Genomic DNA, 72089 nt, shown 5'->3' with positions numbered 1-72089 from the left:
TTCCTTCAGTTGTCTTGAGGCATAGGCAACCACTTTACCTTTCTGGATTAAGATGTCACCCAATCCTGTTCTGGATGTGTCGGTGTATACCATCATTCCTCTGGTGCCATCTGGTACAGTTAAAACTAGTGTCGTCACCAATCGGTTTCTCAATTCTTGGAAGCTTTTCTCGCAAGCATCATTCCATTCAAACTTCACGCCCTTCTTTGTTAGCTTCGTCATGGGTGCCAAGATGCACGAGAAATTCTTGATAAATTGATAGTAATATCCAGCCAAACCTAAGAAATTTTGGATCTCATTGCCATTCTTCGGAGTCTCCCACTCGAGAACCGCTTTCACTTTATCTGGGTCTACCTTGATGCCGTCCTTGGTGACGATGTGCCCCAAGAATCCAATTTGGTGAAGCCAAAATTCACACTTGCTGAACTTGGCATATAGCTGATGTTCCCTTAACTGCTGCAACACAAAGGTAAGGTGTCGAGCATGTTCCTCTTCACTCTTGGAGTACACCAAAATGTCATCAATAAATACGATGAAAAACTTGTCCAACACGTCATGGAACACTCTATTCATCATATCCATGAATGCTGCCGGGGCGTTGGTTAACCCGAACGATAATATTAGAAATTCATAATGTTCGTATCGAGTTCTAAATGTCGTTTTATGAATATCACCACTCTTGATCTTCAACTGGTGGTATCCAGACCTAAGATCGATTTTGGAGAAAACTCTTGCTCCCTGTAATTGATCAAATAGGTCATCAATGCGTGGTAATGGGCGATTCTTGATTGTCAACTTATTTAGTTCACGGTAGTCAATACACAACTGTATACTACCATCCTTCTTCTTCACGAATAGCATGGGTGCTCCCCAGGGAGACACACTAGGTCGTATAAAACCCATCTTCAGCAAGTCTTGTAGTTGGACTTGCAATTCTTTCAGCTCAATAGGTGCCATTCGATATGGTACCTTGGATACCGGTGCTGTCACACCCCAAACCACCCCCTGGGAGGATTAGGTAGGTGACCCGAATTACGTAACGACAATCAGCCAAATCCCACGGATCGAGATGCAATTATTACATTGACGGTTCCACATTCATCACATTACTATAGGTAAGATCAGAGTGCTGCAGAATAAACTACAATTATAATAAAAGAGAAAGTGTAGCAATATAGGAATGATAGTGATATATACATAGATATAGTGTTCTGAAACATTCCCACCCAGATACAACCCACAACGAGAAACTAAGCTGACAAAAGCTAAAAGAAAGAAAGATATACATACATATATATACAGGGTGAGATAACTCAACCCCAAAAAGAAAGTAAGAAGACTACAACAGAACCACAAATAGAACGGGGTTAAACTCCTAACAAAAGCAAAAAGGAGTCCCCAAGATAAAAAGCATTAAGTGCACTCTTCAACAGTCTTCATCAATGACCACTGAGAATCCACGCATCATCGGCACGACCTCCATCGGGGTCCACACCAATATCATCATAACAACTAGGGCTCTCCTCCTCGTAATGAGCCTCCATGCCACAGCGGCATCGATCTGTAAAATCATCTAAAGAAAAATATATACAATAGAGTGTGAGCCCCACCGAGCTCATGAGCAAAACATATCATCATGCATGCACATGCAACCACAATCCACATGATCCTATATGATATGCAAGTCCAGATTATTTATTACCACCTAGCTATACAACTAAGTCAGGTCAGTGCTACTACAATCCCCAATACATGTATCCTTGGTGCGGGCTTGGTTACCCCTTCCCGCGATACACCCATTGAGTTGTCGAAGAGGACCAGTCAGCTCCCACATTCGTTCACCAAGGTCAGCCCCACCAGCCCTCTATGATTAACCTGTAGGGCAATCCATCACATTTCTCTTTTCCTTTCATTTCTGGCTTATAGCCCATAATCACCATTCCGGTGCAAACGCATTTCTTTTCATTTCATTTTTTTTCTTTTCTCATATATACATATGGTCACCCTCACAGGCATCCAACACCTTAACCCCTGTTGGCAAGGGTGCGTAGCATGGGTGATGAAACTCTAACCCCATGTCTATATGGCATCGTATGAGTCGGGTGGTGTCAACCGCATCCCATTCTACGGGCTACCACAGGCCTCATTTCCAAGCCGACTACAGCATCTAGTCTAACATTTACAAGCATTAGATATTCATAGTGTTGATCAACAAACATTTATTGTGTAGTAATTTGAGTAATTGAGTAGAATTAAATAACACAGCATTTAAGATTTTACAATTATTTGCCGGCATACAGTTACACATGCATATATGATAATACTTCACTCACCTGGGTCTGGTTCTAGGAACTCAGTTGCAATTTTAGTTCCAACAGCAGTTTAGTTGTAGACCCGAGCGCGGGATCAAATCCTAGATGTAAATAAAAAATTGTCTTATTAAGTTTCCAATCTGTCTCTGGTAGTCCTAGGGTTAACCTAAGCTCATTGGGTTGACCCGGTGTTCAGTTGGTTCTCACTTGGAACTCTGTGGGCCTTGCACTGGACCTTAGGCCTATGTCCCGGTGCATCATCCAGAGATGGTGGTCTAGGGGTAAAATGGTTATTCTTAGTAATTGTACCAGACCCTAGGATATAATAGGTTTACTGTGCTACACTCAGCCTAACATGGCTGCAGGACCAAGCACAGGCAGGGTTTCCATCACCTGCGGGGCCCATTTGGGTTCCCAAGCTATACCTTCATAAGGACAGATGTGGGGAGGGGCATTTAGGTCATTTTCCACCTTCCCACACAATACCATGGCCAATGGATGAGGTTCCCTAACCCAGATCAACAATTTTGCAAACTTCCATTCACTGGGCGATGTCTCTGGGCATTGGGTGCATCGCCTAGAGTCTTCAAATCGACAATGGGCTGAGATCCCAAGGTTGCAGCTCATGGGCAGTGATCAAATCATCACCCCAAGCATGTTAGGGCATAAGGTGACCCCTGGGGTGATCTTCATCATGGTCCATGTGGATTTTCCACTGGGCCCACCACTTGACTGCCAGAGGCTGCCCAGACAGCCCAGTAAATAGTATCACAGGGTTTTCTCCAGTTGCAGATCTAGATTTTGGTCACATGCAAGGCTGTAAACAGATGCAACATGGTGATTCAAGGCTGCTTCCACCTAGGGCTTGGTCCCATGCAGCCAGGGCTTGCATCCAGGGTTCCAATCAGCCAGGCAACTGAGCTTCTGGCAGTGCAGCTGTGTACAGCCAGATTTTGGCTTCAAGAACAGCATATCAGACTTATGAAATTAACTAAAAATCTCAGATCTCCCATGCTCTATTCTTGTATGGCAGATCTGGAGCCATCCATAGCATTTCCCAGCTATTATGGGCTACCAAAGAGCAAGAATCCATACAAAATACAGGAATAAAGGGAGGCAACAGGTATAGGCATGGAGATGTATACCTGAGCAGAGCTTAGGTGCCACGAAAATCAGGTCCCAGGTGTGAGAGCAGCTCCCCCCCTTCCTTCCTTCCTTCCTTCCTTCCTTTCTTCCTTCTTCTTCCTCTCTTCTTTCTCTCTTCTTTCTCTTCTTTTCTCTCCCATGAAATGAGCAGTGCCTAAAGCTCACAATGAGCCTAAGGCTCACCTATTTATAGGCCCAACCCCCATTAGGGTCTGTTTGGCTGTTAAGGCCCTTTTTCAAAATGTGTTTTTGGACTATTTCTCAGTGATTTTGGGCACACTGGTGGGGTCCACAGTGAACCAAAGGTATGAGGTGGTCCCTCAGACTCCCCTCTATCTATGGAGGGTGCCCATGTCCATTATGGGTGGTTCCCATAATTTAAAATTAATTTATTCAGCTATTTTGCACACTGGCGATGTCTCTGGGCCTTGTCTGCATCACCCAGTGCCATCGCCCAGAGATTCCAGCAAGGCTGAATCTCAATGGGGCTTGCACAGGGGTTTGACCCTTGGTCAAGGTATTGTCCCCACATGCCATTTAGAGGTTTATACACACTTTCCAGAGGTGGATCCCACAGTTATGGAGAGGAGAGAGATTACCTGGGGTCTAGGCCATAAATAATGTTGTGAGCTGTATAGCCGCAGGGATCAGCTATCCATCTACTGACAGGCATGTAGGATGACCCACACAGGGTTTCTTCATTAATCCAAATCACTAGAGTGATACTCCACAGTGTTCTTGGTTGCCTGATCAGGGGTTCTTGTCCTTCAATCAAAATTCCAGCCAGTCAGGAGCAGGGTTTGACAGGTGCTGCATCATGAGTCAAATCGATTACGAACTCTGTCTCATGATCCGGCGGCAGCTGGGTCAGATCTTCTGAAAATACATTAGGAAAGTCTCTGACGATGTCAAGTTCCTCCAAAGGCTTTATCTTTGCCTCGGTGTCCATCGTAGTGGCCAGAAAGCCTTGACATCCTGCATGCAGCAACTTCTGCGCCTAGAGGGTGGATAAGGTTATTCTTCTGGGCTTCCGCATCGGTTCACTTTGGTAGGTGAAAACCGACCCATCATCTATCTTGAATATTATCTTCTTCTCCGCACACATGACGTTTCCTCCATAGGCGGATAGCCAATCCATGCCTTGTATTACGTCAAAGTCCTTCATATCGAACTATATCAGACGTGCGGTTAGGTTCTTCCCACCAATTTCTACCTGACAGGGGTCGTAGACTTCCTTCAGGCTCACAACACTACCCATCGGCGCATTGACTACTAAATCATGGTCGATGTCCCTCGATTGATTAATCATCCTACTCGCAAAGGTAGTAGAAACGAAGAGTGGGATGCCCCTGAGTCGAATAGTACTCGCGTAGGAATGGTTGAGACATTCAGGGTACTTAGGGTTTTTATAAAATTTAGGTTTCACATTCTATAGGCTATTCCCTACAATTTAGTAGTATTCAGTAGACTTACCTGCCATTACATCGGGGTTCGCCTCCGCTTCTTCATTAGTTAGTGTGAATACCTTTCCTCGCGTTCAATTGTCTCATGGCTGAAAAGGTCTAGCATAGGACTGGTTTGGCGAGTAAGTGTTGTATCTGCGGTGCATGCATCCTCTGGCCATGTGTCCTACTTTTTTGCACACGTAGCACTTGTTGGGCGGAACAACCGGTATTGAGGCTTGGCTTACTTGACTCATTACGGGTTGGGCTGGCGAAGCTGCCATTGTCACTTGACTCGCTATTGGTTGGGTAGGTCGATTATAAGTGGAGCGGAAAGGGTTCTGACCCACATCTGGCCTATGATACAGAGTCGGATTGGGGCTCGACCTAGCTCCTCAAAAAACCTTGTTCAACCAGCCGAAGTTTTGGTAGTTATTCAGCCTCTTCCCAATCCGGGCGACGTTGTAGCTTTTTCTTTTTCTTTCTCCTTCAATCTATCTTCCATAGTCTTCGCCTTGTCAATCATCTGAGCATAATCCTGAATGTCCATAATTGACAGAACATACCCGATCTCAGGTTTAGGTCCCTTCTCAAATTTCTTCGTCTGTCTTACTTCCCCCTTCAAGTGTTCCGAAGCGAAATGGAACAGATCTTCGAACCGTTGCTGATAGTCTAGCACAAACTTGGTTCCTTGCACAAGTGCAGAGAACTCAGCTTCCTTTCTGTCCCTAAAGCTCTCTGGGAAGTAGTTCTTAAAGAAAACCTCTTTGAATTGCTCCCAAGTAGGTTTTGGATGAGCGGCTTCAAGATTTGGCTTGGTAGCTTTCCACCTGGCTTCAGCCTCATTCTGCAGCTGATAACCCGCACATATCAGCTTTTGCACATCCATACATTCGAGCACATCAAATGCCTTCTCTAAGGTGCTAATCCACCGTTCTGGCTACATTGCCTCCGAATTCAACCTGGAAAGCATAGGTGGTTGGAGTTTCTTGAACCTCTCCATCACCTTGGCTGTAGAGTTTTCCACTAAGTGTTGAGGCATAGGTGATGGGAAAAGTATGAGCCGGTTAGGTGGTGGAGGTGGCACTGCACGCTCTTGCATCATGGCCACAAATTGTGTAGACATCTGGCCCAATAGCTCCTGTTGTTTCTGCATGGTCTGCATCATAGTGGTCATGAAGGCATTCACCTCACCAGCTGCTATACCTGGCTGAGGTCCTGCAGTAGTGGTTTGAGCAGCCATTGGTGCCTTTGGCGAAGTGGCCAACACTACAAACTTTTGAGCTTCGGTTCCATTCGGCAGCTCAACTTTCGGGACAGTTCGAGGGCGTCTTCTTCGATGACCACCTCGGTTGGTTCTAGTGTTGACCATCTCTACTTTTCTAAAAGAAGCTACTTGTTTAATAATCCCATACTTCTTACCACGGTCAACAAGCAGTTCCTATTTAACACATGTACATTACCTATTCCACAGTTTCAGTGAAAATTATGTTGTCATCCCAGTAAGGTGTAATAATTGTTTATTGGTTTTGTTCCAGTTATTTGTTTTATGATCGAGGAGTGTTTTATGCTATAACATGTTATGCATGTTACTATCTTGAAATTTAATTTAAACAACAATTTCCTAATTATATACCTGTGTCTAGCAGGTAAGTCTCTACAACTTCCAACTGGTGATAATAGTCTGCACGTAAAGGTATGCTATGTCACTCCTAACTCCGTCAGCTAGGGTCAAGTAAATGGCTTGACCCATGGGTCCACTAATGTCTGCAAGTGCTAAGAAAACAACCAATTGGTTCTCAGTACGGGTCTGTATCTCTCGTATCCGAATCAGTCTCCTCCTCAGTTGCCTAATATATCACATGTTGCTGGGGTCTCTAAGCCCGAACAACGGAATAAGGTCCTGCCATAAAGAAGTATTAAGTATCAAGCCACTATGGTCACTTAATCACAAGAATTAAGTACAGTACTATAGGTAAATTAAGTAGTATGAGCAGGAAGTAAATAGGTCAGCTCGAGGTTGCACAAGGTGTCTCGGTACCTACGGGGTTTAAATTCCAGTTGGCAGCCTATTAGATCCTATTCTTAGTTGAAGTAGGTTATGGGTATGGTAGGGTCTATGCTCCCTAAGACTACTCGAAACAACATACCTATATATCTATGTTCAAATTTGCACAACATCACTCAACCATGGTTCGTACATACATGAAAATAGGCACATAATATTTAATAATAAAAGTACACACTACTTATATATATATATTTATTATCAACCATTTAAATAGAATAAAAAAAATTAAAATCCCCATGCAAGTTACTCTCACTTTGACACTCTACTTGTATTGTCCTGTTTAGCCAATAATGTATATTATTAATTAATTATTTATACTTTTTTATTTTTATTATTTTTTTTATCAAATAATTATTTAATTAATGTTTTTAGGCCAATTATGCTGTTTTTGGGTGAAAACATCATGTCCATAAGCATTTATGTAAAAACAGCAGAAAAATCATTCTCTGGGCAATATCTCTGGGCGTTAGACACATCGCCTAGTGCATGACCCAGAGAATCGGGGTCCAGCCTATTTCAGTCTGAGATAGGTCATTTTCACCTCATTTGTTCTCTACAGTCTTCCAAACACCCAAGGCAGAGCTCCAAGGGCTATTTCAACATCTCCCTTGCTAAAACCACGTGTTTGCACGAGTCTCCCGCGCACCCACGCCATCCTAGGGTAAGTTTCTTGCGATTTTCTTTCATTTTTGGACTACTATCCATGAATTTTACCTCTTTTTGCGTGGATTTCCAGATTTCCTATCCCCTAATCCTATTTTTTTTATCTTACCTTCTTGCAGCACCATGTCTACAAGACATAGTACGGCAAGGAAATCGGTGGCACGCAAGAGGCTACGGTCAGATCCTGAGCCTTCCTCGTCCTCTATAGTTCCACCAGCCTCATCGAGAGAGGATTCTTCCTCAAAGGAGCCAGACTTCGACCGGTTCTGGTTTTCTAGGTTTGAGCACTCCAGAGACTGGACCAAATTCAAGTCCAAGAGCATAGTCAACGGGAGAATGGTACAGGTGGATGACTTCCACCAGTATGGGTTGTATTCTAGGTTTAATATCCTAGGCTGGGCATCCATGTTGTCGCCCACTGAGCCATATTACCCGAGCCTGGTTCGGTATTTCTACTGCAACCTTGTGTCATCTGGGGCACGAGAATTCAATTTGGAGAGGAGGGTGAAGGGGGTGGATATCAGGCTTACCACTACCATCCTGGCAGAGATCCTAGGGCTGCCTGACACAGGCGAGAGAAGTTACTACAAGCCCAGGATAGACATTTTAGATATGTTTTCCTTGGAGACCAGGAAGAGGGTCTTCAAGGCATTGACTGGTTCAAAGGGGGTCCCAAAGTCTGAGGTTGAATATAAGCCTAGTGCTAGGATTATCAGTAGATGCATTTCATATAACATCTACCCGAAAGGCGGGAACCGGGGTAGTATCTCTATGCTGAGGGCTTACATCACCTACTGCCTATTGGGAGCTGGTAAGGGGGGTCCAGTGATCAACCTCCCATATCTACTGATGCAGGCCATGTTATACCATGCACAGAACCCTTCTGATGGGAACCTACCGTATGGGAAATTCCTAACTTTAGTGTTTCGACATATTGATGTTCCCTTGGCCGGAGAGTACGTGGATAGGGACAAGTCTAGACCTATTAGTAAGACCTCAATCCTGAAGATGAAAGTGCAAGGGGAACCTGAGAGTGATCCAGAGGAGGGAGATGGGATGGAGCAGGGACAAGAGCAGGAGATTGGCCTAGAGGAGCAAGGTGATATAGGGGGGACTGGTGTATAGTTTACTGATTTGCCCTCCTATGTGCCGACTGGTGCTACTAGTTCACAGGTGCCGGAGTCCTATAGATGGTCCGATATGATGTCATAGTTTCAGATCCTCCGCACCCAGCTTATAGAGATGTCTACGAGGATGGATCAGGGCTTCACGTCCCTAGAGGGGAGAGTAGGTTCCGAAGAGCGATGCTTGGGTTTCTGGGACACTTACTATCACGTCAACTCATGACAGACTCAGCCTCCACCGAGCGACATACCTCCTCAGGAGTAGCTTTCCCGCACGTGTTTCTTATGCTAGCCTAACTTGTTTTGATATAGTACTAACTTTCCCCCCCCCTTTTTTTTTATCATGGTTTATGTAGTAGTTTTTTTTTTTTTTTTTTTTTTTTTTTTGTCAGTTGATGTATTTGGGGGTACTACTTCCAGTTAAACTCTTGTAGTGGCTTCGGCCATAGTTGTCTTTTTATTAATGTAAATATGTGTTCTGTCTTTTATTTACATTTACCCCCTTGTAGCTTTTACTTATTGCATGTTTTATTATTTATAATTTATTATTCCTATTCTACTGCCTATGAATGTAAAAAGAGCTTCACGCTCTAATACCAAGCTCTGTCACACCCCAAACCACCCCCTGGGAGGATTAGGTAGGTGACCCGAATTGCATAACGACAATCCGCCAAATCACACGGATCTAGATGCAGTTAATCCCTTCACAGACACACATCCATAGTAATACAACATGTAACTCAGAGTGCTACAGATAACTATATTCGCATTAAAAGATAAAAGAAGCGTAGGAATATAGGAAATGATGTCATATACATAAATATTTATGATCATTCCCTCTCTCACTCCCACAAACAAAATAGTAAAAGCTAATATATACATCAGTGGAAATAAAATAAAATAAAAAGATATACACAGGGCGAGGTAACTCAAGCCTAAAAAAAGGGAGTAAAAGACTAAAAGCAAGAACGGGGATAAACTCCTGTCAAAGACAAAAAGGAGTCCCCAAGACAAAAGCATCAAGAGCACCCTTCACGGGTCATCTTCAGTAACCACTAAGAACACTCGCATCAACGGCACGACCTCCGTCGGGGTCCATACCAATATCATCATAACCACCATGGCTCTCCTCTGGGTAATAAGCCTCCCCATCACAGTGATATCGACCTGTAAGATCATCTAATAGAAAAACATAGATCACAGAGTGTGAGTTCCACTAAGCCCGTGAATGAAACATATCATCATGCATGCATATGCAACCACAATCCATATGATCCTACATGATATGCAAATCAAATTACTTATTAGCCACCTGTCAATACAACTAAGTCAGGTTAATGCTACTACAATCCCCAATACATGTATCCCTAGTGCGGGCTTTTAACCCCTTCCCGCGATACACCCATTGAGTTGTCAGAGAGGACCAGTCAGCTCCCGCATTCATTCACCAAGGTCAGCCCGACCAGCCCTCTATGATTAACTTGCGAGGCATCTGTCCCTTTTTCTCTTTTCATTTCTTTTCTAGCTTATAGCCCGGCATATAGCCTATAATCACATTTCTTTTCTTGTCTTTTTCTTTTTCTCATATATACGGTCACTCCCACAGGCATCCAACACCTTAACCCCTATTGGTAAGGGTGTGTAGCACGGGTGATGAAACTCTAACCCCATGTCTATTTGGCATCGTATGAATCAAGCGGTGTCAATGTATCCCATTCTATGGGCTACCACAGGCCTCATTTCCAAGCCAGCTACGGCATCTAGTCTAGCATTCACAATCAGCATAGAATATTCAAGCAGAATTGTCCAACAATCAACACAGTGTTGTAATGAATTTATAAGATTTGAATTAAGCATATATCACAGTATTATTATTATAAAAAATTCAATTTAAGCATATTATTCATGTTACACGTACGTACGCGATGACATTCCACTCACCTTGGTCTGGGTCTGCAAGTTCAATTGCTGTTTCAGTTCTGGCCGGTGTCTGGTAGTGCACCTCGAACGCAGGGTCAAATCCTAAAATATTAAATAAAAAATGTGTTATTTCATATTCAAACTATTTTTGGATGTCCTAGTGTTGGTCTAGGCTCACTGGTCTGACTCGGTGCTCAGTTGAGTATCTCTTGGAATTCTCTGAGCCTTACACTGGGCTTTAGGTCTATGTCCCGGTGCATCATCCGGAGAAAGTGGTTCAAGGTTAGGTATGGTACTTTACCATATAGTACATAGTTCATGGTCCCGACAGTCTCACAGTTCAGTCCCAAGGTCAACAGTGTAGTTGGGCCAACACAGGCAACGTTTCCAAGCCCTGCGGGGCCCACATGGGTACCCAAGGTACAAATAAATGTGGACAGATGTGAGGAGAGGTATTTTGGTCATTTACCACCTCCTTACACTGTTCATAGTCCATTGGTGGAAGCCCCCATGGTCTGGTCTACAAATCAGCCATTTTTAATTCTCTGGGCGATTCACTGGGTGATGTGTGCATCGCCTAGAGCCTGTTAAGAACGTGAACAGGCTCCAGATCTTTGATTTTTCACCATAGGCAGTGCCATGGTCGATCCTTCATGCATGTTAGGTCATTGTGGACCCCATGAGGAGTAGTTTACAATGGTCCACATGGATCATAACCTGGGCCCACCATTTGGCATCCAGGAGCTGACCAGTCAGTACAGAGAATAGTAGCCTAGCTATGTTCCAGCTTATGGCCATGGTTTGGGGTGCATGCAAGGGTGATCCTACGTAAAATAGGGTGGTTTAAGGCTGCTGCAACACAGGGTCAGGCCAAGAGCAGTCTGTGTGCATAGATCCAAGCCCAGACTGCTTGTTCTTGGTGCAACAGGGCAGTGCAGTCTGGCACAGGGATAGATTTCAATCCCAAGTAAATAATAGAAGTACAAATCATTGAAAATCCCCCAGATCTTCCATTCAATATGTTTGCATGTTGGATCTGAGGCAGTACATGGCAGCCCCCCAGGTGTTCTGGGTTGTCCATGACCAGAAACACCTCCGAAATGCAGAGATCTAAGGAAGAGAACAGTAACAACATAGCAGCATGTATATGTATGGTTTTTATACCTGAACCAGGTTGGGTAAGCTGCTGGAGTTAAATGGATGCAAAGGTATGCTCTCCCCCTTCTTCTCCTTCTTCTTCCTTCTTCGTCTCCTTCTCTTTTCTCTCTTTTCTCTCTTCTCTCCCTTCCCACGGTTTGAACAGTGAATAGAGTTCAAATTTTTAGGCTGGGTTCTCTATTTATAGACCAGCCCCAACCAAGGCCTGTTTGGCAGCCTGGGCCCATTCCAAAAATGCATTTTTTAAACTAATTCTGGGCCATTCTGACCACTCTGGTGGGGTCCACAAGGGTCCAAGGGTAATTTATGGTGCCCAAGACCCCCATCTACCTCTGGAGGGTGTCCATAGTCTGTATGGGTGGTCCCCACACTTCAGCTAATTAAAGTATTCCTTTTCCCTACTCTGGGCAATTCACTGGGTGATGTGTGCATCACCCAGTGCATCACCCAGAGAATACAACAAAGCTGTATCTCATTTGGGCTTGCATAGGGGCTTGGCCCAGGGCTTAGGCCTTACACCTACACCTCACCCAGGGTCAAATGCACCTCATTTCAGGTGTGGGCCCCACATTTATGAGGAGGAGAGAGATTACCTGGATTTTATGCAGTACATTATGCTGTGGGCAGTGCAACTGCAAGGGTCTGCAATCCATCTTCTGACAGGTATGTGGGAGGACATCCTCGGGGGTTCTCCATTAAATTCAATCACTGGAGTGAGTGTGCTTGGATGCTATGTCAGGGGTTCTTGTCGCTCATTCAAATTCCCGACTAGTTAGGGGCAGGTTTGTCAATATCCTTGTGCTTGAAAAACCATTTGTCAACCCCTACTACAAGGTGGATTAAACATCTAGTGTAGCTTCTACCAAAAAAGAAAAAAAAATCAAGTGTAGCAACTTAATGAATAAGCCTCACCTTGCAAAGAAGGCATAACTATTAATTCAAGAGCCTTTATCACATCATACTATTATATAAGTGCTCGAATGCATGCTTCGTGCCTACTTTTCACTTGACATTTTTATCCTTTAATTTTAATTGAAAATTTCTTTAATACCCTTATTATTCTATTTGCCTAATTAAATTTTTTTATACTGTCTTTAATCTTTTGGAACCCTTTCGTTATAATTTTTATTTCTAATCTGTTATTCTAAAACCCTTTACAATTAAATTAAAATCTTTTTCGATTTCTCTTGGGGCTTTGAAGTCTTCTTCTATTCTCCCATCTTCCCTCTCCCTCTCCCATGGTCCCATGGGTAAATTTTTCATCTCTCGCTCTCTCTTGCAATCACTCTCATCTTTCACCTTGTTCCCTCTCTCCCTCCCTCTACCCCACTTCTCTCTCTCACCCTCCCCTTAAATTTCCCTTTGTATCATATTGTTGCGTCAGAAATCCTGCTGGAGCGAGTTCTTCCTACAAGATAGAGATTAGTAGAGAGTACCGGGCATTGCCGGTGATCTCACTCCGATGCTTAAGTTAGATCTCTGAGCAATAGTCAATTCAATGAGTGTTCAGATGGATTAGACATGTGTTACCTCCCTTATTTAAGGTGGTGGAGAGTTCGAATTGTGCTTGAATTGGAAAGCTGGAGTCCCAGAGTGGAGTGAGACCATTGGGGAGTGTAATTCGGAGATAATGTTTATCCGTTGCTTCCCACATGCCTGATTAGGCATGACGTGGGTGAAGGTCTCGGACCCTGTTGGTCCATGATAGACTCATAGTGACTTACGTAAGACGCAAGGGTTATCCCCTTCTTTCTTGGTGTTATTCCAAAATAACGAGTTATGCACCCCCGACACAAGGCGGGGTGTGCGTGCTTGTGATCGACGAGCTCGCGGCCTAGACATGGCTTCACGACCTCTATAGCTCGCTCTTATCGAACCCATTTCTATATCCCAACATGAGCCCCCCACTCCACTGAACGTGGGCGTTTAGGGGGGTCAGGTTCATTTCGCTTTATGACAATTACTCCGGCACACGTGCCTCGACAATTAGGTGGTTGAGTGTGATTTGTCGCTCCAACTATCTTTTGATGCGTGTCTGAAACCCTAGAGATGTCTCTATTCGAGGTGACGCGTAACGTTCCTCCTTTGTACGAACATGTGGCTGTAGGCATTATGATCTCTGGGCTAGGCCTACCGTTGGTTGATCCTCGTCACGCTAAGCCCCCCATTGCGTTTCAACCACGTGGATTGAGCTTTAATTACCTCGAGCCATCCCAAACATTGGCTACCTTCAGCCATTCGAGGGGTCGCGTCTCTTGGCCATTGGATTTGGAAGCGTTTCTTCTTCTTTATAAATTGGAACTTCACTTTTTTATACCAATCTTTTACTGTTCTTCGTTCATTTTGGGGGTTTTTACTCTCTGTTCTTCCTGTTGTCGCCGTTGCATTTATTTCGATGATCATCGTGTTCGAGAATCCTCGCACTCTTCGGGTGGAGTTCCTCCTTCGCGAACATTCGCTACGTGCTTTGATCTTATTGCAACCTCCGCTCTCGATCTCTACCGCTCTTTATCAGTAAGTTACTCTTTAATCATGTCTTCTCCTTCGTTGGAGTCTGACAGGGGCTCTGGCAATGCTGCCGAAATGAGTGGGGGTTCTGACCTTGAAGTGAGTTTCGAGGGGACCCAAGAGGAGCGATTTGTACTCTTTGGGTCAAAGAGGTTTGCTACTCGGGCCCAATGCCTGACCCTAGGCTCCGTCGCTCAATCCAGCATCAGGCCAGCGTCAGCTGAGATTTTAGCAGAGCGTACTATCGACAACGGCGGTGCCTCTGGTGTTGATGAAGAGGAGGAGGCCCTGGTGAGACCTACCAGTGTGGCAGCCTTTGAGAGTACCATGACTGTGGATTCCCTGGCTGCTCTTCGAACTCAGTATAGCTTTCCCCTATGGGTAGAAACGTGGGTTCCTATAAGAGCCGAGAGGGCGAACACCCCGCGGTCGAACACTATATGTCTGTACGAGGTCGCCTTTCGGTACGGCTTATGCTTCCCCTTTCACCGCTTTATTCTGGAAGTGTTAGACCGTTTTCAAATTTCTCCAGGGCGGTTAGTGGCGAATGCTTGGAAGCACCTCCTTGGCTTCTACTTGTATTTCGCCCAGCATGGTCATGAGGCCTCATGGGCGCTTTTTCTTTACTACTACCACCTGAAGCCGACCGGCGGCGAGTGGTTCTACCAGACCCTGCATAGTACAACGGGGTCATATAGACCTAAGGCGTTTGTTTCTCATATGTCTGAATCTGCGAAGAAGTAGATGGATCGCTTTTCTTTGCCCATATTGAGGGCAATCCCTTCAGAGCAGAGTGGAGATCTGTACGACTACGATCAGTGAACTAGGTCCCCATACTGAGCTTATACGATCAACGGTCTCTCGAGCTTGCGGTACAGGGCACTGCCTTCGACATGCATGGTCTGGTAAACGAGGGTCTGCTGGTTGAACATGGACTGAGCTCAGCACGGGGTGAGTCCCTACCCTAAAGTACTTATTTTCTTAATGGTCACGAGCTATTTTTGACTTGAATTTTTCTTTCTTCCAATGGATTACGAACCAGATGTCAACGAGCTTCGCGGAGAGGCCATGTCGGCTAGGCAATAAGCCTTGGAGAAGCAATCCAGGCATTCGCCTCGTCCTTCGCTCCCTGGCATTTCCATAGGGGGTTCGACATCCTCCGACAGTGGCCAGAGGAAGCCAGAAGTCTCCTCTAAGGGGAAGGAGCAGGCAGAGAAGTCCAGTAAGGCTCTTTCGCCCAAGGTTCCTGAGAAAAGGAGGCATGAAGAGGTGGCCAGTTCCGACCCTCCTTCGAAAAGAGCTACGCGAAGTGCCGGGTCTCCCGAGAAGATTGTCCCAATCCTGAAGGCTTCAAAGACAGCCCCCCAGGACTTAGCTAAGGGGAAATCTGGCAAGGGTGAGACGGGTGTCCCGCCTCCTCCCAAGGGGAAGAAACGCCTACAGTTTCAGTGGGAGGTCTATGAGGGGGATTCCTCTCTCCATTCTCCCTGTGTTGTTGGGGAGTTGATGGACCACGGGCCTCCCAGGGACGTCAAAGATTTCCATGCCTGACCTGATGATGAACTCCTGAACTCGTTTGTTTTGGATTTTGCTAGGGTGAGCCTTGATCTAAGCCCATTCCTTCCTCGGTTTACTCCGGTCATTTCTGAAGTTGTCCTATTCTCTGTAGGTTACTCGAGGGGTGAGCGAGCTGCATCATCCTGTAGCAGGCCTGTCGACCTCTTACGAGGAAGAGAAAAAGATGAGAGAGGCCGCGGAGGAGCAAACGGTGGTTGCTAGAGCCACCATTTCTACTTTGACTGAAGCGGCCCAGGGCCATGAGGGCGCGGTCAAGTCTTTCACTAAGCGCATTGATGAGCTGGAGGCACAGCTAAAACTAGCAAATAATGAGATCGTGCTGGAGAAGTAGAAGATTGAGACTATCCAGGGGGACTTTGTCGCGTTTCAAAAGCGGCAACCTCAAGTGGTCGAAGATGCCGTTAGGGTGGCCCTGGAGGCTTTCAAGTCCTCTGATGAGCTGAAAGATCATATGAAGGAGGTGAGTCACAAAGGCTACAGGGCTGGAGTCGATGACACCATGAAGCACATTCTCGATACGACCCCCGGCTATGACTTCTTTGGTTTTAGCTATTACATTCCTCCTGTTCCGGCGACTTTGGATGTGTCGGAGGTGGTGGAGGATCCTGTGGATGTGTCGGAGGCTATTGAGGATCCTACGGTCGTGAACGGTCCCCTTGCTCCCATGTCTCCTTCTACTATTGCGCCCTCCATGGACGAACTTGCTCAGCCCGTTCCTCTTCTAGCAGGCACGACCTTGGCCTCTGCAGACTCTACTCTGGACCCTCCTGACTTCTCTCCAACAAGTGTTGTTGCTGCTTCTGATCTTCCAACCTCTGATCCTCTGACCAGCAATTCAGACTCCCAATGTTTTTCCCCTCTTTTCCTTTTTTTTATTTATTTTTATTTATTTTTATTTATTTTTATTTATTTTTTTATATGTAAATATTTGGCTTGCCATGAATGAAACATCTTTTCTTAAGTGTTGGAGCACGTACTTTTCTCTGACCTTCGCTCTTCTTACACGAGGTTGCTAACTTCTTAGGTCGCACCGCGTATCACCTTCTCGAGTCAGGTTTATCTGTTTAACCCCTTAAAACTGACTCCCTGCTGACGCTTCATCTCTTTTCATGATGTAAGCGTCATTATGACGTTAAATCTTTCCCCAAATATTCTCTGCGAATTTTCCAAGCAGGTCTTTATTGCCTTTTCTTTTCGATTGACCTTTGATTCCTCTTACCATTTATGAGAGCCGGCATTTGAACTGCTTTCTTGATAATGAAGCTCTTCAAGTTTCTTGGAGAGGCCTTAAGCCAATGGGGGCTGGACACGTGCTTTGGTGAATATGGGAACCGAATCGTTATCCCTGTATCTGCGCCGCTCATAACTTCTTGGAGAGGTGTGAGGCCAGTAGAATCTAGCCACGTGGTCCACGACATGATTCATCATTTACGTGGCTCTGGATTTTAAACTGTCATCCTTCTGCACCTGTATTTTTTCCAATGTCTACGGGAAGCGTGAGCCAATGGGACCAGACCACTTGGCTCTAGGCTTGATTCATCTCTCGAGTGATTTGGGGCTCTGAACCGTCACCCTTCCTCTTTAAATAGAGACTAACTCTTTCAACCTTTGCATCGTTCACTAAATTATGGCTTCTTCTGCTACTTTGCTACTTCTCTTCCTCCTTTGGGGTTTACGTTTCTTTCCCTATGTATGGCTTCGCCCTTTTTTTAGGTACAGAGGCTGCAAATTCTGGGAGCTTGATTCCTTCGTTGGTGTTGTTTTCGGCTTCAATTTTCCATCGACATTGGCCCTCATAGCTTCAATCCTAGATCGACATGCCTTGTCCCTCGGGCGATTGGCCATGGGGCATCCCCTTTGTGTTTCCTTCCATACCAATCTCATTGGAGTGGTGGGGTTACATCAAAGGGGTGGAGAATCTTGAGGAGACCGCCCCCTACCCTATTCCACTGTTAACGTATTTGGCAGGTTGTGATGTGGAACCATCAGGTGCGCCAGAGGACCTAAGGTCATAGCCCACTCCTGTTCTTCAAGGTCTTCACTCCTGGTGGAGACAGAAGGGTGATGACTGAGCTTCTTGGGTCCCAGAGCATCTGTATGGTGAATCCCATTTGACCCAGCCGTCTGCTCCTGATTCTTGGGGTCGCTCAGTAACAGAAGCTTTTGATGAGCTCAGTATCGATCTATCTGATGCTGTTGTTATGCTACTCCTGTCTCACACTTGGCGGCCCCTGGTGCTTGTGCTTCATCAACCTTCTTTTGTTTGAGCTCCAAGATGGTCTCCCTTGGACTCATGTCGCTGATGGGCTTTAGTTTACCACATTTTCTCCTTTTAAGGAGATGTATCTAGATCATAAAACGATCTCTATAACTGTTCTTGTATATCTCAATCTTTCTATGTACCTGTACTTTACAGAAACATTAATAAAAAATTCTTTTATTTTTTACTTGCATTTTCCCTTTCTTTGCATGTGCTATCATTTAGCAAGCACTTTTCTGCTATCTTCGAGAGTTAAGACTTCTGCATTGCTAGTTCTTTGGGGCCCGTATAACAACCTAGGCCTTGGTGCTACCCTCCGGGCTAGACTTTCTCGCTGACCAAATAGATCAGTCTTTCGTGCTAACTCTGCGAGCTAGAGTTTCTTGCTGACCTAATAGATCGGTCTTTCGGGCTAACTCTGCGAGCTAGACCTTCGTGCTGACCAAAGAGATCAGTCTTTCATGCTAACTCTGTGAGCTAGATTTTCGTGTTGACCAATGAGATCAGTCTTTACATGCTAACTCTATGAGTTAGACTTTCGTGCTGACCAATGAGATCAGTCTTTCATGCTAACTCTGTGAGCTAGACTTTTGTTATTAAAATTTGCACGGAGCGTGAACTAATGTTTCATTAATCAAAGTAATTGTTTACAATGACCAATTACTGGTAAAAAATTTTTAGGTTTTCTGAATTCCAAGATCGTGGTATCTTGTTGCCCCTTGGGGTCTTCAAGCAATAGGTCCCTGGCCTAATTTGCTTGGAGACCACATATGGTCCTTCCTAGTTCGCGTCCAACTTGCCCTGCTATTGTGGCTTGGAGGCACTTACTTTTCACAACACTAAGTTGCCAGCTCAGAATGTCCTTTCTTTGACCTTGGAATTGTAGTAGCGGGCCGTCCTCTACTTGTTAGCTATGTTCGTCATCAACGAGTCCTCCCTAACTTCATCTAGGAATTCTAGGTTGGGCCTCAGCCCGTCCTGGTATGTTCTTTCGTTAAAGTTTAGACTTCTTAACGATCCCACTACAACTTCAACCGGAGCCAGTGCTTCTGTCCCATAGGTAAGCCGGAACGGGCTCTCCCCCTTGGGTGTTCGAACGGTGGTTTGATATGACCATAATACTCTGGGGAGCTCGTCTACCCACCTTCCTTTTGCTTCAGTTAACCTTCTTTTTACTCCTGCGAGCAGGGTACGGTTGGTAATTTTTGCTTGATCGTTTGCCTAGGGATATGCCACTGAGGTCGTTCGGTGTTCAATGTCGTATTTGGCACAGAACGTTCCAAACTGTGGGTTGTCAAACTGCTTCCCATTATCTGTCACTAGTATCTTTGGTAGACCGAATCTATAGATAATTCTATCTCTAAAGAATTTTTCCATCTGTTGCCGCGTAACCTTTGCTAACGGCCCTGCCTCTACCCATTTGGTGAAGTAATCTATGACAAACACGAGATATTTTCTTCCTCCTGAGGTCGGGGTGAAGTTGCCCAGTATATCCATCTCCCACATGGCGAAGGGAATTGGACTAAGTATGGAAGTTGGTTCTGTAGTAGGTTGTCGTGGTATATCCACGAACTTTTGTCACGGCTCGCATCTTCTTATGTACTGAATCGCCTCCTTTTGCATGTTGGGCCAATAGATTCCTGCTCTCAGTATTTTGTAAGCTAGATGCCTTCCCCCCATATGACTGCCACATATGCCTTGATGCACTTCTGCCAGGGCGTTTAGAGTATGTGTGGGGGTCAGACATTTCAGCAACAGACCAGAAACTGACCTTTTGTATAGCTCGTTCTCTATCAGCATGTACCGTGCTGCTCAACCACGAACCTTACGGGCTTTGATCTTGTCTTCGGGTAAGACGTCATCTCGTAAGTACGTAATAACTGGGTCCATCCATCTGGGCTCGATCTCGACCTATGCGACTTCTCGAACTAAGTCGGCTGGTGCGTCGAGCTGCTTAATATATACTGAGCCATCGAGCTGGGCTAATTCTTCTTTGGATAGTCGTGAGAGCACGTCCGCTTTCTTGTTCTTCCTGCGTGGCACCCTACTTATCTCGAACGTCTCGAACGAGCTTACTAACTTCTTGGCTTCTTTCAAATATGTTGCCATTCGATCGTCCTTGGCTTCATAGTCTCCGTTGACCTGATTCACGATCAGTTGTGAGTCAGCCCGTATGGCCAGCCTTTTGACCTGTATGGCCCTGGCAGTCCTCAGTCCTGCAATCAATGCTTCGTACTCGGCCTCATTGTTTGAGGCAAGGAAGCTCAGTCGTAGTGTGAACTGTATCTTGAAGCCTTCAGGGCTTGTTAGGATGAAGCCAGCTCCCCTGACCTCTGCGTTACTTGACCCATCTACGAACATGGTCCAGGATGACTCCGGGCTAGGCTCCACCTCTATCTTGCCCTCCTGCCCTTGCTCGTTCTCATTCTACGTACATTCAACCACAAAGTCTGCCAGGGCTTGCCCCTTGATAGCTGTTCTGGGCTTATACTTGATCTGATATTCGCTCAGCTCTACTGCCCAGGCTGTTAGTCTCCCAGATATGTCGGGCTTATGGAGTACCTTTTTCAAGGGTTGGTCAGTCATGACTGCTATAGGATAGGCTTGGAAGTATGGCCTTAGCTTCCGGGCTGCCTTCACCAGTGCGAATGCTAGCTTCTCGATCTTGGGGTAGCGAGTTTCTGCGTCTAGCAGGACGTGACTGACATAGTATACCGGCTTTTGAATTCCATCTTCTTCTCTCACCAGGGCAGCACTTATCGCTGCTGGTGATGTTGCCAGGTACAGGAGCAGCTCCTTTCCCAGTACTGGATGCGTCAGGAGCGACGGGTTGGCAAGGTAAGCTTTGAGGTCTTTGAAAGCTTTCTGACACTCTTCTGTCCACGCAAAACCCTTCACATCCTTCAGATTCTTCAAGGTTTTGAAGAAAGGCAGGCATTTGTCTCCCGAACGTGATACGAAGCGTGCTAGTGCAGCGATCCTTCCATTCAACCTTTGTACCTCACGAACCGTCCTGGGCGGGCTCATCTCTTGTATACCCTTGATCTTTGCTGGGTTGGCCTCGATTCCTCTTTGGGACACCATGTAACCCAGGAATTTACTCGAGCTGACCCCGAAGGCGCATTTGGCTCGATTTAGCTTCATCTGGTGAGCATGTAATACCTGGAATGCCTCGTCCAGATCGGCCAGGTGATCCTGGGCTTTGATCCTCTTGACCAACATATCGTCCACATATACCTCCATGTTTCTGCCTATCTGGGTTTTGAAGATCTTGTTCACCATTCTTTGGTAGCTTGCTCCCGCGTTCTTCAGCCCAAATGGCATTACTAGTTAGCAGAAGTTTTCCTGGTCTAATCGAAAAGCAGTGTACCCTTCATCTCCCCATTTCATCAGGATCTGGCTGTACCCGGAGTAAGCATCCATGAAGCTTAACCTTTCATGTCCTGCTGTCACATCTATCAGCAGGTCGATCCTGGGCAATGGGTATTCATCCTTGGGACATGCCTTATTGAGGTCAGTGTAGTCCACACACATCCTCCATTTCCCATTCGGCTTGGGAACCATCACCACATTTGCAAGCCAGGGGGGAATTGTTCTTCTCTTATAAAGCCGGATGCCTTCAATTTCTCAATTTCTTCTTTCATCGCGGCCTATCATTCTGGCACGAACGTTCTTCTTTTCTGCTGCACTGGTTTTCTACTGGGATTCACGTGCTGCTCGGCAATGTGACAAGGTATGCCTAGCATGTCAGCTGCTGACCAGGCAAACACATCCTTGTTCTTCTGTAGGAACGTGGTGAGCTCCCTCGCCTCTTCTTTACTTAGTGAGGACCCAATTTTTACAGTCCTTGTAGGGTTCTGTTCATCTAATGGGACCTCCACAAGCTCCTCCACTGGCTCTCCTCACTGATAGCACTTATCTTCTTCGTGGTTATCCACGACCTCTACCTGATAGGCCGTTCCTCTGCAGTTGCCCTTGATGCCTTTCAAGAACGCAGCGTGGCACTCCTGGGCTCTTTTTTGCTCCATTTGGCATTCTCCCACGCCGTTAGGAGTAGAAAACTTGACCTTTAAGTGTTTGGTAAAAACTACTGCTCCCAGCTTGTTCAAGCTAGGTCTGCCCAGTATGGCATTGTAGGCGGTTGCTACTCGAACAACCATGAAATTGACCATTACGGTTTTCTGGCACGGTGCTATTCCCACCGTCATTAAGAGCTCCACTGACCCCTCGATCGGGGCTGGCGCGCCCGAGAATCCATATAAAGGTGCTGTCTCGGGCTTTAGCGTGCCTGGCTCGAACCCGAACTACAAGTATGCATCATAGGACAGCATGTCTACAGATGCTCCCATATCCACTAAAATCCTGTTGACAAGTCGGTTTGCTATAACTGCCTAAACCACAATGGCATCGTCGTGTGGCCAGCTTAGCCCCTTCATGTCTTTATCCAAGAACGTGATTACGGGTTCAGTGTGTGCTCTTTTCTCAGGGACTTCAGCCAAGGCCACGAACCTCACTTTCGCCTTGGCTCTGTGGGCTGACTCCTGTCCTAGACCTCCCAGGATGGTGAGAACGGCAGGTGCAGTGGTCGTATTGGTCTCATCCTAGTTTCTGCGGACCTCTCGTTGATCATCTCGTCGATTACCTTGGCGATCTCGATCATCTCCTCTACGAGCTCTGTTGTCCCTTCCCCGGTCGTTCCTCATGGCGTCACGACCTCGGGGGTTGTCCTTTATGTCTTCCTTCACATACTGCTTCAGGTGACCCTTTTGTATCACATCTTCTATCTCTCTCTTCAATTGCCTGCAGTTCTCGATATCGTGCCCGACATCCTTGTGGAACTTGCAGTATTTGTTCTTGTTCTTGTCCTCAGGATTTGAGAACATTGGTCTAGGCCACTGCAATAGGCCCCGATCGTAGACCTCCATGAGGATCTTTGACCTGGTGGTGTTGAGCGGGGTGTAGTTAGGGCTTTGGTCCCTGTCTGACCTCGCTCTCTTGGTGTCCTCACTCTTCTCATCCTTCTTGCTTGCCCTCTTTTTCTCAGGGACTTTGCCATCCACTGCTTTTCTTGCCTTCATGATATCGAACATGTTGGCATATTGGTAGCAGTGGTCCAGTAGCTGCGGCATGGTCGTCACTGGGTCCAGTGCAAGTGACTTCACTAGGTCGTGGTTGGTGACCCCATTATGTAAGGCGTTGAAAGCCATCGCATCGTCCAGGTCCTTGATCTCCAGGCTCTCCGCGTTGAAGAGGGCGATATAGTCCCTTATGGACTCATCAGAGCACTGCTTGACAGCCAACAGGTTGGTCTTCTTCTGCTTCACACTGCTCTGGAAGCGGCTGACAAAGGCCTTGGCCAACTCTGTGAAGCTTCAGATCGAGTTGGGCTTCAGGTTAGCAAACCACAACGCCGCGGGCCCCTTGAGAGAGGTGGGGAAAGAAAGACATGACACTACGTTGGACTCACCGTAGATCGTCATCATGGCGTTGAAGTAGCTGATATGATCATTGGGATCGCCCTTCCCATCATATGCCTCAAACGTAGGGGGTTTAAAGCCCTTAGGAAGCTCTGCTCTCATGGGCTCCACTGTAAAGGGATGCTGGCCCGGTCTGAAACTTTCTTCTTGGACGGTTCCCCTCTCCAAGGCCGCGATCTTTGTGTTCATCTCTCTGAGCTTACGGTCAAGCTCGCTTTCTACGACCTGGTTGTCGATGACATCAGCACGAGCCCAACGTGCATTCAATTAATCCCTGAGATCTTGACGGGGTAGCCTTGGTGGGTCTACCAGATCAGTGCGTATGTCGGAGGCCCTGGAACGAATCCTCTCGGACCGGCTGTGAGTTCTTTGGCCGGTGGAGATTGACTGTTCTTCCACGCGTGTGGGCCTACTCCTGGTGGGTAGGTTCCCCGTACGTAATACTCCTAGAGGAGGTAGCTCTCGCCTGGATGGGTGTGATGACCCCGCTCTACTTCCTGATGCTCGTATGTCGTCTCTCGCTGGCCTCGGATTCTCCTGGACAGTCCTTGGGAGTACCGGAAGCAGTACAAGCATTAGAGGTGGCACTGGCGCTGTGGGCAAGCCTGCGGCTGCGGATGCCGCCATGGTAACTGCCCTAAACGCCTGCATTTCGCAAACTACATCCCTTAGGACCCCATTCTAATTGAGGACTTGTTGTTGTAGATCCTGGATTTGGCCGACATTGGCAGGTGCATTATGATCTGTCTTTGGGACAAATCCCTGAGGCAGCGACGACGGGGGTGGTAACGCCCGGATGCCGCGGCTATCCTGTACCGTGTTTTGGCCGGCCTCCGTTGTTGCTGACGGTTGGGTTTCCGCTGGCTGACCCGTCGCTGGTAGCAGTGGATCGATCGGTGCGGTTGCCGTCCGTCGTTGTTGTGTTTTCTTCCCTGCATTCCCGCCACCGCGGGTGCTCTTCGTCGCCTGACGAGTCACCGGATTTTCTATGGCTGGTGGGGCCTGAGTATTGGATGGAACGAGATTTGGTTCTCTGGCCATGATCTCAAGTTCAGGGATAGAGAGTCTAAGCCTTTGAGAATTGTAACGTTTCCCACAAACGGCGCCAAACTGTTGCGTCAGAAATCCTGCTGGAGCGAGTTCTTCCTGCAAGACAGAGGTTAGCAGAGAGTACCGGGCATTGCCGGTGATCTCACTTCGATGCTTAAGTTAGATCTCTGAGCAATAGTCAATTCAATGAGTGTTCAGATGGATTAGACGTGTGTTACCTCCCTTATTTAAGGTGGTGGAGAGTTCGAATTGTGCTTGAATTGGAAAGTTGGAGTCTCGGAGTGGAGTGAGACCATTGGAGAGTGTAATTCGGAGATAATGTTTATCCGTTGCTTCCCACGCGCCTGATTATGTGTGATGTGGGCGAAAGTCTCGGACCCTATTGGTCCATGATAGACTCATAGTAGTTACGTAAGCCGCAAGGGTTATCCCCTTCTTTCTTGGTGTTATTCCAAAATAATGACTTATGCGCCCCTGGCGCAAGGCGGCACACGTGCTTGTGATCGACGAGCTCGCGGCCTGGCCATGGCTTCACGACCTCTATGGCTCGCTCTTATCGAACCCGTTTCTATATCCCAACACGTCCCTCTTTGAGTTAGGGTTTATAGACTCTCTCTAATTTATTTGATTCTTACCCTTTGCAGATTTTAGTGGGGATTTTTCTGGCGTTTTCGACTTCAGGCATTTGTCTGTATTGGATTCGGTATGTTGTTCTCTATAATTGTAGCTTTTCAATTTGGGTTTTTCATTATATCTCCATTATATTATTCCCTGTGACCGTTTCGATTGGCCTTCCCAAATCATCTGTTTTGGAAACCATCTCTAATGGCGATCTTTTCTTTTTTGGGTCAAGATTGGGATAGGAAAGTAGTTGTTTCAGCTCTCTATGTCTATTCTCCACAGCTAAATCTATAACTCTCCGACCTCTCCGTCTCGCCATCTCTAGCTATAATCCTTCTCTTCTTTCATACCTCTCACTGCGATTGCTCCTCACAGTACCCTAAGAAAGGTCATAGAACGAAAAGGTGAGAAGTCTGGTTGTTCATGGATACAAAATCGGAGAGCTGAGGAAAACAAAGGGACTGGTTTCATAGTTGATGGCCTTATGGGTGCCGCCGGTTCAAAGCCCGAGAAAGTTCTTGGTGACCAATTCCCCGAAGGCGAGAGATATTTCCAGCTGGAGAATTTTGGCAACACTTGCTACTGTAACAGTGTTTTACAGGTTTGTGTATTAATCTTGTATTCGTTTGATTGATGATATCTGATTCGTTTACTGGATTTCCTTTTATGATTGCTTTTATGGTTAATTCTGGTAGTAGTGGATGGTTTCTTTGGTGGTGTTTGTGTGTCCATTATTTTTGCTACTTCAGAGTTCGCAATTCAATTCAGTGTTTGATGTTAGACGGATTTCTGCTATCCATTCACCAATAATCATTAAATGGTGGTTTTTATGTTTTTTTTTTGGTGGTGGTGGTGGGGGGGGGGGGGGGTTGCTGTTGTTCCGCACCGTTGCAATTTATTTGTAATTCTAAGATTTTTAAAAACTCGAGCGTTTTCCATGTATGGAGTATTCATTTTCTCAAAACTTTTATGAACATGGGATTCTCGTCATGGTTAGAGGCTGATAATTTATTCTTGCGAGTTTTGTGGTTTTTTTTTTGGGATTCACTAGTGTGGTTACATATAACAAACTATCTCTTCGTGGTCTTTCCCTCATCTTGTCAATTATTAATACAGCTCCTAAGCACCCTTGAATGCATTTCAGTTATGATTCTATCTTCGTAGTATTACCAATCGTCCATCTCAGCATCCTAATTCCATAGAACATTGCTGGTTTGACAACTATCTTTTGGAATTTATCCTTCTAACATGCCAATCGTACAAGCTGGAATCCAGGCTCAAGAGAATTTGCCATCATATTATCAATCTAGAGTAATAACTTGGATATGGGGAGCACCAAGTCCCAGCATTGTTGTGCCCTGTGCTGTATGGGGTTATGGATGGTGACGGTTTGCAGATGCCTCTATAATTTTAGGAGTGTGGGGACTTTGTATACTTTAAAAGAGATATTTCTTGTCTCTCAACCATGGTACAAAATTTCGCTAAATATCGCCGAAATTTCGGTATATTTCGGTAATTTCGACACTACCGAGACGAGATGGGTTTCCGAAATGAAAAAATTTCAAATTTCGGCGAAATTTCGGTATATTTCAGTATATTTCGTAGAAATATTGTGTATTGAGCAGTATATTTCGGTAAATTTCGGTACATTTCGGTAAATTTCGGTAAATTTCGTATAAATACTTTGTGTATTGAGTATTGAACTATTGACTATTATGAAGTTTATCAGTAATGACTTATGCACTTGTGACTTTATGAGTTTAAACTAAAGACTACATTTGACTTTATTTTTGTTTCATTACTTTGTTTAAATTTCTTATTATGTCTTTTAGTACTTAAACAATATGTATTTAACTATTTTATACAACAGGGTCCGACCGTATACAGTCAATCAAGGGTGCAAACCCAAAACATCACTTTGAGTTCATTTTTTTTTGCAATATGAAGGTTTAAATGTGTTTATTTATCTTAAATAAGGGTGTCCATGAAGTATTAGGCCTAGATATGGCCAAATACTTACTGAGATGGACTCCCGAAATATTGCAGAAAAAATACAATATTTCGGCGAAATTTCACCAAATTTCAGATATTTTGGATATCTCGGTAAGCCCTAGATACCGATATATCGCGAGATATAGTACTATGCTCTCAACTCAACTAATTCTTTTCCCAACTAAATGGGGTCGGCTACACTAATTCTGTTCTGCCATTCAATTCTATTTAAGATCATGTTAGTTGTCAAGCTTAGGCTATTGATATCTTTTCTCACTACTTCTTCCCACTTTTGACATCCCTTCGTTTTTTAGCCAAGGGCATAATTTAAAGGTATGGCTCCTAGCCCCCTTCCTTTGCATTTATTGATAGAGAGACCATTGCACTAATTGCGGTACAATAGAGTTTGATAATGAGGCTTGACCAAAATATTCTGGTTTAACTTGGTCTTACAATGTGATTGGCTGATAAAGCTATGATATGCAGGGGGGGAGAAGAATGATCACTGGTTGGTATGGGAATGAAGATTCATGTCAGATTAGCTCGAACTTATGATTAAAGAAAGATGAAAAACCTATTTCTACAACTTACTAAATGAAAACCCAAATTGAGTAATAGTGTTCCTGAAGGTTGTAATAACCATAATGAAACCACAAATTTTTTATATATATGAAAAATTAGGGTGTCTGACGTAAAGGAAACCTTAAAGAAGATGAAAATAGGTAAAGCTTTAGGTTTTTGCATTCTAAAGTTATTGCTACTGGTTTGTCTTAGTATTGTATTGTGTATCACATACTTGTTTGGAATTAGCAAGTACTACGGACCAAACTACATGGCATCTATTTTGATACCCTCTGCCAGTAACAAGGTTCTACTTGTAGAACCAGTGTATGAATAGATGAATGATTTCATTGCTGCTTGCAGCAAAGAAGTTTCTGAACGTGTCCCCAATTTCTTGATCCAAGCATCATATATTGATGTATAAAGGTTGATTTCTCATGTATTTTTTTTAGTAAGAAGTTCTCATGTATTTTCACAACCTTTAATATTCAGTTTTCTTATGTAAAGTGAATAAATACTTAAGTTCCTCGTAATATTTTTAATTTGTCGTTCAAGGTACCTGGGTGACATCAAGGGTTGTGGCATCCTGATATGCTGATGATGTTATTGGGTTTTTGCAACTGCATAAGAGAAACTTCATGAAGTTGTTTATGGTGATTTATTTTCACCCATTTTCATTCTTGTTTTATATTTCATGTAATCTCTCACGTCTCACTCCCCTTCGTCGCACCACTTCTTTGGGTTCTCTCAACTCAATCCTCTTGGTTGCACCACTTTTTTGAGTTTTTATTTTCTTAAAAAAATAGATCTTGGTTGGGAAACACACTCTCCCAACCATTTCCTTTTGCTGTGCTCTCTCTCTCTCTCGCTCTTTGAATGTATTCGACCAATAATATAGATTGTTGGATGGGGTTATATCAGACTACCGACTACGGACTACATTTACCAACCAATAATGTTTCTCCTCTGTCTTGGTGTTATACACATCAATCCGAGTGAATCAATCAATAGATTCTATGTTCTTCTCAGATAGTTATCTTTTATCAGCCTGTGTCAGCAACAATCCTCTAGAAGTTTTCTCTGCCACAAACTTCATTTGGGTTGTAAATAGTCAAACGGATAGAGGTGACTAAATATTTTAGTTCTTTTTCAATTTTTTTAACAAAATTAGTAGAATCACAATCTCTCTTGATGATTTTAATTCGTGTCGCAAATTTGTGATCTCGCCTTATCAAAACAAATGAACAATTCAAAAGAAGCATCAAACTGGACAACCGACAGGTCGGACAACTTGGCATACTAGCTCTGGTTTGGGAGATCCATTGAAGAAATGTTGTCCTACAAGAGGGAATTCATAGTGTTGTGGCACAAGGTTGGCTTCAATAATACTTCCCAGAATTGTAGTCATTACCAATTTCCATCAAATGAGCTATGTGTATTTGTATGTTCTACATTGAGTTCCAGTTTCCAATTTGAATAATTTCTCTCTCTCTCTCTCTCTCTCTCTAGGTACAACAGATATTGTACTAACAATGTCTATGTCCTTGTGGTTTCAGTTTGAATGGACTATAGAGGCCTAACCAATTAGCCTTATAAATCCATATATGCCTTTGATGCAAGACTTTTAAGCCAATTCTTAAAATTTCCCCTCTTGAACTATGATCCTATCCAGAAAGCTTGGTACCATCATCTTCAGTGTATAGGATATCCCAAATATGGGTTTGGGACAGGCTACACAATGACACAATTGCATCTATTACGAGTGACTGATCGAATGCTAATTGAAGCTTACAATTCCGTCTCTCTCCTAATTTTTTCATAGTGGTTTGCCTGTGTAGTCATTCTCATTCCTATTATTCAAGTATTGATTTTTTTTTTTTAACTTACATTTTCACTTCCTCTCTGTCACTCTTTCTGCCTCTCTCTCTCTCTCTCTCTCTCTCTCTATATATATATATATATATATATATATATATATATATATGTATATATACACCACTTGCTCCATTCATTCTCTGTCATTCCACTTCTCTCTGTGTCAATTTTCATCGTCTGGTCTCTCTCTCTCACACACACACACAGAATTCTCTTTCTTTCTATCATTTTCTATTATTGATTTATGAAATATTTGATGACTAAAAGTTTTTCTATATATCACAGCTTATAGCAGATGAAGATCCTGGATTGGCAGGCAACCTTTTGGTAGAGCGTTTAGTGAGAATTGTCGCAAAGGAAGGAAATGCTAAATTTGGGATTGTGGTTTGTCCTTTTTCCTTATCATTTACTCCAATGTTTATATTTTAGCTAGGTTTAAATATGCAACTTGGATATATTGTATATAAGTAATTATATACAATATTACATCATTTTGATATCAAGATTCAATGTGTGGGTAGCTAGAGGATATGATGTTGTTGTCAAATAAAAAACTGAGAAGTCCCAAAAGCGCTTTCCCCTTTTATGACTAAAATATTTGTTTTTTTTTTAGTAATTAGTAGAAGGAAACCATTAACTTTTTTTTTTTTTTTTTTAAGCTCTTCTTCAATGATGTTTAGTATTATAAACTATGCACAACAGATACATCTTATAGCACAAGCGAGTTTATTCGAAAAGATTAGAATAATGGAAGTGCATATTTATTGAATATAATATTATATCCTTTTGAAGTCATGCCTTTATTCGAAAAGATTAGAATAATGGAAGTGCATATGTATTGCAGAAGACAACAAGACAGAGAAGCGACCCAACAATAGAAAATCCCACCCTCCTGGCTTTGTTCTTTCTTAGAAGCAATAAAACAGGGGATCTGCCCCCCACCCCCTTCCCTCTCACCCTCTTTTGCCTTCCTCTCTACACAAAAAAAAAACAGGGGCTTTTTCCCAAATTTGGAGCATCCAACCCCTCTCTGTACAAGTAAAGAGAGTTCTCTGCCCAAACTCCATTCTCTCAGCCCACCTTTCTCTTAGATTGAAAAACAGGAGCTCCGCCCCCAACAAACAAAAAAGGCCATGCCCTTATTTTCTGTGTTAAATGGGTTGTTGAGTTTTACATAGATCATATTGATATAATCACTTATTTCTTCATTTGTTTTGTTCAAATTTTGCAGAGTTTTGTATTTTTCTTAATCTAGACTAAAATTATTGATTTTCTGCAGGATCCAATGTCCTCAAAGTTTAATCAGATACCCAAAAGTGGTAAGGGTTTATATTTATTTTTGTGGGTGTTTTATTTCTCTTCACGTACAGGGGTTTAAACGCTTCACTTGTTTTGTTCAGATTTTGCAGAGTTCTCTTTAATCCAGACTAAAAAATTCTTTATTTTTTGCAGGTTCAAGGTCCTCAGAGAGTAACAAACTAGAGATGGATGCCAAAAAATTATTAATCAGAATGGGTAATTGGTGCATGCTTTATCGTTTTCCATAATTGTAGTGAGGCCAAACCATCGAGAAAATTGAGCCCATACATACGGACTGTAATTTTGCAGCTGGCGGGTTAGTACTATATCTTGTTGCTTATAACAAAGGCATGTACTTATCTTCATTGTCAATTTCAAGACCTGGAAATATCCACATTGATGCTTCCTCTAATTTTTTTTTTTAGGTATTTTGGTTCCTTTGTTGTCTATTTTAAGACATAATAAAATCAGTTATCTGGTGTTCCTTTACATTTTCTTTTCTTATTGATCATATTAATCTTATTAATTGATGGTATTCTTGCATAACTATCAGTAGGACTTGAGAGTTGATTGTAAGTGTGTGGCTTGCATTTACCCGCTTGAGAAAGTAGACTTTATCTTTTGTCCTCTATTAGAATGAACTTCGCATTACTGCAAAATGTTACCTCTTTGATAAACCAAATCTGTTTCGGTCTTTGAGTTGCATAGAAGTCACATTTAAAATCTGCCTTCCCATTTACTTGCATGTAAAAGTTTGTTCTGTACCATCTGTATCTTTTGTCTTTTTTTGTCATTGATGGCTATAGATTTTGCTAATTATTTCTCTAAGGGGTTTGAAGATGATGGACCTATCACAAGTTAACAGAAGAAGAGAGAAAAAATAAATAAATAAAGAATTTCGAACATGTTAAAAAGAAACTGAAGCAATTGTTATTAATTGCTTTTACTTCATTTATGTATGTGGTTTTTTTTTGGGTCTCAATTTATTTTGAACTGGTTTAGTTAATTTGTGACCAGTTTGATTTGAGATTGATTTCATTGAAATTGTAGACCCACTTGGGCTACTTCTGTTGTGATTGACAACCTTTTTTTGTATTGTAAAGCTCTCTTCATTAATTCAAATAAGCAAGTCGGGGGTTTTGTTGGTAAATTAATCTTATTGGTTAATAGCATTCTTCTTTATTTGATTTCACGAGTATTAATTATGGGTCTTTAGCTCAATTGGCAGAGTACTTGGGGTGTGAGAAATGATTCCATACTTCAAGAGGATGGTGGTTCGAATCCACCAAGTACCTTATCTATATTTTCATTTCAACTTCAATAGTAGTGTCATGGGAATTGGTATTTCATGAGGTAGAGAACTTTGTAGCTTACAGAATTGTGTCTCTAACTTGTTTAATTTTGACTAGAGGTTTTTTGTTTTTTGTTTTTTTTTTTGGTTTTTGGATGAAATTATAGGTTCTTTGTTATTTTATAATTCTTACTGTATAATTTTCTTTAGGATGCCTTTGTTATATACTGGTTGTGCTATCCACCATAAACTTAGCTCTCTCTCTCTCTCTCTCTCTCTCATCATTCATGCCAATTAGAAGTATAGAAGATTCAGTTCCTAATTGGGTCAAACATTATTGGACTTTATTCAGTTCAAATGTTGTCAAATTGTGAACTGTTCAATTATCTACAAAGAATTGGAGAATTGTGTCGTATTAGAACATTAAATATCCTAATCCATAAACAGTTCAAAAGGAAATGGTAAAGGTTCTGATTTTACTTTATTTCAAAACATTTATAAAAGAATTTTTTCTCTTCAACCCATAGTTTCCATTTTTTTAAAATTTTAATTTAGCTAATTTCTCTTTTGCTAAAATATCTTGGCCCATTTTAAGAAAGCAGTTTTCAATGGATACAAAATCTTGATGATCTTTTAAATACCTTACTCTCTTGTCAACTCAATCACCATTTCTGTCACCCAAGTATGCAAAATCAATTGCTACAAACTACAAAGCTATATCTACCACTGCTTCTTCAGTGTGTAATTTTTTTTTTTTTAACCCGAATATTTTCTGGGACCCGGGCCAGCCCCTGAAATTTTATTAAAATATGTCAAAGAATGATAAGTACACTGGGGGGGACATGCCCGCCTTACCCCAAACCCACCTTTAGAAGACACTCTCCACTCTGTGTAGAAACAAGCCCAACCCAAAAGCAGGCTACATACGTAGGATTGGTAGGCCTATGGAATCTTCTCGAATTATTCACCTTAGCTCGAGGGGAAACTCTCTGTCACTAGCAAAATCAGTGTCACACAAGGTGTTACAAGCATAATTTGCAAGCCAATCTGCCGCCCTGTTCTTTTCCCTGTAGGTGAAAGTTAACACTGGGCGTATCTCCTCCACCAACCTCAGGGTTTCCTGGAACCAGTCCACACCTGCCAAACCCTACACTGCTTTTTAACAACACTATAGATGGTAGAGGCCGAGTCCGAATCAACATAAATCCCCATGAGACCTAGCTGACGACATAACCATAACCCATCTCGAAGTGCTCTCAATTCGGTCATGGAGTTTGTGCTCTTCCCATAAAATCTGGCACATGCCGCCACCACCTTGCCCTCACTGTCGCGGATGATACACCCTCCCCCTCCTACACCCAGATTCCCTCTGCAGGCCCCATCAACGTTAAGTTTTACAGAGTATGTGGGTGGACACCAACAAACCGGCCTTGGAGGTCTATATATAGGGGGATGATGTGACAGCCCAAAAAACTGAAGGATTAATGCCTCCTGCATAGACGGCCTCCTAGTCCTAGTAAATTTAATGGGGATTTCGTGTACCCACCCCCTTATTACTTCCACGATCATCCTAGCCGATCGACCTTTCTCACCATGCTTCTTGCCATTCCTTTCGTTCCATAGTTCCCAAACAATAAACGATGGCACCAGACCTATTATAAGAGCACACAAGCTTCCCTTGTTTGCATGACCTTGCCAGAACAACATTCTGCATCTCACCTCTTGCCACGGAATGATCTCCAAGTGAAGCAAGCGGGAATAAAATTCCCGGACCTTAGAAGCCGTCCCCCCCCACACCAGGCAGTGGGAAGCAGTTTCAGCCTTGGGGGCGCCACAACAGAGGCACTTTGATGCCAAAGGTATTCCAATCTTCTTCAATGAATCATCAGTTGGAATCCCCCCACATAAGATCTGCCAAGAGAAAAATCCGATCTTGGTGGGGACCATTTGGTTCCAAATCCATTTAGTAAAAACCCTATCTGGAGTCGTGCTCCTAATGGTGTTCCAAATCGGCCTAGAAGAGAACATACCATTGTTTTCCGGCATCCAAATAAGAGTGTCATCCTTCTCAGAGAGGTTCAATCTACCATTCAACACACTGCCGCGTACCTCATCCGAGTCAATTTTGAGTAATTCATGCTGATCCCAGCTACCGTCCATGTGTAGGACATCCTTTACAGGCAGAGAGAGATCAAGGTTCAGCGCCCCATCCACCTGGTCAAGAAGTGGCCCCCAACCAGACCAATTATCAGTCCAAAAACCAACGTTTCCCCTCCCCAACAGCCATCGTGAATTAGAGAGGAGAAGGTCCTTATAAGCAGCGTCCTACGCCATGAAATCGACCCTAATGAAGGGGGAGCTGCCAGCGCCATATGCAGATTTTTAAAAAATTTTGCCTTAAAAAAAAACTGCCCACAACGTTTCCAAGGTGAAAATTTGCCACAGCCCCTTCAGTCTAAGGGCAGCTCCAGTGTCTTCCATGCATCTAATTCCAAGCCCTCCTTATGATAGCGGTCGACAAATTTTCTCCCAACTAACCCAATGGTGACGATTGCCCCACTTCGATTCACCCCACAAGAAATTCGCACACATGCTGTCAAACCTTCGAATAATGGTTTTAGGGACATCCAGCATGGAGATGATGTGTATTGGCATTGACGAAAGCACATTCCTGAGAAGGATCAGTCTTCCCCCTGCGGACAGCATTTTACCTTTCCAACCCGCCACTTTCTTTCGTATTTTAGACAAAAAATCCTCAAAGAAGCTCACTCGCAACCGGCCAGCATAGATGGGAGCCCCGAGATAGGTTAGAGGCAACCTCTTTCTAGAGAAACCTGTGACTGCTTCAATCATGCGACACCTCCTGTCAGGAGCCTTGCTCCCCACCACAAAGCAGCTTTTATTTTTATTAACCAATTGCCCAGAGGACCCCTCATAGCGATCAATAAAACCAATGATTTGTTTCAATGAGTTCTTTAAGCCCTGCGAAAAAATAATGGTATCATAGGCAAACAGACTGTGAGAAATACCCGGGCATCCCCTTGGCAGCTTATAATAATGGGCCCTTCCCTCACTGAATAGAGAGGGCAGACCCCTACTCAGGACTTCTTCCGCTAGAATGAAAAGAGCAGGAGAAAGTGGATCGCCTTGCCTCACACCTTGTGGATTTAAAGAAGCCCGACTGTCCTCCATTTATTACCACTGAGAACCAGCAATTCTCCACAACTTTTTTAATAAGAGCAACCCACTCAATGCGAAACCCAAATCTGTTCAACACTTCAAACTAAAAACCCCACTCCAATCTGTCATACGCCTTAGCCATGTCAAGTTTTAGCACAACGTTACCACCCCTAGCGGCCCTGTTGATGTCTTGAACAACTTCTTGAACCAGTACAATATTGTCATGAATACACCTGCCCTGAACAAAAGGTCCTTGTTCCTCGGAGATAATATTAGGCAGAACAATTGCTAATCTACTTGAGATAATTTTAGCTATTATTTTATAAGCGAAATTGCATAGACTTATAGGGCGAAAGTGTGAAATTACCTCCGGGTTCTCTTTCTTGGGGATTAGCACCAGATTAGCTGAAGTGTAACCCCTCGGCAGTATGCCTCCTGAGAAAAAATCTGCCACTGCTCGCCTGACATCCCCTCCTATTATCTCCCAACATGTCGTGAAGAAATGGCCTGTGAAGCCATCAGGGCCTGGGGCACTTTCTTTAGACAGTCCGAAAACTGCTTTCCTAATCTCTTCCATAGAGGGAATCATCATGAGCATCTAATTGTCAGCATCTGTTACAAGTCTTGGAATAATATCCACGAGGTCCTCATCATGCCGACAGTCCTGGGCCGAGAACAAATCAGCAAAGAACCAAGCTGCCTCCCTCCCAACACCCTCTTGCCCGTGGATCCATCCTCCATTCACATCTTTGATTTTGTCTACCCCTCCAATGTGCCTGTGAACATTCACCATTGTGTGAAAAAATTTAGTGTTCCTCTCTCCCTCTTTAAGCCATTTCACGCTTGATTTTTGTCGCCAAAATATTTCTTTTTGTAGTAACACTTCCTACAGCGCTTTCTTGGCTTCCATTCGCTTCCTTTTCGCCTCGTCACTGGGGTACTGCTCAGCTCAGCTTCAATTTCAGCCTTGCAAACATTATCCTCCGCATTTCTGGCATTCTGATGAATATTGCCAAACACCATTTTATTCCACACCCTAAGCCTTGTACGGAGATTTTTCAATTTCAAGTACAGAATTTGAAGAGGGGTGCCACTTATCTGGTTCTCCCAATTTTGCCGAACACATTCCATAAAATCAGGGTGTGATGTCCACATCTGCTGGAACTTGAATGAAGAGATTATTCCAATGGTGTGTGCTACAAATTCCAAGAGAATTGGAGCATGGTCTGAGCATTCCCGATTGAGGTGCTTCACCGAGTTGCGTTCAAAAGAGTTTACCCAAGCTCCATTAAAAAGGAAGCGATCCAGGCGTGCCAGAATTTTACCACCACCTTCCTGATTGTTTGACCAGGTAAAGGCATTCCCCTGATAACCCCCATCCACTAGTGCAGCCTGGTTGACAAAATTGCCAAACTCCTCCAACGAGGTGGCACACATATGTTTTCCCCCCACCTTTTCCAAAGGGTCAAGTATCGCATTAAAGTCACCACAGACAGTCCAGGCGGTTTCCGGAGGCACCTCAAGTCCAATCAGCTTAGTCCATAGGGCACGGCGCTCATTAGCCACACAAAGAGCGTGTACAAAAGAGATCAACACTGATTTGTCATTGCCATATTTACACCTTACCGTGGCAGCTTGCTCATGGCCTCTAATCATCTCTGTGTCTACCTCCTGCCACCAAAGTACCCATATTCTGCTGCCATTGTCATCACCATTAAATAATACTCTAGTCATACCTAGCTTTCTCATGATACGGTTGGCTCTGCAAAAAAGAATTTTTGGCTCTGCAATTCCCACAACATCCACCTTGGAAGATAGAACTAAGGACTTCAGTTGTCTAAAGGAGGGCTTATTCCCTAAGCCCCTGATATTCCAGAAAAGGACAATCATAACAAAGACATGATGTTACTTGAATCGGGTCCCATGGACCTGGTGACACGCTTGCTGTGGGGAGTGATCAACGCTCCTCTCTTTTTGTATTTTCTTCTATTAGTTTGTGGAGCTTCAACCCCCCCTAACTAAGGCCCCATCTCCTCCTCCACACACGCTAACAAAGCATGAATCCTACCTTCAAAACCCCTACTGGCCTTACGTAGATCTTCAATTGAGATGCAGTGTTGCCTCTCCAATCGGAGCTTATCCAGAGCCAAGTCATCCATTGTGCTTTTGATCAGCCTAGAATTATCAATGGGAGCATGCCCCGTAACCCTTATTGCTGAGATCAGCTTCCTTGGTGAGTCATTCCAATTTTGGAAGATCTCCCCCTCCTTGACATTCCCCCCTCGCCTGCAACACCCATCATCCTGGTTTCAACCTCCTCAATGAGATTCTTCTCTTCCACATCACCTTCCAATGGCTAGAAAGCTCTTCCAGTAGATCGCCGGACACATATGCTGCCATCTAGGGCCTCCCCCTTAGCCCTTTCTTCACCATTGTGCCCCCATGCACACTCTCCACGTTGGCCTGCGTCGCAACGATAGCATCACATCCACCACCATGCAAACCCTCCACTTCGACAGAGCTAGGGTTTGATGCAGTCGAACCAACAGCCTCTATTCCAACGTGCACACCCTCTTGCAACCCCACGGTATGGTTTAATGCAGCAGCATTGTTACCATCTTGCACCACGATCCCCTCTCCATTACCCTCCTTCGTCCCTGTAACCTTAATCGCGAGGTTATTATCACATTGGCCATCACCTTCCTTACCCGTACCAGGACTGAACCTTGGTTTCCGTATACAAACCTCATCATTGTGCCCTAACTTGAAGCATCCCCTGCAAAACTTCGGCAATCTCTCGTAGATGACTTTCTGGAAGAAGCCGGTGCCACCGCACCCAATCCACAACTTCTCCGGCAGTACTGAAAGCAGATCCACCTCAACGCAAGCTCTAGCCGCACAAGTGCGCGAGCAAGCCGCTGTCGCTCCATCCACCTTCAGAACATTCCCAACAGCCCCAGCGATCGAGAAGAAAAAAGGCCCTAGTATAGGTTGATTGGTAGATTAGGGAAGGAGATCCAAACTAGGATGATAGAAGGTTCCAGTCCCGGTTTGAAAAACCTCGTCCACTTGAAGAACCGAAAAGGGTAACCCTTGATCGAAGCCTATTCCTTAAGCCAAACCCTAGTGTAATCCGTCTGGGTCAAGAATCTGAGGAGAAGATGCCTAGGGTACAGCGATGAAATCTGCACATCGGAGGATAAGTGGAAGGTCGAGAGAATTGTCCTTTTTACTTCAAACAATGAAGGCCTGCCGTATGAACACTTCGCCAACAGCGCTAATCGAAGCGGTTCTTCAGAGTTTCTGATTTCTTCTTCAGAGAAGAATATCGCAGGAGCACCCAAGTGAGAGGAAGGGGGCTTCACAGCAACCAGGGGGCAACCAATTGTGTAGTCCTTGCCACCACCGAAGCAAAGGACAGCGCTGGGGGCCACCGCACCTCCGGCAGGGGCGGTTCCGCCATGAACCCTAGGGAAAAACCCTGGCAAGAAGGTTGCTAACATGCACCTGCAGAGCCCACCCAAAACCCACCCGCTATCGTGTGCCTCTATTATTCAGTGTGCATTTATTAGTATTAGTTTCATTATACTGTCTCTCATTATTCTATACCATAATGTTTTATGTTATGCATCAATATTTATTGAAAAAAGTCAAGTACTTAATACTATTTTGCATATTGAGAAAGTCTCATTACCTTACAAAACCAAAATAATTTGTTCTTCAACACTTAACAAATGCTTACACATGCATATTTACTAGTAATATATAAATAAATGAAACAAGGATCTTAGCTTTACAAGTGGGTGTGCTTCCTCTTTCTCATTCTCTAGTGGGTCCTATTAACAACTTTTTTTTGGTAAGAGGAAGATTCATTGAAGGATAGTATGCGTACAGCCTAAAGCTTCACATTCACAAAGATCATGAACCCATGGAGTGGAATTTGGAAAATCTGTTATACACATAATAGACAAGGCCTTCCTAGTCAGGGCATCTGAAACACCGTTCATAGCTCATGGAATACAATGAAATGATATGGAATAAAAAAAAGAGGATAGTCTCTTAATATCTGAAATAATGGTAGAAAATTCATATGGTGGAATTTGGTTATGGTCATGGATATAGCCGATTACCTTCTTGTAATCCAATTCCACTTGAAGTTTAGTGAAACAGCAGTCACAACTTCTATAAGAGCACAATGAATTGCAATAGCTTCACCTTGAACCGCCGATCTAAAGTGGTGTAGAGTCGAGACCACCTTCACTTGATAGCCCCTATGATCTCTGAAAATGAAATCTAGAACCCGCCCCCCTTTGAACTTTCATTTCTTAATTTTGCATCACAATTGAACTTATGGTAACCGACCGGTAGAGATATCCAATTGAGAACAGCAGTAGGTGCACTATAAGATGAAGATGTTGTTGCATGGCCATCAACAGAAGCACATGGAACTCAAGGAAAGCTTGCTCGGCCACTGTAATTATCTCCTACGGTGTCCAATTTTTAGTATTGAACACATAATTATTCCTTGCTCTCCAAAGATACCAACACAGGAAAGAAACATGCGATAGAACACGTGCAACTTTCTTATTTTGGCGATATAAGGAATCCCAACTCACTACAAGAAATCCTATTTTTGCCGACGGTTAAAAAAAATATGGTCCATAGCCAAATATCATTTTCAACGACGGATAATATAGTATCGTAGCAAAATATTATTTTCCGCGACGGTTCTTAAGTATCCGTCGTGGAAACTCTAATTGGGAGACAGAGTATATTTCTCCGTTGTGAAAAATATATTTATAATGACGGTAGTACAAAGTTTGTCGTGGAAAAAAGAATCTTAACGACAGTAACAATATTACGTCGTCGATTAAATATTTGTAACGACAGTATAATATTATTGTCACGGACAGCGTAAATATTACCGTCGTGGAAAATGGAATCTTAACGACAATAATAGTATTACATCGTGGATTGAATATTTATAATGACGGTATAAATATTACCGTCGCGGAAAATATATATATATTTAACGACAGTATTAGAAATACTGCCGTAGAAAATATAATCATAACGATGGTCGTAAAGATACCGTCACTATATTGCCTTAAATTTTTGGCGGGTTACCGTAGTTTCCAGTTTCCTGCTTTCTTCTTTCCGATTCCGGCATGAAACATCTCTCTCTCTTCTCCTCTCTACCCCATTTCCGCACGACGGAGAAGATTGAGATCAGCGATCAAACGCTAGCTCTTCAGAGGCCTGTTGCCATTGCTGCTGGAGTACCTCATTTTTTCTGATGAGTTTTTACATTTTCCGACCTCAAACCTGCCACCAACAATTTCAGCTCTGAAATCCTTTCTCATGGTGAAACCCTAAACCCCAATCGGACTCACCTCTCATAAATCCCCAATCGGACTCACACCTCTTTGATTCCCTAGCCCCAACCTCCTTCTCTACTATCGCCTCCCCCATCTCTGCAACCCCTCTCCCACTCCCTTCTCTACTGTCTGCCTCCCCCCTTTGAGCAGTTACCTACGGTGGAAACAGAGGTTTGTCTCTCTCTCTCTCTCTATTTAAGGTTGAGTGCAATGTTTCCATTTCAGGGTTTTTTTGAGCATTTTTTTTCTGGGTTTAAAGCTTTGTATATGTTTAAAGCTATAAGCATTTGTACAGCTTAATTTTTTCTGGGTTTAAAGCATTTGTATATCTTAAAGCCATAAGCATTTCTGGGTTTAATTCTTACTAGTGTCTAAGAATTGGGTAGATTAGCACTGGTCCATTAGGGGGAATGGCAGAGATGGTTTTGAGCAGAAGGTTTTTTTTTTTTCAAGAAAATAACTCTCTGTAAGGAAGATGATGATGCCCTATGATTCAAATTACATCTATTTCCAGGTAGAAAAAATTGTTGCAAAATCCGAAACAAAGACAGTTTCTGAAATACATAAATATGATCGAAAACCAAAAAATTACCTAAAAAAACCAGAGCAGGGTAATTCACTCCCCTTCTTCGATGACCTTGGTTCCCAAACCCTTCAGCCCCTCAGGTGGGACTTCTGCAACAGTAACTAATGAGTAGAGCTCCTCTTTGGCGTCTTCCTCATCATTCCTCTTTTGTGCAATGCGCACATGGACCCGCCTTGGCACACTCCTGATCCCCCTGCTCCATACGTGCTTATTCAGCTTCACATCAACTCTAACATCAATTGTCCCCATTGCTTTCTGGGCAAACTTCCTGATTTCTTTTATGGCCTCGGGAGCCATCTTCTTGAATGTGCATCCATGTAGACGTTTGTGTAGATTGATGGTGTACTCCCTGAGTCCCTGGTAACCACCTCCTCTTTTCTTCCACCCTTGCTCGGCTTCACCACCATTGTTGCAAACTTGCAGCTCTTCCGGGGGCCCAACCCTAACTACTACCCTTTCGGCTGCCATGAGCAGAAGGTCTTTAAATGGTTTTATTTGTGATTTTGGTATAAAAACATTAAGCCATGGATGAGGCACTTCCCAAAGTCCTCTATTTCTAAGTTTTTTCTCCTCTTGTTCCACCCAGTTCAGGAAATCAAAATAGGAGGTGTCATTAATCTGTGCAGTACTTGATGATGGCATTAGGCTTAATTGTGAAAATACTTGATCCATAACCTGAAAAATAATAATAATAATAATTAAATGAAAATTTGTTCCTGCTTAGCCCTGAAATTAACTCTAAATTTGGCAGGAAAACAACATCAAAGTATTCAGTGCAAAAATACTAGAAATGGAATGATTGGACCAGTTTAAGCACTGATTTGAAGTATCTGGATGATATTAGAGGCAAATTATTTGTCATTTGTCTCAAAAATTAAGGTGCATACTGGCTCAATGTGTTAAATTGCTCTGAACTGTGCTGCTTTGCCCCATACAAATTTATGTGGTGGGGATTGCATCTTTAGGAAAGGAGTTGGAGAGTTAATCTTTTTGAGCTGACTGGTGGTGGACAGTTGGGAAGATGAATTATCTCAAAAATTGGGAAAAGGAAGGAATGGCTCAGTGGGCATTGTTTTCTTTTTGGTTCCTAAGTTTTTGGATACATTTTACTATTTGTAGGCATTGAATGCACCTAGTATTACTTTATTTTTGTTTGATACCACCCTGCATTTGTCATGATTAAGAATTCAACATCCTTACATATCATCCTTTCTTTTGTTGGCCTTACACTTATTTGACGTCTCATTGAACTTTCCTTAACTCAAGCACAGTCTCTTTCCCTAAACCTATGATGTTTGGAAGGTTATCTGTTCTTTAACATCACCAAACCTAGGTGCAGTCAAATAGATCTCTATTATGTTATACTCACTAGTAACTGGTGTTTATGCTTGCATTTCTGTTGGCTAGCCTTGCACAAAATCCTCTCAGCTGTGACTCTCTGCCCTGTCCATTGGTTGTTCTTTTGGCCACTTCTTGTCTCTGATTCTCATCTTTGGCTTAAGCTCGTTTGTTTTCTTTTCGATTTATTCCCGCTGTCCCTCCCTTTCCCACTATTTGAGATTGACTATTTCATGTATTCATATTGATTAATGGCCTGCATATGTTCCAGAAATTTGTATCATCTGGGTCAATGATCTCTTGGTATTTGCTTGGAGTGGTACCTCAGTGGATATATTCTATATGATTGGAGAATAATTGTTTCAGACTTTAGAAATGAGATGGTTTTCTCTTTATGGTATCCTATTTTTTCCCAATGTTATCCGCTTCTATTTGTTGCCTCAGCTGTAATCAACTCTGAACTTTTCAAGGTGGTTCAGTTTGTGGTCAGGCCTAATGGAGAAGTGGTGTTTTTCGCTCCTTTCTTTTAATCTTCTTAATAAAATAGAGAATCACCCCATCTTTGGCTAGTAACCTACTATTGATTCAATCATATACTTGCATAAGTTATAAAGCAATGAAACTAGTTTGCTCTTTGTAAATTGTCAGGCAGAGATGTTCATGACTCTTTCTATACAAAGCAAACCATGCATATTTGCAGCTGTTGCTTTGGTTTTTATTTTAAGAGTTGGTTTTTTTGTTGATTACTTGTTCATCATATTTTTTCCTTTTGTCTGCAGAGAGTAGACTTTTGGATGTGCATCAAAGGCGTTTGTCAAGCTATGTTGGCACCTTAGCTTGGAGAGCACGTGAAGCAGATGGAGCAACTGATGCCACACTACTTAAAGAGCTTTACCGCCGAAGTGATCCAGAAGGAGTGATAAGACTATTTGAAAGTCAACCTTCACTACATTCCAATCCCTCTGCACTTGCTGAATATGTTAAGGCATTAGTTAAAGTAGGTAGGCTGGATGAAAGTGAATTACTCAAAACATTGTAGAGAGGTGGGTTAGGAACTGTTCCATTCTTTTGTTGTGAGAAGTTTGATCCGCACCCTCATGTCTTATTGATGATTTTTGATGGTTTAATATGGTGACCTTTCTATTAACAAAATAGTGACATATGTAGCTTGTAGATATTTTTATTTTAGTTTGTGGTTTGTTTATGACATGATAGGATGGCTGCTTGAGTGCTTGTGTATCTGTATGTCGTAGATTGTTGGTAAGTGTTTGTAGAGGATATCTGATGCAGGAACACTTCCTTGGACTGGTCCAAACCCGATGGGGAGCCCAGATGGAGATGAACCGGGTCCAAATTTAGTTTTCGTTTAGTAGGATATCAAAGTTTATTTATTTATGTAGATCTAGATTTATCATTTGGATTTCTTGTCATCTTTTGTTTAACTTTCGATAGGCTAGGTAGTGGTAGAGTTTGATTTAGTGTTTATTTCATTTTTAGAGTCTAGATATGAGTCTTTATTTCCCTGTTTAAATACAAGGTTGTAACCAACGAAAGTTGCAGTTTTTTGAAAGAAAGAATTTTGAGTTGTAATGTTAACTGGTGTGGTGCATCTACTGGCTGTGTGGCTGCCTTCTCCTTCTTCTCTACCCATCTTAGCTCTTCTTCTATTCTTCTTCTTTCTTCAACCCTACTCTGTTGTAGTGGTACTAATAGTATCCTTGTTTTAATTTTGATCTTTCTCCTCCCTTACTTTTCCCTTCTCAGATCTTAGGAATATGAAGCCCTTTCATAGGTGATTCAAATCTTCTTATGTGAAACCCGGTCAAATTTCCCAATAAATTTGAACTTTTGGAACTTGTGTGATTACAGGTTCCAGCTCTCAGTCTATGGTAGCATCGATGCTATGGGCTGCATCGGTCGAGAACACAGAAGAAATACTCAACACACCTATGGAGGACTCCGAGGATCCTTCCCAATTTGCCCTTCTGGAGTCAGAGGACCTGTGCGGTTGTGCCGGATCTGTTGCCTGGAGGCTATGCAGAGGCTCTCCCTCAATTAAAATCATTGTAAGTATAATTTACATATATTTATATATGTTGTAGTACGTCCAAATAGAAATTCAGGGGCATTTTAGTTAAATTGCCTCTGTGGGACCTACTTTCCCAGTAAAGAATCCTGTTCCAGACAATTACCCGTATTCGGATCACCCCTGATGTCGCATGACATCATTCTATAGTTAGAATAAAATAATAAATACGAAAATTCAGGTTTTAATCTGATAATATGCCCAAAGGACAGAATTGCCCCTTAGTGCTTAAATGCCATTTACCCATATATATATAACCCTCTCTTATACTATTCACATATCACAATTACAAACTAAGGGCTGAAGAATTCGTTCTCTCTTGGAGAACAAGAAACAAGAAAGAAGAATAGAGAAGGAAGGGAAGGGGAAGAAGGAACCTAAAGTTGGATTTGGACATCAAGCTTAGAGTACCAGTAAGGCTGAAATTGAAGCTGTTATTGATTCTCTGACTGAAATCAGGTTGGTTCCCTGCTGTTTCCTTCTCCTTCTCCTCTAAATTCAGTTTATTTCAGCCTAATTTCACCTAAATGAGCTGACCTCCATTAAAGCTTCAAGGCTAAGCTTGAATATTCAGATTTTATTAAGAATTGGACTGTTTTGGAACAGTCCCAGCCCAATTAAACCTGAAATTGTAGGGTTAACCCTAATCTGACCTTAGTTACTGAAGCTATTGACTATATAATAAACCCTAAGCTAGCTAATTTAGGATTAATTGATAGAATTTCTAAATTAGGAAATCAATTATGAAATTGAACCCCCATTTAGACTGACCCACCTTAATTAGGACTTGAAACATCAAGTTGGGGCCATTCATGCAAGGAACTGGCCCTGTAGAGCAAAAACCCCAATTTTGGATTCAGGGCCAGATGGAGTTGCAGGCCTAAGGCCGGTCGACCGGCCCTAAAGCCCCCTGAATCCGGCTGGTCCATTTTGTGCCCCTGCTGCCCTGTTATATTGGGATTTGACCCAGCTTCTATTGGGACCTAACATATGTTATGTTTATATATTATATAGGCCTATTCCTGCTGTTCTTGATTGTTTTGCTGAGTACTTGCTGGGTTACCTGACTAGGACTAGACTACACTGCAGGTAAGGGGACCTTGACCATAATTTAAGCGTGTTTATCATTTTAATTTCACTGTTATGCTGAATGCCATGTCATGCATCATTACAAATATACCGATGCATATAGTTTTCTAGCTTATGATTTAACGCATTAGAATGCATGTGAATTAGGCTGTACATTGGCATATTGCATTGCACTGCATTAATATTTTTATTATGTGGAAATTGTTGAAGGTGGAAATCAGTACTCGATAATTCAATCCATGCTTGTATCATCATAATTAGACTGCACTGGGTTAGGTTGATATTCATTACCCAGTACTACGCCCCTTACCAACAGGGGGAGAGGTGTTGGACAACCTGTGGTACAGTCGAAGGGAAATGCCGGGGTGCCATCTTTTGTCCCATATTAGCGTGTCTGCTCCGCTGTGGGAATAAACAGATAGGGTTGGTCTTTGGGGGTTTGTCGGGTCCGCTGCCTGGTGACATGCCGATCTGGCGGGTCCTCACCGTGGTAGAATGGTTTCACTCGGGTGACCGTTGTGTTAGTTCCGGGACCGAGGTTAGCATCTACCACCAGTAGTACTTAGACCTCATGAGACTTAGTACTTGTGCTAGGAGCATGTTAGTTAGGGCATGCATCATGGATTTCTTGTGTTTGTATGCTTGTACCCCCCCTTACTGGGCTCAGTGGAGAGCTCCCCCCCGTGGACGTCCTTCTTTTACAGATGAAATTGCTACCGTTGCTGTTGCTGGTTCTGTGGGGACTGCTCCTGGTCAGGATGCTTCTCCTACTGCTGGAGTTGATACTCCTTTCTTTGTTGAGCACGATGCTTCGTGCTCTTGCGATGACTGCGCGTTCTCCTGAACGTCCAGACTGATCAGGCTACTTCCTTTCCTTTTTGTTTATAACACTTTTGTAAATGTGATAGTATATAACTTTTTGGGTTTATGAGCTATAGCTTCTTGGGAAATACAATGTAACTGATGTACATACAAGTTCAGATGAATATAATGTTATCACTAGTTCTTCCTTATTTATTGTTTTATTGCTCTATTATTGCTTCCGCTGCATTTAAATTCTGATATTTGTGAATGAGATTGCGAATAGAACACTGCATTTGTGATCCTGGTGGGATTGATTGGGTGTCTGAGACATCCAGTCACACTTGGCCCTTATTAACCGGGCCGGGGTGTGACATCTTAGACCCAAACTCAAAAGCCCTTGATCTTATAGTTAGCATACCTGCAACTTGCTGGTACTGTTACTGCTAGTCCACGATTTTAGAGATCAACAGTTGATTATGAAGGGATTCATTAAATGGAAGAAAAGAAAGGGAAGGGTATATGCCCAGGCCTCTCACCTATGGCCTAGGTCAGCATCTCACAGCTAAGAAAGGCACAAATCCAAACTTTTATTCAACTTCAAAATAGTGGGGAAGGCGCTATGGCCCCTTACAATAGATAGAGGATATTAGTTGCCTCTAGAAAGAAACAGAAAATAGAAAGTGTCTTGAACAGTCCCCGCACATAGAATAGGGATGCCTTGGACACTAAGACAACTTAAAATTTTAAAGAATAGAAAATAGAAACTACTAGGAACCTTCTTTATATGTAGAAGACAGGTTTCCTTTTTACAGCAACAATACTAAAATAGAAAGTTTCTAATTTAAAGATATTAGAACTAAAATTGAAACTATATCCACACGATTCTGGTTTTGGGTGAACCAAAAAGCACCCAGACCATGGCTGGTATGGCCTGAACCAGAATTGGTTCAGGTGAGGAACCATAGGCTATGGAGAGCCTGGTCCTCTTCTTCATGCAGCTGTATTGCTTGGAGAACATTCTATCTACATCATTTTTCCATGCTGGATTCTAAAAGCCACACACACGAATCTAAACAAAATATCAAATTTCAAATTACTAACTCCAACAGAGGAGCCTCATGCACTGGGTACACCCCTTTTTTTTTTTTTTTTAAACTCCAACAGAGGAAAGGTTGTTAAAATGAATGAGTAGCAAGATCATGACAGAGATTCAAAAACAAATGTGACTGAGGGATTAAGTGTAGCTCTCATTCAAATTTTAATCTGATCATGTTCAATGAAGGCCAGTGGCTGCAACTCTGGAATGGAGCACAATGGTGAAGATTTGAGCTTTAAAATAGAATGGCAGACAAAGATGTCAATGAGGTATTTAGAATTGATTAGAGAGCTTACACTTTAGTAGAGAATATGGCTTTGTATGGGAATACCCCTTCCTTGAGAACTCCTAATGTCTCTAAATCTGGATATGCCCTTTCTAAAAAACATGTTAATGATCTATGATTTATTGGTGGTAGACGGTGGTTGTGGCAAAATGAGGCTTGATTAAATTGAAGTGTTATCATTGCTTGTGGGAAGTGTTATACATGGTGGAATATAAAGCTGAGATGCACACTTTATTGCTTTTCCACATGGCTAATCTCAAGGGGACCTTATGGGATGGACACGGCTGGTTTTGCATTTCAGGGGTAAAACCCTTCTATTTTTTTTTTCTTCTTTCAATTGTGGTAAACCCCTTCCTACAAGCTTACTTTGAGGAATGAGCTTTATTATATTTAATAGGCTTTTTTAAGATGAAAACCACCTACTCTATTTAAGGTTGTGTGCAATGTTTCCATTTCAGGATTTTGTTGAGCATTTTTTTCTGGGTTTAAAGCTTTGAAGATCGTTACAAGGTATGGCTCTCTCAATCTCACTCACTCTAAGAATAGCTTTTAATCCGATGCTGAAATTTGGGGAAATCAAAAAGCAAAATATAGATATTCTATTTTCTATATATATTATTATTAATCTTCTTCCAAGCTCTCTCTATCTCACTCACATCATACATGCAATTTGTTGGGCACTAAATTCGGCGAATGTGAGCATGGCCATGATTCAGTAATCTAGACTGAAGTTCATTCTCAGGTTATAGGTCCAAACAGGGTTGCCTACTAGGGTTGGATCCAAAGAAATCCAATCCTAGAGAAACCTTTTTTAACTTGTGTCTTCCACCTTAGGAATGGGTTCTTTATGACTCTAAACATGAACGAAAATGAGCACACAGCATAACCATATCACCTGCTGGTAATTATTAATCTACTTTTCATCTCTATAAAGCAAAAAACCTTACCCATTACTGTGCTTTCTGTGGTTTTTATTAAAACCCAGTAGAGGATTTTGGCACCCTAACTTCATCCTATATGGTTACACCCTTAACTCTACGTAACTATAGATAATCAATATCTTTGTCATTTACATACTAGGCTAGCCTATTCTATGCTATAGAGAATTAATGGCAACATGCAAAGTGCAAGTTACAAGATCATGGAATAACCCAATAAGGATACTCCATGACCTTGTAGGTTTATTCCATGATCTTGTAGGTTTATATATGTATATATCAAATATTGCAACATGTACAATAGTGTATATACATGGTATTGTCATATATAATGGTGTAATACATAAATATCCAGGAACCTATTGGCTGAAGGAGTTTTAGGCTTAATTGGATCCTGTTTTTCAATTTTATATAAGGTTATAAGGGGCTTAAGCCTTGCTCACGAATATCTGAATGAAAATGAAGATTTCAGCTCAATGAGTTATGTGGATCTCAGACTAGCCTTTGTGGATTCAAGGCCTTCTTGCTCAATGGACTCTGGGTGAACTATTGTGGGGTTCAATAGTTCTGCTGTGGATTTGGCATAGGATCAAGTGGGATTCCTGTTTCATAGCCTTCTTCCTTTTTTTCTCCGTTGATCAAGTAGATCAGGTTAGTTTTCTGTAACTTTTCTCTACATTGCGCAAGTTAATTCTCCTTTTTATCTTGATTCTAGTTGCTTTAATTTCATACTTTTCATTCATCCAAAAAAAAAAAGTCATACTTTTCTGCTAATCAGTTTCAGCCTTAGTTTACCTTTGTTTTCTATTCTGTGTACCTTGTTTCTTATCCTCGTCCTAGATCTGTTTTAAACCTAAAAAAAAACTATCGATTTCTAAGAGTCCTACTTCTAGTTTGTTTCTTCTAATTCTCTGTTTCTGGTTTTGTTTTCTCAAGTCTGATTGCAGACCACTGATAAGCCATGCCCAGGAGTTGGATTGGAAAGTCAAGGGATCCAAATTTTCGACTGTCTTCACAATACAAATTAGAAGTCAACAAATTCATAGAGTATGCATTTTCTAGTATTGCAGTAGGAAATCGGATCCTATGCCCATGTGTAAATTGCGTAAATCAACTACGGATGACTAGAGATACAGTGTTAGAACATTTGATAGTTGATGGAATTCTATGGAATTATACGAAATGGAGTTACCATGGGGAAGGTTCATCTTCACATACAATTCACCATGTTAACACAGTGGTACATGATGAAGGTGAAACATATGATGATACACATGCTATGTTAAATGAGATGCATGAAATAAATACAGTCCGGGAAGAAGTCTTCAAAGGTGCTGCTGGATCGGATTCTTATGGGAGAGTACGCTTGTGGGGTGCTGGAGTAACCCCAACAAAGTTGTGGGGCAAAGAGGCAATGCGCACCCAACATAATGCATCTCAGATTGCAGACCTAAGAAAGCAAAATGATCAGTTGATAGAGATTGTCTCTTAACAGGGAGAGGAAATATCTTAGTGAAAGCAGAGAGCAGCTGAACAGGATGCAAGGATAGCTCACCAAGATGCAAAGATGGCAGACCAGGATGCAAAGCTGGCTGAATTTGGGTCACAGATGCGTGCATTTAGGGAATTCATGTCTTCGACACAGTCTTCCCAATGAGAGGTACAGTGTTTCCTGTTTCATTTACAGATAGGTCACTACAATGTGGTGTCAATTTCAAGAACAATATAAGCAAGAACAAAAAGTGATAATAAATTGCAAAGTTCATTCTGTCCATGGATCTCCAAACCAGAGTTCAATCTTCCCAAGTCCTTTAAACTCTTCCTTGTTCCTTACATATTCAGAACAATTTTTTTAATTCATTCTCTATGGCTGAGATTATCAACACCAACATAGACCTTACTTGCTACACACACTCACCCACCCCTTGCTGCCCCTACACACACTCACATACTCACACTCACCCACCCCTTTCTTTCCTATGTTGTATTAATCCACCCTACTATTTTGTTCCATATGGAATTATCCATTTGGAATGTTCCATGAGTAGGCTCATGAGGTGCAGGTGGGTTGCACCACTTGAGTAGGCTGTTGGGACTATAGGTAGGTAATGGGTTGAATTGAACAATTGGTCGAAGTATAGTGAATGTTTTGAAATTTGAACTTATGTGGGGTGCAAAGTATTGTTTTGAACAATAGATTGGATATAGTTCTCTCTCTTATCTCCTAGTTCATACCTATCAAACTGTGTTCTTCCCTGTTGGTAATCCATTGCTTTGGTCTGTCATACAAGAACCCAACTTCTCATTGCCATCAGAATCTGTTTTTGTTCTTTCATTATTATCATTGTCTGTTGAAACTTTACTTTTATTCCCCCCTTCTATAATATGTTGAAGAGTTTCTAGAACACAGATTTTAAGTGGATAGAAAACCAAACCACACCTGATGACTTGAAAGGGTTAGGTGCCATTCCACAATCCCTTGCTTTCATGGCAAATCCACCAACTACACAACCCACAAAACAGTCCTTGTTATTTTTGTCACACCCCAAACCACCCCCTAGGAGGATTAGGTAGGTGACCTGAATTGCATGCCAGCAATCTGCCAAATCCCACGGATCTAGAAGCAGTTAATACATTCACTGACACACAATCATCGTAATACAACATGTAAAACTCAGAGTGCTGCAGAAAACTATATTTATATTAACAAATAAAAGAAGCGTAGCAGTACAGGAAATGATGTTATATACAATAATAAGTTGAATCATTCCCTCACTCACACCCACAAACAGTACAATAAAAGTTACCATATGCATCAACTAAAACAAAAGAAAAATATACACAGGGCGAGGTAACTCAAGCCCCAAAAAGAAGAAAGAAGGAAACTACAAGCAGGAACCGGGATAAACTCCTGTCAAAGACAAAAAGGAGTCCCCAAGATAAAAAGCATCAACTGCAACACCCTTCACGGGTCATCTTCAATAACCACTGAGAATACTCGCATCAACGGTACGACCTCCGTTAGGGTCCATACCAATATCATCATAACCACCATGGCTCTCCTCCGGGTAATAAGCCTCCCCCGCCACAGTGACATCTACCTGCAGAATCATTTAATAGAAAAACATGTATAACAGAGTGTGAGCCCCACTGAGCCCGTGAATGAAACGTATCATCATGCATGCATATGCAACCACAATCATATGGATCCTACATCAAGTGCAGTCAAGTTATTTATTAGCCACCTGACATCACAACTAAGGCAGGTTAGTGCTACTACAATCCCCAATACATGTATCCTTGGTGCGGGCTTTTAACCCCTTCCCACGATACACCCATTGAGTTGTCGGAGAGGACTAGCCAGCTCCCGCATTCGTTCACCAAGGTCAGCCCGACCAACCCTCTGTGATTAACCTGTGAGGCATCGATCCCTTTTTCTCTTTTCTTTTTTCTTTTTGGCTTGTAGCCCGGCATATAGCCCATATTCACTATTCCGGTGCAATCATATTTCTTTTCTTTTCATTTCATTTTTTTTCTTTTTTTTTCTCATATATATGGTCACTCCCACAGGCATCCAACACCTTAACCCCTGTTGGCATGGGTGCGTAGCACGGGTGATGAAACTCTAACCCCATGTCTATATGGCATCGTATGAGTCGGGCGGTGTCAACCGTATCCCATTCTACGGGCTACCACAGGCCTCATTTTCAAGCTGGCTACGGCATCTAGTCTAGCATTCGCAATCAGCATAGAGTATTCATCCAAAATTCGAGCAGTCAACACAGTGTTGTATTGAATTTTGAAGATTCATGAATTAAATAAGTATCACAGTATTATTATTATAAAATTTAAATTCAGCATATCATTTATGTTACATCTACATACGCGATGACATTCCACTCACCTTGGTCTGGTTCTACAGGTTCAGTTGCTGTTTCAGTTCCAGCCGGTGTCTGGCAGTGCACCTCGAGCGCAGGATCAAATTCTAAAGTATTAAATCCGAAATGTGTTATTTAATATGCAAAACTGTTTTTGAATGTCCTAGTGTTGGTCTAGGCTCACTGGTCTGACTCGGTGCTCAGTTTGGTATCACTTGGAATTCTCTGGGTCTTGCACTGGGCTTTGGGTCCATGTCTCAGTGCATCATCAGTTTCAAGTCTGGTATTTTACCAGTGTAATATGTAGTACATGGTCCCGACAGTCTCATAATTTAGTCCTTAGGTCAGCAGTGTAGCTGGACCATCTCTGGCAGGGTTGCCAGGCCCTGTGGGGCCCACTTGGGTACCTAAGGTGTAATTAATAGTGGACAGATGTGAGGAGGGGTATTTTGGTCATTTACCACCTCCTTACACTGTTCATGGCCCACTGGTGGAGGCCCCCAAAGTCTGGACAGCAAATCAGCCCATTTCCATTCTCTGGGCGATTCATTGGGTGATGTGTCCATTGCCTAGTGCATCACCCAGAGCCTTTTTGAAGCGTGAACAGGCTCCAAAACTTGCATTTTTTACCATGGGTAGTGCCTAGTTCGACCCATCTTGCATGTAGGGTTGTTGTGGACCCCATGAGGAGTGGTTTTCAGTGGTCCACATGGATCATGACCTGGGCCCACCATTTGGCAGCCAGGAGCTGTCTAGTCAGCACAGAGAACAGTTGTCCAGCTGTGTTACAGCTCAAGGCCATGCTTTGGGCTGCATGCAAGGACAGATTTACGTGTAGGAACATGGCAGTAGGCTGTCCCTACCAAGATCCAGGCAAGAACTAATTTGTATGTACAGATCCAAGCCCAGACTGCCTGTTCTGGGTGCAATAAGGCAGTGCAGTCTGGCACAAAGACTGATCTTAGTCTCAGGTAAGTAACAACTGTAAAATCTCATGAAAAAGCTTAGATCTTTCAAGCAATTTGGTTTGCATGTCAGATCTGAGGCAGTACAAGGCAGCCCTCAGGTGTTCTGGGCTGTCCTTGACCAGATTCACATCCAAAACACAGAGATCCAAAGGAGAGGACAGAGAACTAGCAGTGGCAGCAGGTAAGCTCATGATTTTATACCTGAGATTTTGATCTTGGTATGCTGCTGGAGCTGAATGGATGCAGGGTGAGCTCCTCTCCTCCTTCCCTTCTTCTTCTCCTTTCTTCTTCCTTCCCTTCTTCCTTCCCTTCTCTTTTTCTCTCTTTTCTCTCTTCTCTTCCTTCTCCATGGTTTGAACAGTGCTAAAGTCTTATTTTTAGGCTGGGGTCCTTCTATTTATAGGCCAGCCATGACTAGGTCCTATTTGGCAGCCTGATCCCACTCCAAGAATGCATTCTTAGAACTGATTCTGGGCCATTCTGGCCACTCTGGTGGGGTCCATAGGGGTCCAAAGGTAATTTATGGTTCCCAAGAATCCCATTTACCCCTGGAGGGTGTCCATGGCCTGTATGGGTGGTCCCCACTTGTCTGGAGTTTAAAATAATCAGTTTTACCACTCTGGGCCATTCACTGGGTGATGTATGCATCGCCCAGTGCATCACCCAGAGAATACAACAAGGCTATAAACTAACTGTGCTTGCATAGGGGCTTGGCCCAGGGCTAAGGCCTTATACCTACACCTCACCCAGGGTCAAATACACATCATTCCAGGTGTGGGCCCCACATTAATGGAGAGGAGAGAGAATACTTGGAGTCCAAGCTGTACATTATGGTGTGTGCAGTACAGTGGCATGGAGCTGAAATCCACCTCCTGGCAGGTATGTAGGAGGTCATTCCTATTGGATCAGCTACTGGTGTGATGCTCCACAAAGTGCTTGGGTGATTGGCCAGGGTTTCCTGTTCTTCATTCAAATTCCTAGCCAGTCAGGGGTAGGTTTGACAATTTTCCTTTTCTTTTCTTTTCTTTCTTTCTATAGCTATGGCTGAGGCCACATGGACTTCAACCAAGCACCTTCACCCCCCACACACACACATACAACACAGTCACATACACACACCCAGCCACACACATATCCACAAACACCTGGACAGCAAATAAACACAAATACAAACACCATCATCTTTTACCTCTTCTTCTTTTTCATTTTTTCTTTTCTTTTCTTTTTCTTTAGTCTTCTCTTTTACTTGGTAATGGCTGGGGCCACAAAGCACCCGAACCACCACCGAATCACAACACACATGGAGAGGGAAGAGGGAAGCTGACCTCCAGCCCTGCTGCAACAGGGCAGCAGCTCCCACTCTCCATCTCTTCCTGCAACTCTTCTTATATTTTGTTTCCTTCAACTTCTTCCCATTCTACTCTTCTTTCATTTTCTTCTTTACTTTTTCTCTTCCCTTTGATAGCTATGGTTGAGGCCACATGGATCTCAACCAAGCACACTCGTAGCCACATGGCCAGCAACCCATGCAGTAACAACATTAGATAGAAATACACAAACCACACCTACTCCTTGCTGCCCCTACACACACTCACACACTCACACTCACCCCTACCCCCTTGCTGCCCCTACACACACTCACACACTCACTCACCCCCACCCCTTAGGCACATCTTCTAATCCTTTCCACAAACCAGGGCCAGTTCATGGGGGTGGGAGGAGAAGGGAACAATTGTTAGGGACTTGGGTAGAACTCATCCTTAAAAGCTCTAGTCAATCTCAGAACAGAGGAAATAGACACCAAAGAAGAAGAGGGACTGTGGGGGTGAGGGGAGGAGGGAGGGGGGAGAGCAAAATCAATTCTATACAAGGATCCTTACTTCTACAATATCACTTGCACAACTGCAATAAGGAACTAGAGGTTCAATGGACAATAGACACCAAAAAATTGTATGTTAAATTACCTGTCCTGAACTAGACCTACTCAATGATTTTCAACTATTTTACCAAACAAAAACATATAGGATGAATAATAATCATACCTGATTAGTGTCTTACAGCCCATATAAATCCCATCTCTGAATGTGTGCCTGTCTGAATGTGTACTGTACAATACAATCCTGAGAGTAAACAAATCTTGTCATGTCTCTCACTCTTTAACCAAATAAGGTCTACTAGACTAACTGCTCTCCCCATGCTCCACATGTGTGTGTTGTTTATAAGGGAAGAGAAAGAAAGAGAGAGACAGAGAGAAGGTTCCACGTTGTGGCCTTGTGGATCTTATGAGAACAGATAGAAATTTCCATAGTTGGCCATTAATGAGAAGTGGGTCCAGACACTCACCTAACCTGAAGACATAATCCTCCTATTCTTTTCCCTCTTCTCCATCCCTTTTTCTTCTCCTTCCTTTGCTCGGTAACCCTCTTTCCATTTCATCACCTTTTATCTCCCCCCCCCTCCTTGTCCCCAAACACAACCCTCTTTAAGTCTTACAATATACAAACTACTTCTTTCTCCTAAAGATCCATTCACAAAACCCTTCTCTGCTTCCCAAAGGTCTCAAGCTTTTCTTTCTTCTAATAAGTTCATTCTGTCCACACACCTCTGTTTCTTAGTTCAGTCCATCACACGCGTGACCTGACATTACTTCTCCATGTTTCTACCCTTCCCTGTCGTTCTCTCCTCACACCCTTCACAGACAAGTTCAGTACCTCACAAATCTCCCATTTATAATATACTAACAGCTTCCAGTACCCCCCTCTCAAGTCTCAACTCAACTTCTTATCCTTTTCCTCTTTGTTTTCTCAGTTGGTTGCTTTCTGTCTTCTTTCCTTAGTTTGGGTTAATGGGTCTATGTAGAAGGCTTGAATTCTACTTCTTCTGTGGTGGTTCTTCTTGTCTAGGTTAAGCCCAGGTCTCAAATTTCAGGCTACTTCTTTGGGTTCTTGCCAAGATCAATGCCAATCCCACCTTCTGGTCCTTGCAAGCAACACAACAACATGGGCTTACAGAGTCGGCAGTCACCATGAAGATACATAGATATATAGATAGATAGGAAGAAATGTGAAGACTGATCAAAGGGAAGGTTGGGTTATCTTTTGGTCTTTTTTTTTTCTTTTTCTTTCTTTCTCTTTAAGGACTTGGAGGATTGACGGATAATGTATATGGAATTGTTGGATTATTCTTTTTCTTTTTGAGCTTTGATAATTTCAGGCAACTTGGTTTTATAATCCTCAGTTTCATGAGTTTCTAGTGAGGAGGCACAGTGACACACTTACATACACAATAACAACTTCTATGGGATCCAAGAGGGGGAATGTGAGTTGGAAAGCTTTCAATTGGGGTATAAATCCATGCACTAAATTCTTTTGAGAAAGTGAAATTGAGTATCAGTTTCTTTGTAGGCCTACTTTAGTTTTTATTCAGCATTTCATATTCTCCTCAGCAGCCTTAGTACCCACTGAGTTAGCTTGAGACTGGTTCATTAATTAGGAAAATCTATTGTACTGGATTAGGTTATATCTTAAGTATATCTTAAGCTACTGTTGTGGCTCTATTAGAACTCTATTAGTGTTAAAACCCTGTTTTCATAGCTGATTCAATTTGTGATTTGCTGAAACTATTAAGCTACTGTTTATAGGTTATTTTCATGTCTGAAACTCTGCAACCTATCTTCAACCTCTGGATCCTAATTACAGTACTTAAATTACTATTTTCATGTTTGAAAATTAGTGATATCCTATTGTAGCCAAATTAATGATTCGAGTTGTTGGACAATCATTCTCTTAAGTGCTGTCTGAAATTTAAGATGATGAATACAGTTCTAAATCAATGGGCTGGTTCTAGAAATACTACTTTCTTAAGTCATTATTCTAGTCACCAACAAAAAGAGTTGTAGAATTCATCATAAAGTTAAAGACAACGGAATCAATTTTACAGGCTCACCCACCACAGTTAAAGATGATCCACACTTAGTGCTGACACTGTATTATAAAATAAAAAAAATGCCGGGTGGGAAGTTGGGGGAAGCAGGCATGTAGAAGTAGTTCTGCTCGTCTTACTGTGAGAGATCTTTGATTTTCTAGTTCTTATCACTCATCACCCATGGCCAACTCCAGTGCATAATCATCCCTTTCCTGCAAACACAGAATATATTATTATTCATTTGTCAGTTCAGACCATTAGTACTGCTATTATTAGATCACTTAACTTGCTGGTAAGATATTATTAGATCTTACTTGGTAAGTAGGTTTTGAATGGGATGCAATAACTATCTCAGCTATTGGAGTCTTCCTTAGTAAGTAGGTTTTGAATGTAAACCAACCAATTGGACCATAGAACACTTATCTATTTTCGCACTTGTACAGAAGTGTTTGTTTCCTTTTTACTGTTGGAATATATATCATGATTCATTTTTTTTCATTTTTCTGGTCATGTTTGAACTTTATGGAATTGATGTCGGAATGACAACCTATATTTACTTAAATGTGGTGTTAGTGATTAAAAATGGTAGTTTGGTTTGGCATTATCAATGAAATTAAAGTGTCAAGATGATGACTTGGCAGGTTGGATATGGTTTGCCACTTCTTAGTGTCAAGATGATGACTTGTCAAGATGATCCCTTTTTGTTTCTTTTAGTCCTTCAAAGGATTTTAACTTATGTGTAATTTGTTCATCTATGTTTCCTTCAGGTGCAATGAAGTTAGAAGCTAGAAAGTTCCAACTATGAAATTCGAAAGGATGGAAATTGGAAAGAGGACTAGATTATGATGTTCCTGATCTGTAATGTGGAGAGCAACGGTGATGAAGTATTTCATTGGAAGGAATACTAGATTATGATGTTCCTTTGGCTAGAAACTTTTTCTCTCTGGGTTTTTTTTGTAGGTGTTTTGGTTAACAACATTGGTGGAGAGTTGATCGAAAGTGAATTTTAAAGGAATCCTTTTGAGTTTTTTGTGTTAATGGAAAGCAATGCATTAATGTAATGTTTATATGGATTTTGTAGTTAATAGTTTTTTTTTTATGGAACGAATATTATATATGGATGTAAATTACAGGTGAAAAATTCCCTTTCTGAATTACAAACAATGAATACCCTATAAAGAGGGAAAAAAAAGGGCAAATTTCACGGACATCCCCTCTAAGTATTCAATATGTCACGGACTTACCAAACTTGGAAAATATCACAGACACCCCCTATTTTTTTATTTTATATTGACTTAGTCCACTCCGTTAGATCTTAGCAGTTAAGTCCCTGTTAACTTTTTTATAATGGCGAAATTACCCTTCCAACAAGTGAACTCCCCATAATACCCTTTAGGGTAAAACCCCAAATACAAACACCATTCTCTCTCTCTCTTCATCATTTTCACTGGGCTGAAGGGGTAAGAAACAGGAACAGGGAACTTCTCCACCTACAATCGAAATTCCTTTCTTGCTGAAGGGTAAGAACAGGGAACCCTAACCCTAGATTTTGGAATGTGATCAGCTAATCCAGATTGGCCGATTCCGTCTCGGTTTTTACAACCCAGCTGCTCAGATGTTTAATTAGCATTTAAAACTTGGGTGGATCCTGGTATGAGGCCTTCACAACAGGCAAAAATCACGAGTTGATCAAATTGCTTGTCAACACCCACAAGCTCTGCTAGATCCTGGTTTGAGTTTCACTTTTTTAATTACCACGGCGTAAGCTCGAATGTCTGTAGAATTGCATTTCATGAGCTCTTCTCTGGTTTTGGATGTTAAAGGATTCCCTCTCCAGAAAGCATAAGGTTCCCTTTCAATCCATTTGCTCCTCTCATTGGCTTCTTTTAATTCCTCTGATAGAAGTTTCCATGGCTGTATATTAATATCTGGCCTGCACCAACATAACACAAAAAATATCAAATATTAATCACAGGATTAGCAGAGAGAGAGATAGAGAAAGGAACGATGGCCGTTAGCTGGAAAACTATTAAAAAATGAAGAAGAAGAAGGAGAAATTGGAGAAAACAGAGGATGGGGCCCTTTTAGAGTTCAACTGACAGAATCCAAAAGAATTCGATAAACAAAACTACCTGCCCAGGGTTTCAGCTCTGCTCTCATCTACCAGCCGCAATCCCTGTTCTCTCCACCTACCAGTTCTTTAGTTCCTATACTTTTTTTCGATCAGAAATCAAAACCAAAATTAGAACTCCAGCAGTAGATCTAAGCTTCCAAAATCACCAAAACCGTTGCCAGAAAAACCAAACTCACAAAGTACCCAAAGAGGAAAAACCCTATGAACACCAAAAAGTAAAGAACCGCCACTAATGTTATTCCTGCACCCCAGATATACCCCTATACCCGGGGCAATTAAGACCTTTACCTAGAGGGCAATGCCACGGTGGCACTGGCCAACACCTGTAACCTTAGACTTAAGATATTACTAAAAGTATCCCCTTGAAGACCTGGAAGTGTGGGCCAAAGCCCTATAACTTTCCTTGAAGTTTAAGCTCTGACAGTAGCACCAGAGTCACGAACGGACTCACTCATACTGAATCCGCTCGAGGATCTGTCTGTGCTGTCATCTGCCTTTTTGGTTCCTTTTCCCGTGGGCCCCACATCCCCATACCCCGGGCACTATATTTAGACCTTTGGACCATATGGACCCCTACCCTTGCCATTAGATGGTTAGTTGAACCATGAAAATGGGCCCACAAAGCATAACTTAAATGAATAATGGGTTTTATATACCCTAACCTAAACCAAACAGACCTTAGTGGACAATTAAGTCCTATGGACTTAGGGTGCACCCCAAACATGACCTAATGGACCAAATGGTTATGACTAAGGCCAAACAAGCCCTAAGACCTAACTAAAACCCATTTAAAGACCTAAGGGCCACTAAGTGTTTGGGGGTACTTAAACCAAACATGGTCTAAGGCCCATTTGACCCTTAAAAGGGTAAGAGAATCCTTATTCTCTTATCTCTCTGTCAAACCCTGCCCCTGACTGATTGGAATCTTGCCTGAATAACAGGAATCCCAGACATGGCAACCAAGCACACTGTGGAGTATCACTCCAGTGATTGAAATTGATGAAGAAACCCTGTGCAGGTCTTCCTACATACTTATCAGAAGATGGACAGCTGACCCTTGCAACTGCACAGCTCATAGCATAATGTACTGCCTAGACTCCAGGTATTCTCTCTCCTCTTCACAACTGTGGGTCCCACTCCTGGAAATGTGTGTAAAAGACCCTAAATGGCATGTGGGTACAAGGCCCTGACCCTGGGTCAAACCCTTGTGCAAGCCCACAGAGTTTCAGCCTTGCTGAATTCTCTGGGCGATGCAGACATCACCCAGAGACATCGCCCAGAGTGCAAAATAGCATTATATAAAGGATTTAATTTATGGGGACCACCCATATTGGACATGGGCACCCTCCATAGGTTGAGGGGAGTCTGAGGGACCACCTCATACTCCTGGATCACTATGGACCCCACCTAAGTGCCCATAATGGTTGTGAATGCAGTAAAAAATGCATTCTGGAAAAGGGCCTTAACAGCCATACAGACCATAGTCAAGGTTGGGCCTATAAATACCAGTGCCTTGGGTTCATTTTAAACCCTTGGCTACTGTTCAAATCGTGGGGGAAGGAAAAAGAAAGAAAAGGAAGAAAAGAGAGGAAGAAGAAAAAGAAAGAGAAGAAGGAAGAAGAGGAGGGAGCAGCCTACACTTTTGAGCTCTGATTTCGTGGCACCTCAGACTGGTGCAGGTATAAACACATATACTCATACCTGCTGCTCTCTTTGATTCATATATTTTGATGATTTTCTGATCTCTGGCAGCCCAGAACAGCTGGGAACTGCCAAGTACCACCTCAGACCTGCCATGCAAACATGGTGCATGGAAGATCTGAGTGTTTGAAGATGATTTTCATACCTATTTTACAGATCTGGAACCGAAACCAGGCTGTGTATGGCTGCACTGCTCAGTTACACTGATAGCAGGCTGTTTGGAGTCCTGATTTCTTGTCCTGACTGCATGGGACCTAGCCCTAGGTGGTAGCAGACTTGAATCTATGTAATAAACCTGAAATCAACCTTGCATGCAGCTGAAACCAAGTTTGGTACCTGGAGAAATCGTAGGTTACTATTCACTGGGCTGTCTGGGCAGCCTCTGGCAGCCAAGTGGAGGGCCCAGTTGAAAACCCACAAGGACCAGTGTACAAAACACCCCTGGGGGTACATGATGCCCTAACATGCATGGGGGAATGATGTGGCCGCTGCCCATGGCCAGCAACCTTGGAAACTCAGCTTGTTCACGTTTTTGAAATCTCTGGGCGATGTAGACATCACCCAGAGACATCGCCCAGTGTGAGAAATTTGGCAGTTTTGCTGATCTGGCTTGGGGGACTTCACCCATTGGCCATGATACAGTGTAGGGAGGTGGAAAATGACCAGAATGCCCCTCCCCACATTTGTCCATATGTGGGAATGCTTTGGGAACCCAAGTGGGCCCCGTAGGACTTGGAAACCTTGCCAGTGATTGGTCCTGCAGCACTGTCAAGTTGGGGATAGCACTGTACGACCAATGTAACCTAGGATCATGTACCAATATAGTAAATGACCATTTTGCCCCTAGGCCACCAACTCTGGATGATGCACTGGGACATAGGCCTAAGGCCCAGTGCAAGGCCCAGAGAATTCCAAGTGAAGATCGACTGTACATCGGGTCAACCCAGTGAGCTTAGATCAACCCTAGGACCTCCAAAAATAGTTTGGAATATTAAAATGACAATTTCTGATTTATATCTAGGAATTGATCCCACGCTCGAGGCCTACAGCCAGACTGCAGCCAGAACTGAATTTGCAACTGAGTTCTTAGAACCAGACCCAGGTGAGTGAAATATTATCGTGTATGTATGTGTAAGTGTATTAACATGCCGACAATTAAATTCTTAATTTATAAATGCTGTGTTATTTAAATTCTGTTCAATTACACAAGAATTATTACACATTGATTGCCCGTTGATCAACACTGTGATTCTTATCTGATGATTGTGAATGTTAGATTAGATGCCATAGTCGGCTTGAAAATGAGGCCGGTGGTAGCCCGTAGTATGGGATATGGTTGATACTGCCCGACTCATACGATGCCATATAGACATGGGGCTAGAGTTTCATCACCCGTGCTACGCACCCTTGCCAACAGGGGTTAAGGTGTTGGATAACTGTGAGGACTATCGTAAAACCCTAGAGGTGTTTACGTCGGGAAGCCTCAGCACAGCTGGGATGCCCCAGGGCAGATTTGCCGAGAAGCCTTGGGCTATAAGCTTGGGAAGCACCGAAAGGTGCATTTTTGGCTGAGTGCCACACATAAAGATTATGCACCGGTTTGGTGAGATTATATTGAGTCGGTTACCTCACAGGAGTTAATCCAGAGGGCCGGTCGGGCTGACCTGGGTAGGGAGATGCTGGAGCCGGCTGGTCCTCTCTGACAACTCAATGGGTATATCGCGGGAAGGGATAACTAAGCCCACACCAGGGATACATGTATTGGGGATTGTAGTAGTACTAACCTGCCTTAGTTGTATTGTTAGGTGGCTAATAAATAATCTGGACTTGCATATCATGTAGGATCTTGTGGATTGTGCTTGCATGTGCATGCATGATGATATGTTTTGCTCACGAGCTCGGTGGGGCTCACACTCTGTTATATATGTTTTTCTTCTAGATGATTCTGCAAGTGGATGCCGCTGTGGCATGGAGGCTCATTACGAGGAGGAGAGCCCTTGTTATTATGAAGATATTGGTGTGGACCCGACGGAGGTCATGCCGATGATGCGTGCATTAGCGGTGGTCATTGATGAAGACCAGTGAGGAGTGTACTTGATGTTTTTTATCTTGGGGACTCCTTTTTGTTTTTGTTAGGAGTTTATCCCCGTCTTGCTTGTGGTGTAGTTTTAGTTTTCTTTTCCTTTTGGGGTTGAGTTATCTCACCCTGTGTGTATATATATATGTATGTATTTCCTTTTAGCTTTTGTTCCTGTCAGTTTTACTTTCCAGTTTGTGGGTGTAATGGCGAATGTAATAGAACAAACTTATGTATGTATATATTATCATCATTCCCATATCGCTACGCTTTCTCTTTTGTTATTATAATTGTAGTTTATCTGCGACACTCTGATCTTGCTTATGGTAAAGTGATGAATGTGGGACCATGAATGTAATAACTGCTTCTAGATTCGTGGGGTTTGGCGGATTGCTGTTATGCAATTTGGGTCACCTACCTAATCCTCCCAGGGGGTGGTTTGGGGTGTGACAGAGCTTGGAATCAGAGAGTGAGGCTCTTCTTACATTCACGGGATGCATATTAGGTTTAATAAGTTACTAACATTAAAACATGTAATAAAATTAAAGCTACAGGGGAGTTAGATGTAAATAAACAAAGATGCAATATTTCCATTAATATAAAGACAAATGTGGCCGAGCCACTACATAAGCTTTGACTGGAAGTATTACTTTCAAATATTTACATAAGTTAAAAAAAAACTACATACATCTCGAACAAAAAAAAATACATAAGCTAAAAAAAGATGTGATAAGTCTGGATCACGTAACAGGAAAGTCAAGTGTTGGCTGGAAGAACTACTCCGGTGGAGGTAAGTCGCTTGGTGGAGGATGAGACTGGCGAGAGTCAACACGGTAGAACCTGTCCCAAAAGTCCAAGCGCTGCTCTACAGATACCTCCAAAGATGAAAAGCCCTGACCCATCTTAGTCGATATGTCTATGAGCTGAGTACTGAGACCCTGGAACTGTGACATCATCTGTGCCCACTCAGATGGCTCTGGCACATGCGGGCTAGTGGCCCCTACCGCCTCATAAGTAGGAAAATCCGTGAACTGTGTGCCAAATCCCCCGAAGTCGCCCTGCTCCTCGCCCTGAATGTCTCCCTTAATGTCATCATGCTCCTCACCATGCTCATCATCACCCAGCATCTCTCCTAGCTCCTCATCTCCTAGCATCTCCATCTGCTCCTCCTCTTGTGGATCACCCCCTGGCACTTTCATCTTCAAAATTGAGGTCTTGTTGATAGGCTTGGACCTATCTCTCTCCATATACTCCCCCTCCAAAGGAACCTCAAAGTGCTGGAAGACTAAAGTAAGGAACTTCCCATATGGAAGGTTCCCATCAGAGGGGTTCTGTGCATGATATAGCATGACCTGAAGCAGTAAGTATGGGAGGTTTATCACTGGACCTCCTCTGCCCCCTCCCAATAGGCAGTAAGTAATATAGGCCCTCAACATAGAAATGCTACCCCTGTTTTCGCCCTCGGGGTAGATGTCACACACCTATTGATAATGCAAGCACTAGGCTTGTAGGAAGCCTCTGACTTGGGTGTGCTCTCAGACCCAGTCAATGCCTTGAAGACCCTCCTCCTGGTCTCCAAAGAAAACATCTCAGAAATATCAATCCGGGGCCTGTAATAGCACCTCTCCCCAGTGTTGGGCAGCCCCAAAATCCCTGCTAGTGAGGCAGTGGTCAACCTAATATCCACTCCCTTCACTCTGCTCGCTAGTCCAAACTCTTATGCCCCAGATGGCTCCAAATTACAATAGAAATACCGAACCAAGTTGGAATAACAAGGTTCTATAGGTGTCAACATAGAGGCCCAACCCAAAGTGTTGAACCTAGTAAATAGACTGTACTAATGGAAGTCGTCCACCTGTACCACCCGACCATTCACAATCTTTAGGGACCTAAACTTGTCCCAATCCTTACTGTGTTCATACCTAGAGAAGAGAAATCGGTCAAACTCGGCCTCCTCTGATGAAGAATCATCCCTAGGTGAAGGAGGGGACACCGTAGAGGAAGAAGAATGTTCGCTCTCGGATCGTAACCTCTTGCGGGCTACGGATTTCCTAGCTGTATGATGACTTGTAGGCATTAGGCTACAAAGAAAGAAAAAGAAATGATTAGGGCTAAAGAAATTTGATAAAACCCTAGCTAGAACAAGGAGAAACCAAGAAAAGACCTAATGTAGAGAAAGGGATCAAAGAATCTTACCTAAGCTTGCGTGGATTCGAGAAAGACCCGAAGAAATGTGAGGATTTGATGTGGAAAAGGTCACACTACCCTCCAAAGAGCTGCCCTCGGTGTTTAGAGAAGTTTAGGAAAAGAATGAAATGAAATGGGGCCCTCTCGGACTGTTATATCTGAGCCCCGATTCTCTGGGCGATAGCACTGGACGATGCATCTAACGCCTAGAGACATCGCCCAGAGATTATTTTGCTGCTGTTTTTGTGTAACAGCTTATGGAAACCTCAAATTTGACTCAAATAACCTCAATAAACATGAAAATATGAAATTTTATAAAATAACCATAATGTGTAAAAAAAAAATAATTAGATGGACCCAATTTGGTTGGAATATAAACACTACTCAGGAATTTTTGGTGTAAAACACATGGGAATTTGAAATTTCTTATTTTTATTTATTTTTATTTTTATCTAATGATAGATCAATATATGTACACCTATAAGAAATAGTGTGTGTGTAAATAATTAATATTATGTGCCTAATACTGTGTTTGTATGAGCCGAGTGGTGTGATGTAATGCAAATCCGAACATAGATACGTAGGTATGTTGTAATACGTATTTACGACTTGCAGTGAGCGTAGATCTTACCATACCCACAGCCTAGGTCAGCCAAGATTAGGATCTAATAGGTTGTCTAGTCAATCTGAGCTCTTTAGACACTAAGGTACCTCGGGCCAACCCAATTATATTTTTATTGTTTATAGATGCTTAAATTTCAGTAGACATGTACTTAATTCTTTTAATTAAGTATAACCTGATGCTTAGAACATCTTTATGACAAGACCTACTACCTCAGCCAAGATTGGAGACCCCAGCACCATGCGATACATTAGGCAACTGAGGAGAAGACTGATCCAGATACGTGAAATACGAGCTCGTGTCGAAAACCAACTAGTAGTTTACTTAGCTCTTGCGGGCGCCAGTGAACCTGTGGGTCGAGCCATTTACCTATCCCTAGCAGACTAGATTAGAGGCGATATAGCTTACCTTTACGTGCAGAACATTATCACTAGTTGGCAATTACAGAGGCTTGCCTGTTAGATCAGGTAAGTAACCAAAAGACTTTTACTTAAAAATTTGAAGTCTCTCATATAGTATCATGCATAGCTTATCATTATATAAAATGTCTAAGAATAGAACACAAAAATGAAAGAAACACCTCATAATAAACGAAGAAGACGTATCTAACAATATACCTTACTAGTGTGACTTATGAAATTCACTGGAACTATGGACTAGGTATGTACATGCACTAACTAGGAATTAATTGTTGACCCCGATAAACAATATTGGAATATTGAACATACTCCTCTTTTCAGAGAAGCAACAATGCTCAATACAAGAAGAAGTTCAAGAGGTGGTCGTAAAGGAAAACAACCTCGTGTTATACTGGAGGTTGAATTGCCAAATGGGACTGAGGCTCAAAATTCTGAAGCATCGGCTGCTTCATCAGAGGCACCAGCAGTTGCGCAAGCCACTGTTGCGGCACCTCAGCCGAATGTGGCAGCTGGTGATGTAACTGCATTCATGACCACTATGATACGAACCATGCAACAACAACAAGAATTGCTTGGTTAGATGTCTACGCAGTTTGCAACCATGATGCATAAGTGTGTAGCACCACCTCCACCACCCAACCGGCCCGTACTATTTCCACCACCTGTGCCTCAACACTTAGCGAAAAACTTTACCACCAAGGTTATGGAGAGATTCAAGAAACTCCAACTGCCTGCATTTTCCAAGATAACTTCCAAGGCAATGCAGCCAGAACGGTGGATTAGTGCCCTAGAGAAGGCGTTTGAAGTGCTCGAGTACACGGACACGCAGAAGCTGATATGTGCAGGTTATCAGATACATAATGAGGCTGAAGCTTGGTGGAAGGCTACTAAGCCCAATTTGGAAGCCACTCACCCGAATCCCACATAGGAGCAATTTAAAGAAGTTTTCTTCAAGAACTACTTCCTGGAGAGTTTCAGGGATAGGAAAGAAGCTAAGTTCACCGCACTGGTACAAGGGACCAAGTCAGTGTTGGATTACCAACAGCGGTTTGAAGACCTGTTCCATTTTGCTCCAGAACACCTGAGAGGGGAAGTTAGTAAGGCCAAGAAATTTGACAAAGGACTCAAAACTGAGATTGGATAAATACTGTCAATTATGGACATCTGGGACTATGCTCAGATGGTCGACAAGGCGAAGACAATGGAGGATAGGTTTAAAGAGAAAGAGAAAGAGAAGGCTACAACGTCGCCTGGGTTGAACAACAGGCCAAATAGTTTTCAAACTTTTGGATGGCCAAACAAAGTGTATCGAGGAACAAGTTCAAGCCCTAATCCGACTCCGTACCGTAGGCCAAACGTGGGCCAGAATCCTTTTCGCCCTACTTTCAATTGACCTGCTCAACTGGCCACGAGTCAAGTCACAACAGCAGCTTCGCCCGCCCGACCAGCAACAAGTCAAGTGAGCCAAGCCTTAACACCTACTGTTCCACCCTATAAGTGCTATGTGTCCAATAAGGAAGGGCACATCGCTAAGGAATGTAGATCGCGTGGGTATAGCAACAATTTGCCAAATCAGCCCAACACTAGACCTTTTCAGCCACGGGACAATTGGACACGAGGAAAGGTATTCGCAATGATGAATGAAGAAGCTGAGGCAAACCCTGATGTATTGACAGGTAAGTTGCTGACCACTACTAAATTATAGGGAATAATTGACTTACTTCAAGTAACCTAAATTATGCATAAACCCTAGGTACCCTGAGTGTCTTAACAATACCTGCACAAGTATTATTCGACTCGGGCGCATCCCACTCTTTCGTTTTCACCACTTTTGCGAGTAGGATGAAAGATCAACCGAGAGACATCGAGCACGAGTTAGTAGTCAGCACACCGACGGGTAGTGTCGTGAGTTTCAAAGAGGTATATGACCCCTGCCAGATTGAGATTTGTGGGAAGAATCTAACCGCACGGTTGATAAAGTTTAATATGAAGGACTTTGACGTGATATTAGGCATGGATGGTTGTCCGCCTATAGCGTAAACATCATGTGTGCGGAGAAGAAGATAGTGTTTAAGTTGAAGGATGGGTCAGTTCTCACCTATCAAAGTGAGCCAGTAAGGAAACCCAGAAGAATAACCTTATCTACCCTCCAGGCATGAAGGTTGTTAGACGAAGAATGCCAAGGCTTTTTGGCCACTGTGATAGACACGGAGGCAAAGATAAAACCCTTGGAGAAACTTGACGTTGTCAGAGAATTTTCTGATGTTTTTCCAGAAGATTTGACCCAGCTGCCGCCTGATCGCGACATAGAGTTTGCGATTGATCTAATCCCTGGTGCAGCACCATATTGAATGGCACCTATTGAATTAAAGGAGTTGCAAGTCCAACTTCAAGACTTGCTGAAGAAGGGATTTATACGACCCAATGTATCACCCTGGGGAGCACCCGTGCTGTTCGTTAAGAAGAAGGATGGTAGTATGCGGCTGTGTATTGACTACCACGAGCTAAATAAACTAACTATTAAGAATCGATACCCATTGCTGCGCATTGATGACCTATTTAACCAACTACAAGGAGCAAGAGTTTTCTCCAAAATTGATCTTAGGTCGGGATACCATCAATTGAAGATCAAGAGCGATGATATTCACAAAACGGCGTTCCAAACTCGATACGGACATTATGAATTCCTAGTCTTATCATTCGGGTTAACCAACACCCCGGCAGCATTCATGGATATGATGAATAGAGTATTCCATGACATGTTGGATAAGTTCGTCATTGTGTTTATTGACGACATTTTGGTGTACTCCAAGAGTGAAGAAGAACAAGCTCGATACCTTACCTTTGTGTTGCAGCAGTTACGGGAACACCAACTTTACGCCAAGTTCAGTAAGTGTGAATTTTGGCTACACCAAATTGGATTCCTGGGAAACATCGTCACCAAGGACGGCATTAAAGTGGACCCAGGCAAGGTGAAAGAGGTTCTCGAGTGGGAGACTCTGAAGAGTGCCACTGAGATCCGAAGTTTCTTAGGATTGGCCAGATATTATCGACGATTTATTGAGAATTTCTCGTGAATTTTGGCACCCATGAAAAAACTCATAAAGAAGGGCGCCAAGTTTGAATGGAATGAGGCATGTGAGAAAAGTTTTCAGGAATTGAGAAACCAATTGGTAACAGCTCCAGTCTTGATCATTGTAGACGGCACCAGAGGAATGGTGGTATATACTGACGCATCCAGGACAGGATTGGGTGGCATCCTGATGCAGAAAGGTAAAGTGGTCACCTACGCCTCCAGACAATTGAAGGAACATGAAAAGAACTACCCCACTCATAACTTAGAGTTGGCAGCGGTGGTCTTCGTGTTAAAGATATGACGACATTATTTGTACAGTGAGAAGAATGAAATCTTCAACGATCACAAGAGTCTAAAGTATTTCTTCACCCAGAAGGAGCTGAACATGAGACAGAGGCGATCGTTAGAACTAGTGAAGGATTATGATTGTGAAATCTAATACCACCCTGGTAAGGCCAACGTTGTTGCTGATGCGTTAAGTAGAAAATCTCATACTGCATCTCTCGCTTCCTTGGTTGTAAGCGAATAGTAATATGAAGAAGCTCAGAAGTTTGATCTGGAACTCATGATCAAAGGAACGACTATACAATTAGCAGCTATGGATTTACAGCCGTCGATACGAGAGGGGGTAATTGCGAAGCAACCATTGGATCCCGAGCTGGCCAAGATTATTTGGAAGTACAATAAGGAATCCATAAGGACCCAGATTTTTTATTGGCTCATGATGGTGCATTGAAGTTTTGAGACAGATTGCGTGTGCCTGATGATTATGATGTCCAAGACCGAATCCTTAAGGAGGCGCACAACTCACCCTATACAATTCACTCTGGAAGTACGAAGATGTACAAGGACTTGAAGAAGTATTACTGGTGGATGAGAATGAAAGAGACCATAGCAATATATGTGTCCAAGTGCCTCACCTATCAACAGATAAAAGCAGAGAGACACCGACCATATGGATTATTGCAGCCACTCCCTATACCTGAATGGAAGTGGGAAAGGATCACTATGGATTTCGGGACAAATCCACCCAACACCAGGAAGGGCATGAACGCGATTTGGGTGATTGTAGACGAACTGACAAAGGCAACTCACTTTATACCAATCAAGATAAATTATTCAATGGAGAAGTTTGCCCAATTATATATAGAAAATATAGTCCGCTTACACGGTGTGCCTGTCAGTATTGTGTCTGACAGAGATCCTTGATTTACCTCAAGGTTTTGGAGGAGTTTACAAAAGGCTTTGGGATCTCAACTAAATCTTAGAACTGCTTTCCATCTACAGACGGACGGACAATCAGAAAGAACTATCCAGACTCTGGAGGATATGCTCCAAGCCTGTGTTTTGGAAATGAACAACAGTTGGGATGCTCACATACCCTTGGTGGAATTTGCATACAATAATAGTATCACTCCACCATTGGCATGGCACCATTCGAAGCCCTCTATGGTAAAAAATGCCGAACTCCGCTATATTGGGATGAAGTTGGTGAATGAAAATATCTCGGGCCAAAGATGATACAAGAAACCTGTGACAAGGTGGATGTCATAAGAGAGAAAATCAAGGCAGCCCAGTCAAGACAGAAAAGTTATGCGGATAATTGAAGGAAAGACATTGAATTTGAAGTCGGGGGAAAAGTGTTCCTCCAAGTGTCTCCAACAAAGGGATTGCTACGTTTCAACAAGAAGGGCAAACTGAGCCCAAGATTCATCGGTCCTTATGAAATTCTGAACAAGGTGGGACCCGTAGCATACCGACTGGCATTACCACCATCTTTGTTGGGCATCCATGATGTTTTCCATGTGTCGATGCTAAGGAAGTACATCAACAACCCGACACATATACTATCAACTGAACTCGAACAGTTGGAAGTGGACATGACTTATGAAGAGCAGCCTACGGAGATATTGGACAGGAAAGAGCACAATCTTCGTAACCGCATAGTCACCTTCATAAAAGTTCGATGGGGAA

The 72089-nt window shown here is 42.9% G+C and overlaps 2 protein-coding genes and 1 pseudogene across 2 annotated transcripts; all 3 read right to left on the bottom strand.

The window, feature by feature from the left end:
* Positions 1–20093: 20093 nt before the first annotated feature.
* Positions 20094–20543, bottom strand: LOC122662966 (uncharacterized protein Mb2253c-like). The gene has a single exon (XM_043858676.1). The coding sequence runs from the start codon at positions 20541–20543 to the stop codon at positions 20094–20096; it is 450 nt and encodes a 149-aa protein (XP_043714611.1).
* Positions 20544–22783: 2240 nt separating this feature from the next.
* LOC122662965 lies at positions 22784–23848 on the bottom strand. Its single transcript, XM_043858675.1, has 2 exons — positions 23650–23848; positions 22784–23544 (listed from the first exon to the last, which is right to left on the bottom strand). Exons 1-2 carry the CDS (start codon positions 23846–23848, stop codon positions 22784–22786), a joined length of 960 nt encoding a protein of 319 aa, XP_043714610.1.
* Positions 23849–41426: 17578 nt separating this feature from the next.
* On the bottom strand, positions 41427–41953 carry LOC122662055 (annotated as a pseudogene).
* Between the last annotated feature and the right edge of the window lie 30136 nt (positions 41954–72089).

The sequence above is a fragment of the Telopea speciosissima genome, chromosome 5 (assembly GCF_018873765.1).
Source record: "Telopea speciosissima isolate NSW1024214 ecotype Mountain lineage chromosome 5, Tspe_v1, whole genome shotgun sequence".
NCBI classification, from domain to species: domain Eukaryota; kingdom Viridiplantae; phylum Streptophyta; class Magnoliopsida; order Proteales; family Proteaceae; genus Telopea; species Telopea speciosissima.
The sequence above is the reverse complement of the archived record's forward strand: the minus strand, read 5'-3'. Positions and strand labels throughout refer to the sequence as shown.

Bases quoted from the DNA above. Each gene is read 5' to 3' on its own strand.
- LOC122662966 (XM_043858676.1), bottom strand. From the start codon at position 20,543: ATGTTCGTAGATGGGTCAAGTAACGCAGAGGTCAGGGGAGCTGGCTTC.
- LOC122662965 (XM_043858675.1), bottom strand. From the start codon at position 23,848: ATGAACACAAAGATCGCGGCCTTGGAGAGGGGAACCGTCCAAGAAGAA. The intron at 23,545-23,649 runs GTGAGTCCAACG...GAAGCTTCACAG, and splicing joins CGCCATGATGACGATCTACG to AGTTGGCCAAGGCCTTTGTC.